General features: G+C 37.5%; 8 protein-coding genes across 17 annotated transcripts in view; 5 read left to right on the forward strand and 3 right to left on the reverse strand.

Annotated features, from left to right (window-relative positions):
• The first annotated feature begins 2707 nt into the window (after positions 1–2707).
• LOC116013716 (auxin transport protein BIG) lies at positions 2708–21988 on the forward strand. Its single transcript, XM_031253612.1, has 14 exons — positions 2708–3085; positions 3210–3316; positions 4184–4349; positions 4432–10481; positions 11504–12121; positions 12250–12430; positions 12645–12879; positions 12975–17531; positions 17614–17836; positions 18002–18406; positions 18581–18724; positions 18932–19957; positions 20421–20924; positions 21034–21988. The coding sequence occupies exons 1-14, from the start codon at positions 2845–2847 to the stop codon at positions 21838–21840; spliced, it is 15264 nt and encodes a 5087-aa protein (XP_031109472.1). The 5' UTR covers positions 2708–2844; the 3' UTR covers positions 21841–21988.
• Positions 21989–26083: 4095 nt separating this feature from the next.
• Positions 26084–28177, forward strand: LOC116012072 (rhamnogalacturonan I rhamnosyltransferase 1-like). The gene is made up of 8 exons (XM_031251539.1): positions 26084–26354; positions 26475–26566; positions 26622–26710; positions 26826–26976; positions 27049–27338; positions 27415–27619; positions 27703–27860; positions 27946–28177. Exons 1-8 carry the CDS (start codon positions 26084–26086, stop codon positions 28175–28177), a joined length of 1488 nt encoding a protein of 495 aa, XP_031107399.1.
• A 152-nt stretch (positions 28178–28329) lies between these two features.
• Positions 28330–31328, reverse strand: LOC116013503 (transcription factor BIM3-like). Of its 4 annotated transcripts, none has more exons than XM_031253301.1 (7): positions 30908–31328; positions 30712–30789; positions 30519–30615; positions 29825–29894; positions 29623–29718; positions 28868–29289; positions 28330–28733 (listed from the first exon to the last, which is right to left on the reverse strand). In XM_031253301.1, the coding sequence occupies exons 2-7, from the start codon at positions 30785–30787 to the stop codon at positions 28556–28558; spliced, it is 939 nt and encodes a 312-aa protein (XP_031109161.1). In that variant the 5' UTR covers positions 30788–30789; positions 30908–31328; the 3' UTR covers positions 28330–28555. The 4 variants fall into 4 exon arrangements, with proteins under 4 accessions (XP_031109161.1, XP_031109158.1, XP_031109157.1 ...); XM_031253298.1 differs by having other exon boundaries at positions 30706–30789; XM_031253297.1 differs by having other exon boundaries at positions 30706–30795; positions 30908–31325.
• Positions 31329–32031: 703 nt separating this feature from the next.
• Positions 32032–36570, reverse strand: LOC116013501 (calcium/calmodulin-regulated receptor-like kinase 2). 3 transcript variants are annotated; one of them, XM_031253296.1, is made up of 9 exons: positions 36162–36570; positions 35821–35943; positions 35065–35430; positions 34700–34853; positions 33991–34117; positions 33741–33823; positions 33573–33644; positions 33181–33384; positions 32032–32857 (listed from the first exon to the last, which is right to left on the reverse strand). In XM_031253296.1, the coding sequence occupies exons 3-9, from the start codon at positions 35376–35378 to the stop codon at positions 32600–32602; spliced, it is 1212 nt and encodes a 403-aa protein (XP_031109156.1). In that variant the 5' UTR covers positions 35379–35430; positions 35821–35943; positions 36162–36570; the 3' UTR covers positions 32032–32599. The 3 variants fall into 3 exon arrangements, with proteins under 3 accessions (XP_031109156.1, XP_031109154.1, XP_031109155.1); XM_031253294.1 differs by lacking the exon at positions 35821–35943 and having other exon boundaries at positions 36162–36569; XM_031253295.1 differs by lacking the exon at positions 36162–36570 and having other exon boundaries at positions 35821–36136.
• A 1941-nt stretch (positions 36571–38511) lies between these two features.
• LOC116013500 (O-fucosyltransferase 27-like) lies at positions 38512–43933 on the forward strand. Of its 3 annotated transcripts, none has more exons than XM_031253292.1 (12): positions 38512–39139; positions 39742–39826; positions 40157–40227; positions 40306–40394; positions 40526–40769; positions 40896–41008; positions 41160–41250; positions 41335–41463; positions 41641–42188; positions 42446–42976; positions 43204–43320; positions 43741–43933. In XM_031253292.1, exons 1-10 carry the CDS (start codon positions 38954–38956, stop codon positions 42897–42899), a joined length of 2010 nt encoding a protein of 669 aa, XP_031109152.1. In that variant the 5' UTR covers positions 38512–38953; the 3' UTR covers positions 42900–42976; positions 43204–43320; positions 43741–43933. The 3 variants fall into 3 exon arrangements, with proteins under 3 accessions (XP_031109152.1, XP_031109151.1, XP_031109153.1); XM_031253293.1 differs by lacking the exon at positions 43741–43933 and adding an exon at positions 39226–39332 and having other exon boundaries at positions 39024–39139; positions 43204–43458; XM_031253291.1 differs by lacking the exon at positions 43741–43933 and having other exon boundaries at positions 43204–43458.
• LOC116013504 lies at positions 43316–44208 on the reverse strand. Its single transcript, XM_031253302.1, has 2 exons — positions 44032–44208; positions 43316–43875 (listed from the first exon to the last, which is right to left on the reverse strand). Exons 1-2 carry the CDS (start codon positions 44182–44184, stop codon positions 43636–43638), a joined length of 393 nt encoding a protein of 130 aa, XP_031109162.1. The 5' UTR covers positions 44185–44208; the 3' UTR covers positions 43316–43635.
• A 6676-nt stretch (positions 44209–50884) lies between these two features.
• On the forward strand, positions 50885–54565 carry LOC116013579 (alpha/beta hydrolase domain-containing protein 17C-like). 3 transcript variants are annotated; one of them, XM_031253413.1, is made up of 7 exons: positions 50885–51586; positions 52246–52282; positions 52387–52623; positions 52731–52778; positions 52976–53415; positions 53528–53614; positions 54329–54565. In XM_031253413.1, the coding sequence occupies exons 1-6, from the start codon at positions 51285–51287 to the stop codon at positions 53604–53606; spliced, it is 1143 nt and encodes a 380-aa protein (XP_031109273.1). In that variant the 5' UTR covers positions 50885–51284; the 3' UTR covers positions 53607–53614; positions 54329–54565. The 3 variants fall into 3 exon arrangements, with proteins under 3 accessions (XP_031109273.1, XP_031109274.1, XP_031109272.1); XM_031253414.1 differs by lacking the exon at positions 54329–54565 and adding an exon at positions 54079–54251; XM_031253412.1 differs by lacking the exon at positions 54329–54565 and having other exon boundaries at positions 53528–53793.
• Positions 54566–66928: 12363 nt separating this feature from the next.
• The window catches only part of LOC116013429 (DNA-directed RNA polymerase 2B, chloroplastic/mitochondrial-like), a 7971-nt gene continuing 5778 nt past the window's right edge, over positions 66929–69121 (forward strand). Inside the window, exons 1-2 of the mRNA XM_031253178.1 lie at positions 66929–68075; positions 68168–68383. Coding sequence (XP_031109038.1) covers positions 67128–68075; positions 68168–68383 — 1164 coding nt within the window. The 5' untranslated portion in view covers positions 66929–67127. The remainder of the gene's footprint in view (positions 68076–68167; positions 68384–69121) is intronic.

Raw genomic sequence — 69121 nt, forward strand, 5'->3', positions numbered from 1 at the left:
CCATCCAACTCTCGCTGCTAACAAACTTGCACAACTTGGCTGCTCTGATGGTTACATTTACTCGTGCATGTCGAACAAAACCTCAAACGAAGATTCGTGCAGGTTGAACAAAACCCCAAACGAAGATTCGTGCAGGTCAAACAAAACCCCAAACGGAGATCCGTGTCGAACAAAACCCCAAACAGAGATTCGTGCAGGTCGAATCATAACCCCAAACGTGCAGGTCAAACACAACCCCAAACGAAGATTCGTGCAGGTCGAACAAAACCCCAAACGAAATATTCGTGCAGGTCGAGCATAACCCCAAACGTGCAGGTCGAACAAAACCCCAAACGGAGATCCGTGCAGGTCGAATCATACCCCCAAACGTGCAGGTCGAACACAACCCCAAACGAAGAGTCGTGCAGGTCGAACAAAACCCCAAACGAAATATTCGTGCAGGTCGAGCATAACCCCAAACGTGCAGGTCGAACAAAACCCCAAACGGAGATCCGTGCAGGTCGAATCATACCCCCAAACGTGCAGGTCGAACACAACCCCAAACGAAGAGTCGTGCAGGTCGAACAAAACCCCAAACGAAATATTCGTGCAGGTCGAGCATAACCCCAAACGTGCAGGTCGAACAAAACCCCAAACGGAGATCCGTGCAGGTCGAATCATACCCCCAAACGTGCAGGTCGAACACAACCCCAAACGAAGAGTCGTGCAGGTCGAACAAAACCCCAAACGAAATATTCGTGCAGGTCGAGCATAACCCCAAACGTGCAGGTCGAACAAAACCCCAAACGGAGATCCGTGCAGGTCGAATCATAACCCCAAACGTGCAGGTCAAACACAACCCCAAACGAAGATTTGTGCAGGTCGAACAAAACCCCAAACGTGCAGGTCGAACAAAACCCCAAACGGATCCGTGCAGGTCGAATAAAACCCCAAACGTGCAGGTCGAACACAACCCCAAACGAAGATTCGTGCAGGTCGAACAAAACCCCAAACGAAAATTTGTGCAGGTCGAACATAACCCCAAACGTGCAGGTCGAACAAAACCCCAAACGGAGATCCGTGCAGGTCGAACAAAACCCCAAACGGAGATCCGTGCAGGTCGAATAAAACCCCAAACGAAAATTCGTGCAGGTCGAACACAACCCCAAACGAAAATTCGTGCAGGTCGAAAAAAACTCCAAACGAAGAAGTCTAAGACTTGTAGGATCCCATGGTCAGACAGCTGTCCCACTCTTCCATGCATCTTGGTAGTCCACCCGACCAGCTGAGCCTTTCGTTCCGCTTGTAGTGCGTTCTTTGAGCCGCTTTTTTGTAATCATTCGTGATGTTTGTCGATCATGGTTACCTCGAACCCCCAATCGGAATTTAGCACTCTTTCGAATTCGATCGAAAACACTTCTGCGTTGTATGATGTCATCCCGTCGATGCTTTTTATGTTCTTCTCGATCTAGTCTTTGCGTACGATTCGCCAATCGAACTTCCTCTTGGTTGCTCCCTTGAGGTTGTGGATGCGACTGTTGTACATGGAAAAGTTGAGGCATTTGTTGTTGAGCGATAGGACTCTGAGGGTTCGTCATCATTCGGGGGGTGGGTGTCGTAACATAGTACCCAAGAGTTCCCAGCCCTGGTTGGCATATCGGTGTGGACCCATGTTGCGGTGCTCCTTGTATTTGATTCCCTCCCAATATTCCTGGTATTGAGGTCAACGTTTGGCCTACTGGTAGCAACATGGCACATGTAATTGTCATTTGAAAGTTTGTTTGTCCAGCATGTAGGCCTTCGCTCGAACCAAGCGGTTGGGTTGGTTGTATGTTTTTTCTTGACGGATTGGACGTGAGCTCGTCGTTCAAGTTCCTTGATCGATCTAATTGTTGACGTAGATCGTCCTCTAGAAATGCTTTAGTCATCCGACGGGTTGAATTTCTCTTTCGCATGTGACTTCGGCTACGATTTCTCCTGCTGTTCGTCATTTCAAGATGGATAATAGTGTGAAGAAAGAAAAGATAACGGGATAGAACAGAGTGACTCGTTCAATCCCCACAGACGGCGCCAATGATAGCGTAAATGTAAACGGGGTCTACGATTACGCTACGGATACGTGTGTTACGGGTGGTGAGGAATGTCGTTCGGCCGGTCAGATGGTCGGTCTACCGGTCAGCGACTGAGCGGTTCGAAGCTATATCGCTCTACGGGTGACGAACAGTAATAAAGAGTAAGTAGGAGAAAAATGAGCAAATCGCAAGTGTATTAGTGTAGTACTGATGAGTCCTTTTTCAGTGAGGGGAATGACCCCTATTTATACAAAGTGGATTCACTATGCACATGGTGTCTGATATGCAAGTGGAGGGCATATGGGCTGTCACTCCGCAAAATGCGCATCGATTTGCTCGAAGTGGTTGAGTTGCTCGAGGTGATGAAAACACGGATCCCCTGTTCTCGAAAAGTTGTCGGTCGTCACATCAAGCAACTGTTGCGCTCGTGAGCCTCCAATCCACAAGGTGTGTTGCTTCCGATCATGCCGGGCGACCGTCGACGGACCGTTGGGTGACCGGACAGGTTGGGTGACCGACGGACAAGTGATTTACGGATCGACTAGTACATGTGCATATTTACCCATCAATAATATATACTGTGTACTATTTAATAAGTTAACGTACTCAGCACTCGGCTTTATTTCCCAAGCTGGAACGAATTCTAAACCCTCCATCAAAACTCTTTGTTGTGTCACTCAACATTTCTCCATTTTCAGTCTTACTTGGCTTCTCTATCTTTCTCATATTGTATCGCGCGCGACAGCGCTCTGCTTTCTAATGCACTGATCGCTCCGTCTATCGCATCGGACTCATGGCCGAGATCGCCAAGCTTGTCGATGCTCTCTCCGCCGGAGACGATCTGTCTCTGAGGATTCGTGCCGATTCCTCCCTCAGGACAGGCTTCCAGCAACTCCACGCGATCCTCAACGACGCCCTCGAGACGATCGGTGATGGCGACAGTAAGCTAGGGCTCGAAGCATGGGACCAGTCTCAGATTCAAGCCGTCGCTTCTTTTGCTCTCGCCGTCGTTCACTCCACTCGATCTTCTTCTGGTACGCTCCGAGTCTTCTTAGTAGGATTAAACTCGTGATTCGTGTATTTGTATATTATGTTGATATGCGATATTAGAATTGAGAGCTGATGATTTCTGTGTTTGCCCGCTCTGTGGTGTCGCAGCTGAGCAAGTGGAACCTATAATTCTGGCCGTTATTCAATTAGCGGTTGAGTTTGCACTGTGTTATCTGGAGAAATCAATCCCTTGCAATGATGATATGCTACTCCAGGTATGTGCTGGTTCAATCACTGTTTTTTATTTGTCCAAATTGATATTGTTCATGATGCTGCATTCCGAAGCTTCATTTCTCTTGCTGCTTGAATGTAATTGTCTGGCAATATCCTTTTAGCTTTTGTTAGACCACTGGGACTTTGTGACAATAATCTATAAATATCTGTGTGTGTGTGTGTGTGTGTTGGGGGGGGGGGGTTGGGTTCTCTAGCTTCATTGAATGTTGTGCTACATGAAGGTCCATTATCATTTACTCTTGGAAGTTATGACACTTTATTTAAACTATATAGTTGATATTTTGTTGATTGCATGCGTGTGCTACTTGACAGAGCTTGGAAATTCTAACCATCCTGCAAACAAAACTGTTAACAAAGGGAAATAATTCATACTTGAAGGGATCTTATGGAATTTTTTTTGTTTTTTGTTTTTTGTTTGTATTTTCTACTGCTTCATTTGATTGCATTACCAACAGACTAATTTTAATTGGCTGCCGCTGCCACAGAAGTTTGTCAGCACCAAGTTCTGCCACTTGACAAGCTTAGTTCACAAATCCAGACTTTTTTTTGTTATTTCACCAACATGTTCTTGATACTGCATCTGTTTATAGTATTTAGAGTTCCCCAAGTGGTTGGTCCTATCTGATAAATTTATCACAGAAAGCCATCTATATACCAAAAAAGCCCTTTAGATACTTTTTAACCTTAGCAGCCTGAAGCAGAACAAAGAGAAGCATTTTAACTAATCTTACAATGCCTTGTGGGAATGATCTGTGTACTCAATTTCATTTTGAGTGAAGGGAAATTGGTTATTGGCATCCAGCACACATACTTTTTCAATTCTTCTGATCTTATCTTTTCTTTTTCAGGGTCACATGTTGCAACTGCTGGAAGCAGCACTTATTGACGGGGCAGAGAAAGAGTTGGATCCTTCACAGCCATGCTTTCTAAATAGTCTTGTGGATCAGTTGCCATCAGTTGCTAGAACCGATGAAAGTACTAAGTGGCAGGAGAAACTTAGATGCTTGCTTCAAGGTTTCTCTCAATCCTATTTATTTTTCCACATGCATCTAATTTTCTTAACTTCCCTAAATTGAATTTGTTTATTATTTTCTAGGTGGAAGATGCTTAAAGGAAGAGAAGGCTGTTGATCACCTTCTAATCACATTAGCCTCTGATTGGATGCAACCCGACAATTTGAATGCAAGGGTAGCTGGGCAGTCTGTTCGGTATGATTTTAACAAGTTGACCACTCTGTCTCAGCACTGGGCTGTTGCTCATCTGGGATGTATTCAGCGTGTTGTTTCCATCTGCAAAGAGCTTTTAGAAGTTCCAGATTTGTTTGATGATAAATTGAACTGCACAATTTTGAGGAAGAAATTGCCTTTTTGTGTTAAAGCATTGAAATTACTGGGAGCTCTCTCAAAAGATAATCCATGCGCTGACTTTGATGGCAAATTGTTGAAATCCTTTGCTTCGTTCACTGAAATGTTGACAGCCTTGTTCAGGATAGGTTTTGAATTTGCAAGCAGCAGCCCTGCTGCTGTTGACGGTAGTTTTGAGAGTCTCGTAATGCATTTGTTGGAAGAGTTCATTCAACTTGCACAGGCAATTTTTTGTAACACTACTGTGTTTCAGAACATCCAAGCATGTATAGCAGCTTCTATTTTGGAAAATTTGGGTCCAGAAATATGGAGGTACAACAATACTGCTGCCAACCCCAAGCCTCCTTTGGCTTACTTCCCTCGAGTTGTTATTTATCTTTTGAGACTGATTTTAGATGTTAGGGATCGAACATATCAGCTGTTTAAGGGTTTAGACATGGAATATAGAGACTCTCAAATGGAGTCTCCATCATGCAAGGTAAATTCAGGCAAGGTATTTCTGCTGAAGAAGTACACACTTGAGGAGCTATTCAAAATAATATTCCCCCCTCAAGTTCAATGGGTAGATAATCTGATGCATCTCGTTTCTTTCCTTCACTCTGAAGGTGTCAAATTGAGACCAAAACTGGAAAGGTCATCTTCCACCATAACAAAAGTGTCTTGTACATCTGAATCAGAAAACACTGTTTGCCATGAAGAAGAAGCCCTCTTTGGTGACCTTTTTTCAGAAGGTGGTCGCTCAGTGGGTTCTGCAGATGGATATGATCAACCTACTGTTGCATCTAGTTCTGCTTCCAACTTGAGCAATATGCCGGCTCAAGCTGAAAGTGAACTGCTCACTTTCCTTAAGAATAATGCCTTTGCTCCTGAATGGTGTCATTCTTTGTATGAAGATGGGTGCCAAAAATTCAATAGCAACCACATAAGTATTTTGCTATCTATAGTTCATTGCCAAGCCTGTGATTCTGATGAAAAAACTTCTGATGCCTCTAAACTTGGGCATGGACAAATTCATGAACTGTGCATTGAGCTGCTGCATAATCTCCTCTCCTCTCGTGCTTTGTCTGATTCACTTGAAGAATCCCTTGTTGAGAAAATCCTGATGGTTCAGAATGGTGCATTTATGTACAACAACCAAACACTGGCCTTACTTGCCCACACAATTATACGTCGGGTGGATTTGGCAGGTAGTCACTTGAGGTTGCAAGTTTATGAAGGTTTTGTCAATTATATTCGTGACAAGGAAAAAGTGATCTGGTCAGACCATCCTATGCTTAAGGAGCTTTTGGAGAGTCTTCCTTCTTTGTTTCATGTTGAGATTCTTCTAATGGCATTTCATTTATCATCTGAAGATGAAAAGTCTGCACAGGCAAAATTAGTATTTGATACCCTTAGAGCTATTGGTGCTCCTCCTACTTGTATTGATAGCACACAGTTGACATGTTGGGCATTACTTGTTTCACGTTTGATCGTGGTCCTCCGTCATATGCTATTTTACCCTCGTGTTTGCCCTTCATTTTTGATTTCAGACTTCAGAACCAAGTTGAGGGAAGCCTCTACAGCAGGGTTACAGGCTTGTGGTGGCTCTTCTAATGTTTCATCTTGGCCTTTGATTTTGTTGGATGGCGTAATGAGTGCTTCAATTAAAGAAGCACCTATCAACAATGCTTTGCGGAATCAACTAATTGATTTTGCACCTCTTCCTGCTGCTGTATGTAGAGGTGATCCAGCAGTTGAATGCTTTGGTTTGAATTGGGATGAAATATGTTTCTCTTTCTCCTTGATACTAACATTCTGGAAAGGTAGAAAACCAGAAAAGGTGGAGGATCTAGTTCTTGAAAGATATATATTTGTGCTTTGTTGGGATATCCCAATCATGAAATCTACACAAGAGCATCTGCTGCTTTTCTTACGTGGCGCAATGGATCCTGACATCTCAAATACTGAGCATTTTGTGTATTTCAGTCAAGCCATTTTGGGTCATACTGGTGAAATCAATGATCGTGCTACTTTTTCTAATAGGTTTTTGTGCTTACTTCATCAGCTGCATGATTCTCTTGTACCAGAGGAAGGTGGGGAACTGGGTTGGGATTTCTTGAGGTGTGGATCTTGGTTGTCATTGTTACTGTCCATGCTCACCACTGGCATCTGGGCTTATTGCAAGAAAAAGTCCATCACATTTGTTGTCCCAATGTGGTCAGAGCATGCACCTCGAGATGCAGAATTTTTGGCTTTAGGTGACAGCCTTATGTCGATTTTTTTAAGTCCCAATCAAGCTGCACAGCTTGTAAATATTATTTCGTCTTTGTTGAAGAGATACTTGCAATTTTATCAGAAGGCTTTCCTTTTGACATTTGATAATGGACAACTTTTCACGGGTGGGCTGTCACCACTCTTGCTTTTCACTCATACTGGCTTTGATAAGTGCATGCAAGATGAGATCTTTGAAAAGATGGGATTTAAACAAGGCCAATTGGAGCCTCTTCATGAACTCTTGGCCAAGTTGGGTGTAAGTGTTGACAAAATGTCTTTGGGGATTCGATATAAGGTTTTCTGGCAATCTATGTTGCATGGGTTGCCTTGTCATATTCAAGCCCCTAGTGGAATCCTCCTCTCCTCTATTCTTAGTATCGTGGGTATCGTGACTACTCTTGATGGATTGCTGAAAATTGTTGATGCTGGAGAAAATATTTGTTTGGAGACACAGGTTATCCGTCAGATAGTTGAATTGGTACTAAGAATCAAGTGTGACAGGGTTTTTGATGGGATTCATGGGAAGTGTGAAACTATTTATCAAAACCTGACCAAAGACTCTGAGGGATCTGATTATAGCTGTTTATTTGTGATAAAATACATTGAAGAACTTTTAAGGAATGTCAACGAGAGAGAAGTTTGTGATAGTAGTATCCATGAATGCTTGGTTTCCAAGGTTGTAGACATTGTTAACAACCTGAAGAAAGATCCTTCAGGAAGTGGGGTTTTCAGGTTTTTCCTATCTGTGGAGGGTGTCTCTAAGGATCTCTATGGCTCACAACGTAGTGATTTATTGTTCCTGGTTGAGTCACTGGAGAATTGCACCTCTGAAGCTGTCAATATAAAGGTTTTCAACTTTTTTGTTGAGCTCTTATCTGGGGACTTGTGTATGGACATTAAACACAAATTACAGAAGAAATTCCTTGGTATGAGTTTGCTTCAACTGTCAAAATGGCTTGAAAAGAGGCTCTTAGGATCCATGATTGAAGGGTCAAGTGGTGTTATGTGTGCAAAAGGAACTTCAGTCTCTTTAAGGGAGTCAACCATGAATTTCATTACGTGCATTCTTTCCCCGTCTTCTGAATTTCATTCTGAAGAACTACACAGTCACTTATTTGAAGCTATGCTAATTTCACTTGACAGTGCCTTTATGCTGTTTGATTCCGCTACTGCAAAATGTTATTTCAATTTGGTAGTTCAGCTTTCCAGAGGGGAGAATTCAATCAAGGCACTCCTGCAGCGGATCATAATGCTGATAGAGAAACTGGCTGGTGATGACAATCTGCTTCAGGGGCAGAAATATATTGTTGACTTTCTGGCAACTCTTCTAAGTGACAGCAGCTCTAACAAAGATGCGGTTGATAAATTGTCTGTGAAGTCTGCTCCTGGCCAAAGTTTGGGGGTGGGATCTTCAGCCTCTAGAATCCTAGGTTCCAGGAAGAATGCTGATGCTATGGTCCTTTCTGCCAGTCAAGGTGGTTCAGCATCCCTTGAGTGTGATGCAACTTCTGTGGATGAAGATGAGGATGATGGAACATCTGATGGGGAAATGGGTAGCATTGACAAGGATGAAGAGGAAGATAACAACAGTGAGAGAGCTCTTGCCTCAAAAGTTTGCACGTTTACTTCCAGTGGCAGTAATTTTATGGAACAACATTGGTACTTCTGCTACACGTGTGATCTGACAGTCTCCAAAGGCTGCTGTTCTGTGTGTGCAAAAGTTTGCCATCGTGGTCATCGTGTAGTCTACTCTCGCTCTAGTCGCTTTTTCTGTGACTGTGGAGCAGGAGGTGTACGTGGTAGCAGCTGCCAGTGCTTGAAGCCTCGAAAATTTACTGGCAGTAATACTGCTCCAAATCGTGGTTCGGGCAACTTCCAGTCTTTTTTGCCTTTTACAGGAAGCGGCGATCAAATGCCTGATAGTGATTCAGATGATGAGGGTATTTTTGTGGACTCAGAGAATTCAGTTAGGATACACATTCCAAAAGAGGTCCAAGAGAGGATGCCAATCTTATTGAGTGAACTAGACATTGAATCTCATGTAATGGGACTCTGCTCTTCATTGTTGCCTTCTATTATAAGTAGAAGAGATTCCAACCTGTCAAGAGAGAGAAAAATCAGCTTGGGTGAAGATAAAGTGCTTTGTTACAGTGGAGATATTTTGCAATTGAAGAAAGCCTACAAAAGTGGATCTCTAGACTTGAAGATAAAGACCGATTATTCCAATACCAAGGAGCTGAAATCCCATCTAGCTAGTGGTACTCTTGTTAAATCATTACTCAGTGTCAGTACCCGAGGCCGACTTGCTGTTGGAGAAGGTGACAAGGTAGCTATATTTGATGTTGGGCAGCTTATTGGACAACCCACTGTTGCACCTGTGATGGCTGACAAGGCCAATGTGAAACCCCTTTCTAAGAATGTTGTCCGCTTTGAGATTGTGCATCTCATTTTCAATCCATTAGCAGAGAGTTACCTTGCTGTCGCTGGCTATGAGGACTGCCAGGTTCTTACTGTAAATCATCGAGGTGAGGTGAATGATCGTTTAGCTATTGAACTTGCTCTGCAAGGTGCATATATTAAACGTGTGGATTGGGTTCCTGGATCTCAGGTTCAGCTCATGGTTGTCACCAACAGATTTGTTAAAATATATGATTTATCCCAGGATAACATTAGTCCTATGCACTACTCAACATTGCCTGATGACATGATTGTTGATGCAACCCTTGTCATGGCTTCCCAAGGTAGGATGTATCTTATTGTCCTGTCAGAGCATGGTTGCTTATATAGGTTAGAATTGTCAATGAAAGGAAATGTTGGGGCCAAACCCTTGAAAGAAGTTATGCAAATAGATGGCAGAGACATGCAACCAAAAGGCTCTTCATTATATTTTTCATCAATTCATAGGTTACTATTTCTGTCATTTCAAGATGGTACCACTTTGGTTGGCCGAGTAAATCCGGATGCAACATCCTTGACTGAGATATCTGCTGTATTGGATAATGAAGCTGACAGCAAACTCCGGCCAGCAGGATTGCACCGTTGGAAAGAGTTATTTGGTGATGGTGCTTTATTTGTATGCTTTTCAAGTTTGAAATCGAATGCTGTCCTTGCTGTTTCCATAGGCGAACATCAAGTCACTGCACAGAACATGCGACATTCAGTGGGCTCTACATCTCCTGTAGTTGGTATTGCTGCTTACAAGCCTTTATCAAAAGACAAAATACATTGTCTTGTTTTGCATGATGATGGAAGCCTTCAGATATACTCACATGTTCCAGCCGGTACAGACACTGGCATTAGTGCAATTACTGATAAGGTTAAAAAGTTGGGCCCTGGTATCCTTAACAGTAAAGCATATGGTGGTGCGAAACCCGAATTCCCACTTGATTTTTTTGAGAAGACCATATGCATTACACAAGATGTCAAACTAAGCAGTGAGGCAATCAAGAATGGTGACTCAGAAGGAGTGAAACAGACACTAGCTTCTGAAGATGGGTTCTTGGAGAGCCCTAGTCCTGGTGGATTTAAGGTAATTTAGCTACTCTTTTATTTTTTTGAGTTTTTCTATTCACAATCAGTCTTCATGTTCGTTTTTTCTTCATTGACATTTTTGTAAAAAATTGATCCAAGTGATGAAACCTAATAGGGAAACCTTGATAGGATTCACCTGCAATTCATGGGCCAGTTTTATCTTCTTTTCCTCATTTTAAATCCGGAAGGAGTATCCTGCTTCTAGTATATGGCAAAAATACCCATGGCTGGACTTGTGGTCACTGCCATGAGTATTTGGTACCTTATATAATATACTTACAGTAGAAAGTACATATCATCCACTTAGCCATTTCCCTGCCTTAATGGGTCTTTTGTGTTTCTTTGGGTGTGAGTTGCCCCTACAGAAATGAGCTAGTTAGTTCTATAATTCTATAAAGGCAGTGCTGCACTGAACAACAACATAACGAGGTCATCCTGATCTTCCTGGAAACAGTAACATTGTATATGCATCATCTTTGGAAAGAGGACATGAATGTAATAAGACAGAGCAGCATAAACTACAGTTTAGCAATTAGCATGTAGTTCCTTGCATAGTTTAAATTAACAATAGTGAGGAATCATGATCTGAAACTAATTTCCAGGTCTTACCAGTGTGATGCAAAGAGGAGTGCAATATTAGTCAGCAATAAATTTGTTTAATCTAATTCGTTTTTGCCTTTTTGCTAATTTTATTCCTCTTGATCAAGTATGGTAATGGTGTTTGATAGTCCCTTTTCAGCCTTAGGTGCTCTGTGTCAAAGAAGATAGTGAATTAGATAGTACTTTAGTCACTTTTGGCTTTATTTTTGCATAGATCTGTGCAGCTGGAAAGGTATCGGTAAAAGTTTAGTCTCCAGTATTTGTCTACTTCAAAGTGACCTTAGTATTACTATGATTTTTTTTTTCCTTTTTGAGCAAATTATCCTTTAAAGTACTACAAATCTTAATTCCAATCCTCTTATATTTGTTTTTTTTTTTTTGAACTCCACTGCCCTTTTTAACAATAAGTTGTTTCCTCAGATCACTGTTTCTAATTCAAATTCCGACATTGTGATGGTTGGTCTACGCTTGCATGTGGGTAACACATCAGCAAACCATATACCCTCTGAAGTCACAGTTTTCCAGAGAGTAATAAAATTAGACGAGGGAATGAGGTCTTGGTATGATATTCCGTTCACAGTGGCCGAATCACTGCTTGCTGATGAGGAGTTCATAATTGGTGTTGGACCTACATTCAGCGGATCTGCATTACCACGTATCGATTCATTAGAAGTTTATGGCCAAGCTAAGGATGAATTTGGATGGAAAGAGAAGATGAATGATGTTCTAGACATGGAAGCTCGCATGCTTGGCTCTAGCTCATGGGCTGCTGGATCAGGTAGGAAGTCTCGCGCAACACAGTCTGCTCCTCTTCAGGAACAGGTAATGGCTGATGGCCTCAAGGTTTTATCAAGTATTTATGCATTGTGCCAACCACAAGGGTGCTCAAAAGTTGAGGATGTTAAGCTGGAGCTTGGCAAACTCAAGTGCAAGCAGTTGCTGGAAGCAGTGTTTGAGAGTGACAGAGAACCTTTGTTACAGTCTGCTGCCTGTCGTGTCCTGCGGGCTGTCTTTCCAAAAAGAGAGATCTATCACCAAGTAATTGCTTGATACCACTTTGTTTGAAATGATGGTCACTTTTATTTACTTATTCATTATTAGTACTACTTAAGAAGTTTTCCATTGTTAGTATTCATTTTTTTTTTTTTTTAAACTTTTGTTCTTAGGTTAAGGATACAATGCGTCTCACAGGAGTTGTTAAATCTGCTGCGATGCTTTCTTCAAAGCTGGGAATTGGGGGGACTACTGCTGGATGGATTATTGAGGAATTTACTTCGCAGATGTGTGCTGTTTCCAAGATTGCTCTTCGTCGTCGCTCAAACTTGGCCAGCTTCATTGAGATGAATGGTAATTATTTAATTGCAATGTGCTTTGCAAGCTGTGATTTGTATCTCTGGTGAATTATAGTATTAAATACTATTTTTGTACAATAAATTGCCTAATTGGTCAACTAGTTCTTGTTTCCTAGATATTGATGTGCAAAGCTCCCTTTATGCTAGAACTAATGATTTGGAGCTTCATTATTTTTCCCAAACAATAAGTTTATTATCTCCTAATGCAGGTTCGGAAGTGGTTGATGGGCTTATGCAAGTTTTGTGGGGAATTTTGTACATAGAGCAACCCGACACACAAACTATGAATAATATAGTTGTATCTTCCGTAGAACTGATCTACTGTTATGCTGAGTGTCTAGCATTGCATGGGAAAGATGGAGGCAGGAGTTCTGTTGCACCTGCAGTTTCATTATTTAAGAAGCTCCTGTTTTCAACCAATGAGGCTGTACAAACATCCAGCAGGTATATAGAGTACCTTGATTTAAAAAATTTCTGCATACAAGCCTATGATGTTTCCATATTCATCATCTAACCTGCTTTCTTTGGTTTATTTTCAGTTTGGCTATATCTTCGAGATTGTTACAGGTTCCTTTCCCAAAGCAAACCATGTTAGGTACAGATGATGCTGACAACCCTTCATCTGTTCCAAGTCGAGCTGATCCTTCCACTGCAACCAGTGGGAATACTCAAGTCATGGTCGAAGAAGATTCCATTACTTCATCAGTCCAATACTGTTGTGATGGCTGTTCCACTGTTCCTATCCTCAGGCGAAGATGGCACTGTACTGTTTGTCCTGATTTTGATTTATGTGAGACATGTTATGAAGTACTTGATGCAGCCAGACTTCCTCCACCACACTCTAGAGATCACCCTATGACAGCAATTCCAATTGAAGTGGAAACATTTGGGGATGGCAATGAAATTCATTTCACTACTGATGATTTAAGTGACTCTGGTCTGTTGCCTGTTGCATCTGATGTTTGTGCTCAGAGTTCTGCTCCATCTATCCATGAGTTGGAACCAAATGAATCTGGAGAGTTTTCAGCGTCACTACTTGACCCTGTAACAATTTCTGCATCTAAAAGGGCTGTTAACTCACTGCTTCTTTCTGAGCTCCTTGAACAACTGAAAGGATGGATGGAAACTACCTCTGGAGTTCAGGCTATTCCTGTTATGCAGCTTTTCTACAGATTGGCATCTGCTGTGGGTGGACCGTTTGCTGACAGTTCAGAGCCTGAAAGTATAGATTTGGAGAAATTAATAAAATGGTTTTTGGAGGAGATAAATATTAGCAAACCTCTTGCAGCCAAAAACAGGATACCTTTTGGGGAAGTTACAATTCTAGTATTTATGTTTTTCACTTTAATGTTGCGAAACTGGCACCAGCCAGGAAGTGATGGCTCTGCTACTAAATCTGGGAGTACAACTGAATCACAAGACAAAAGTGTGTCACAAGTTTTGGCTTCTACATCAATTCCTGCCTCATCAACATTGGATGGGCAAGAGAAAAATGATTTCATTTCTCATCTCCTTCAAGCTTGTGGAACCCTTAGGCATCAACCATTTGTTAATTATTTGATGGATATTCTGCAGCAGCTGGTCAGTGTTTTTAAGTCACCATCTGTTAGCACTGATGCATCTTATGGTCTGAATGCTGCTTCTGGATGCGGGGCATTATTAATAATACGGAGAGAGGTACCAGCGGGTAATTTCTCACCATTCTTTTCCGACTCCTATGCGAAATCACATCGTGCAGATATATTTGCAGACTACCATAGACTCTTGTTGGAAAATACTTTCCGACTTCTTTACAGTATGATACGACCAGAAAAGCATGAGAAGGGTGGGGAGAAAGAGAAGTTCCACAAAGTGTCTCTGAGCAAGGATTTGAAGCTAGATGGATATCAGGATGTCCTCTGCAGCTACATCAATAATCCTCATACAACTTTTGTTAGAAGGTATGCAAGGAGGCTTTTCTTGCATCTATGTGGTAGTAAGACACACTACTACAGTGTTAGAGACTCTTGGCAGTTCTCGAACGATTTGAAGAAGCTCTATAAGCATGTAAACAAATCTGGTGGCTTTGAAAGTACTATCTCATATGAGAGGAATGCCAAGATAGTTAAGTCCCTATCCACCATGGCTGAAGTTGCTTTATCTCGACCTCGAAACTGGCAGAAGTACTGTTTAAGGCATGCTGATGTTCTACCTTTCCTTGTGAATGTGGTTTTCTATTTTGGGGAGGAATGCGTAATTCAGACATTAAAACTTCTGAATTTGGCCTTCTATACTGGAAAGGATAATAATCACACTTCACAAAAAACTGAAGGAGGGGATATAGGTGCAGCTGCAAGCAAGACAGGTGTACAACCACTTGAATCTAAGAAGAAGAAGAAGGGAGAAGAGAGTGAGTCCAGTTCTGAAAAAACTCACTTTGATATGGAAGCAGTGGTGGATGTCCTTGTTGGCAAGGGTGGTGATGTATTGAGGCAGTTTATTGACTGTTTTTTATTGGAATGGAATTCAAGCTCTGTGCGTATGGAAGCCAAATGCGTCTTGTTTGGTATCTGGCATCATGGAGATCAGTCTTTCAAAGAGGCATTGTTAACAGCACTTCTGCAGAAAATAAAATTTTTGCCCATGTATGGACAGAACATCACTGAATATACTGAACTTCTCACATTCTTGTTGGGGAAGGTACCGGAGAACAGTTCAAAGCAACAATGTGCTGAAATTGTTGACAAATGCTTGACCAATGATGTAATTAAGTGTATATTTGACACACTTCACTCCCAAAATGAGCTGTTGGCTAATCATCCTAATTCGCGAATATACAACACTTTAAGCGGTCTGGTGGAATTTGATGGTTACTATCTTGAGAGTGAGCCTTGTGTTGCCTGCAGCTCCCCTGAGGTGCCGTATAGCAGGATGAAACTAGAAAGCTTGAAATCTGAAACGAAGTTCACTGACAACCGGATCATAGTGAAATGTACTGGTAGCTATACAATTCAGAGTGTGATCATGAATGTCCATGATGCTCGCAAGTCCAAGTCAGTGAAAGTCCTGAACCTTTATTACAACAACAGGCCTGTGGCTGACCTTTCAGAGTTGAAAAATAATTGGTCATTGTGGAAGCGTGCAAAGAGCTGTCATCTTGCCTTTAATCAGACAGAGCTAAAAGTGGATTTTCCAATACCAATCACTGCATGTAATTTCATGATTGAGCTGGACTCTTTCTATGAAAATCTCCAAGCTTTATCCCTTGAGCCTCTGCAGTGTCCTCGTTGCAGTCGACCTGTTACTGATAAGCATGGTATTTGCGGTAATTGTCATGAGAATGCATATCAGTGCAGACAGTGCCGTAATATCAATTATGAAAATCTTGATTCATTTTTATGCAATGAATGTGGATACAGCAAATATGGTAGATTTGAATTCAATTTTATGGCAAAGCCAAGTTTCACTTTTGATAGCATGGAAAATGATGAAGATATGAAGAGGGGCTTGGCAGCAATAGAGGCGGAATCTGAAAATGCTCATAGGAGGTATCAGCAGCTCTTAGGTTTCAAGAAACCTTTGCACAAGATAGTATCAAGTATTGGTGAGAATGAGATGGACTCGCAACAGAAGGATTCTGTTCAGCAAATGATGGTCTCTTTACCCGGACCTTCCTGTAAGATAAACCGTAAAATTGCTCTTCTTGGTGTCTTGTATGGTGAGAAATGCAAAGCAGCTTTTGATTCTGTGAGCAAAAGTGTTCAGACTTTACAAGGTTTGCGGCGGGTTTTAATGAACTACTTGCATCAAAAACAATCTGGGAATGCTACTGCAACCTCCAGATTTGTTGTTTCAAGGTCACCAAACAGTTGCTATGGATGTGCTTCTACTTTTGTCACTCAATGTGTGGAAATACTACAGGTACTATCAAAGCATCCAACATCCAAGAAGCAACTTGTTGCAGCTGGTATTTTGTCAGAGCTCTTTGAAAATAACATTCATCAGGGCCCTAAAACAGCTCGTGTCCAAGCAAGGGCTGCCCTTTGTGCCTTCTCAGAAGGTGATGTGAATGCAGTAGCTGAGTTGAACACACTAATGCAGAAAAAGGTCATGTACTGTCTTGAGCATCATCGTTCCATTGACATTGCTTTGGCCACAAGAGAAGAGTTGTCACTATTATCTGATGTGTGTTCTTTGGCTGATGAATTTTGGGAATCAAGACTGAGAGTTGTCTTCCAGTTATTATTTTCTTCTATAAAATTAGGGGCTAAACATCCTGCTATATCTGAGCATGTTATTCTTCCATGCCTACGGATTATATCCCAGGCATGCACTCCTCCAAAGCCTGATGCAGCTGAGAAAGAGCATGGGATAGGAAAGCCTGCGCAGGGTACACAAGTGAAAGAAGAAAACAGTGGAAATGTTTCTGGATCTAGTAGCCTTGTCAATGGAAGCAAACTTGTAACAGAATCATCTGAGAAGAGTTGGAGTGATTCTCAAAAAATGCAAGATATACAGTTACTAAGTTATTCGGAATGGGAAAAAGGTGCTTCGTATCTTGATTTTGTAAGGCGGCAATATAAGGTGTCTCAGGCAGCAAAATGCAGTCTAAGATCTCGATCTCAATCTCAAAGGCAGGATTACTTGGCCTTGAAGTATGCTCTAAGATGGAAACGATGTGCTTGTAAATCAGCTCGGAGTGATATGTCATCTTTTGAGCTTGGTTCCTGGGTTTCAGAACTTATATTGAGTGCATGTTCACAGTCTATAAGGTCTGAAATGTGCATGCTGATTAGTTTGCTGTGTGGCCAAAGTTCAATGAGACGGTATCGCTTGCTGAACCTGCTTATGTCTCTACTCCCAGCAACTCTTTCTGCTGGTGAAAATGCTGCTGAATATTTTGAATTACTTTTTAAGATGATAGACTCAGAAGATGCTTGCCTTTTCTTGACTGTTCGTGGATGTTTGAAAACAATATGCAAGTTGATAACCCAAGAACTAAGTAATGTTGAATCCTTAGAGAGGAGTTTGCATGTTGACATATCACAGGGCTTCATTCTTCACAAGCTTATAGAGCTCCTTGGCAAATTTTTGGAGGTTCCTAATATCAGATCCAGGTATCTGTTTTTGAGTTTTGCTGTATTGACTGTGAACTTCTCCTTCTTTTGCTAACAATTTTATTACATATTTACATGGCAGATTTATGAGAGATCATTTACTGTCTGAGGTCCTTGAAGCTTTAATTGTCATTAGAGGGTTGGTTGTGCAGAAGACAAAGCTGATTAATGACTGTAATAAACTTCTGAAAGATCTTTTAGATAGTCTTCTGCTCGAGAGTAACGAAAATAAACGTCAGTTCATTCAAGCATGCATCTCTGGTCTTCAAATTCATGGAGATGAGAGTAAAGGAAGAACTTCTATGGTATATGGTCAATAGTTGTTACTTTAACTGCTTACCTTGTAGTAGATTGCTTATACTAATAAAATCTCTCTCTAAATACTTTATGCCAACTCCTCTCCTACATTCTATAAATGATTACGGTCAGCTTCAGGAATGTGTGACAATATATTTTCATTGCATTTCCAGTTTATATTGGAGCAGCTCTGCAACTTGATCAGTCCATCAAAACCGGAACCTACTTATCACTTGATCTTGAACAAGGCACATACACAAGAAGAATTTATCAGGGGATCGATGACCAAAAATCCTTATTCGAGTACTGAGATTGGCCCCCTGATGCGTGATGTTAAAAACAAGATTTGCCAACAGTTGGATCTCTTGGGTCTTATTGAAGATGACTATGGCATGGAGCTGCTAGTAGCTGGAAATATAATATCTCTTGATTTGAGCATTGCCCAAGTTTATGAGCAAGTTTGGAAGAAGTCCAGCAGTCAGTCTTCAAACACAGTAGCTGGGACAACATTGATTTCTTCTACTGCTGCTGCATCTGCCAGAGATTGCCCTCCAATGACAGTGACTTACCGATTACAGGTTTGCCATCTCTCTTTTTAACTTGTATTGCTTCAAAAATGTATTTTTAAATGGTGGAACTTTCTTTTATTTAGTTCTCCTGTGAGAATGTGTTTAATGATCATCTAAAGCTAATATTTATTGGGAAAATAGAAGTTCATTAAAGGTAATGCTTTTCTTTCATGTTCTCTCTAGGGTCTAGATGGTGAAGCCACTGAACCCATGATTAAAGAACTGGATGAAGACAGAGAGGAAACCCAGGATCCAGAGGTAGAGTTTGCCATAGCTGGTGCAGTCCGGGAATGTGGTGGACTTGAAATCCTTTTGGGGATGGTCCAGGTACCTGTTACCTTCATTTCATAAATAACTTTTTTTTCCCATTATTATGCCATGGAATACACATGGAGCCTTGTCAAATTTGTAAATGAAGACAAACTTGATTTGTGTCTGGTTTTATGAATTGAATTGTTCATTGTGAGATTGATTTTGCACCGACTGTTGTATTCCTAATCCCTTTTCCCATTGGTTTTATGACAATTGGTGCAGCGTTTGCAAGATGATTTCAAGTCTAACCAAGAGCAGCTAGTTGCAGTTCTTAATCTACTCATGCTATGCTGCAAGATAAGAGAAAACAGAAAAGCACTGCTAAGGCTGGGAGCTTTGGGATTACTACTTGAAACAGCACGGCGTGCTTTCCTTGTGGATGCCATGGAGTCAGCTGAGGGCATCCTATTGATTGTGGAGAGTTTAACATTAGAAGCAAATGAAAGTGATGGCATTAGCATTACTCCAGGCGTCTTTACAGTTTCAAGTGAAGAAAGAGGTGCCGGTGAACAGGCCAAAAAAATAGTTCTCCTATTCCTGGAGAGATTATCTCATCCATCTGGACTTAAAAAATCAAACAAACAGCAGAGGAACACAGAGATGGTTGCAAGAATTTTGCCTTATTTGACCTATGGAGAACCTGCAGCAATGGAAGTGCTTATCCAGCATTTTGAACCATTTTTACAGAATTGGGTTGAATTTGATAGGCTGCAAAGGCTTTATGAAGACAATCAAAAGGATGATAGTATTGCTCAGCAAGCTTCCAAACAGAAATTTACCCTGGAAAATTTTGTAAGAGTTTCAGAATCACTCAAAACAAGTTCCTGCGGGGAAAGGCTGAAAGATATCATATTGGAGAAGGGTATTACTGGAGCTGCTGTTAGACATCTAAAAGAGAGCTTTCCATTTACTGGACAGGCGGGCTTTAAATCTACTGCAGAATGGGTTGTTGGCTTAAAACTGCCATCTGTTCCACTTATATTGTCCATGCTAAGGGGTTTGTCAATGGGACATTTGGCAACTCAGAGATGTATTGATGAAGGGGGAATTTTACATTTGCTCCATGCTTTGGAGGGTGTGGCTGGTGAAAATGAGATTGGTGCAAGGGCTGAAAACTTGTTGGACACGCTTTCTGATAAAGTGGGAAAAGGGGATGGCTTCTTGGCTGAGAAGGTTTGTCAGCTAAGACATGCAACACGAGATGAGATGAGGCGTCGTGCTCTAAAGAAGAGGGAACAATTACTTAAGGTGTCTTGCCAAACTCTTGCTTTTGAATTCCTTACCAATCATGTTTTCCTGCTCCTAAATGCATCCCTAGTTTTAGTATTTCTTTTGGTAAATAAGGCCTAGCATTTTATTGTTGACCCAGGACTTAAATTAATATGTTAAAACAAGCACACAGTCCATGTATTTGTTACTTTATACGGAGTATTTGTTTAGAAGATCACAGTTATCTGTTGGTAAACTGGTGACTGAGTAGTCACTCTTCTGGGAGAAACTAGTGGTGATTATAACAATTGTGAATGAGGTACTTGATGAGTACTTTATATTTGTTTAGAAGATTACAGTCATTTGTTGGTAAACCAGTGACCGAGTAGTCATTCTACTGGGAGAAACTAGTGGTGATTATAAGTTATAAAAATTGTAGATGAGGTACTTAGAACTATAAACAGCTCTGATGCTTAATCTGAAACCTTATTTTATTATTTAGGGACTTGGGATGCGACAAGAACTGGCTTCAGATGGTGGTGAGCGGATTGTGGTTTCTCAACCAGTTTTGGAAGGCTTAGAAGATGTGGAGGAAGAGGAGGATGGGTTAGCTTGCATGGTGTGCCGTGAAGGGTTCCGCTTGCGTCCTACAGACCTACTGGGTGTTTACACATATAGTAAAAGGGTGAACCTTGGTGTTGGAACTTCATCAAATGCTCGTGGAGACTGTGTTTACACAACGGTTAGCCATTTTAACATTATACACTTCCAATGCCATCAGGAAGCTAAAAGAGCAGATGCTGCACTAAAGAATCCCAAAAAGGAGTGGGACGGTGCAGCACTTAGAAACAATGAGACCCTTTGCAACAATCTTTTCCCATTAAGGGGTGCATCAGTCCCAATTGGGCAGTATATACGTTATGTGGACCAGTACTGGGAATACCTCAATATTCTGGGGCGTGCTGATGGAAGTCGGCTCCGACTCTTAACCTATGACATTGTTCTGGTAAGCCACTAAGCCATCATAGTTCCTTCATCATTGCACTGTTTCCCCCCTTGCCATAGGTGAGGTCTCAAATGATTGTTGCTTGATGCTTTTCCAATTATCCTTGCAGATGCTTGCTCGATTTGCAACGGGTGCTTCATTTAGTACAGATTGCAGAGGTGGGGGAAAGGAAAGTAATGCTCGGTTTTTGCCTTTCATGATACAAATGGCTCGTCACCTTTTGGACCACGATTCTTCTCAGCGGCATACCATGGCCAAGTCTATCTCAACTTATTTGGCTTCTCCAACTTCAGAATCCAAAAACCCTACAACATCTGGAACTCCACCTTCTGCTGCTGGAACAGAAGAAACTGTCCAGTTCATGATGGTTAGCTCACTTCTTTCAGAATCGTATGAATCATGGTTGCAGCATCGTTTTGCCTTCTTGCAGCGTGGAATATACCATGCATATATGCAGCGCACTCATGGTCGCTCCATGCAGCGTTTCTCACCGAATCTCTCTGGTAGTACAAGTGGAAGTTCTAGTGAAACTAGTGGATCAAACGACTTACTGTCAATCATCCAACCAATGCTTGTATATACCGGTTTGATTGAACAACTACAGCGTTTCTTCAAGGTAAAGAAATCATCCAGTACTGCCACAACCCAAACCCAGGGAACCTCCAAAGACATGGAGGGGGAAGATGAGAGCAAAAAGTTGGAAGCTTGGGAGATGATGATGAAAGAGAGACTCGTAAATGTAAAGGAGATGGTGGGCTTCTCCAAGGAATTGTTGTCATGGCTTGACGACATGATTTCTGCTGCAGATTTACAGGAAGCATTCGACATCCTCGGTGTTCTGAGTGACGTGCTTTCTGGTGGTGTCACAAGCTGTGAAGATTTTGTGCGTGCTGCAATTGATTCTGGTAAAAACTGAGTACACCTTTCTGTTGATTTTTCCCTTAACTTTTCTTGGCTTTCTGTTAGTACATTCACATTCACTATAAGAGCCAACTGTAACCATAATTGCATAATGGTATATACTTTTTTGAAATGCCTATAAATGTTCGAGTTTTCAGAACCTCCATGTGATTTCTTTACCTTTTCAATTCCCTCTTCTCTGCCATTTTTTTTCTTTCAAATAAAACGAAAAACGGTTTGGGGACCGGGACCCAATTTTATTTCTTCTAATTTTTATTGTGAGATCAACATTTGTATAACTTTTTTGTTAGATCACGAGGTGTCCTGAGCATGTTTTAACTGTAGGAGGCACTTTAAGTCCGTACTATATTCAGACTAATTTTTGTTTGCATTGGACTAGTCTAATTAAGGGACAAAGTACTGGCCAAATCAGAGGGAGTTTAAACTTCTGACCTCTGTTAAGAGATGAATAGTCACTCATGCCAATTAAACTGATTACTTTGAATATTTGTTATAAATCTATAATCCAATAATTCAGCTTAGAAAGGGGAAGCTGATAATTAGAGACTGATTACTTTGAATATTTGTTATAATCCAATAATTCACTAAACTGATTACTTTGAATATTTGTTATAAATCCAATAATTCAGCTTAGAAAGGGGAAGCTAATAATTAGAGAGACTGATTACTTTGAATATTTGTTATAATCCAATAATTCAGCTTAGAAAGGGGAAGCAGAGAAAAAAAAATACTAGAGTTATGGTAGAGTTGTTTAGCTAAAATGTAAAACATTATAAATTCCCGTTATAACATTTTTATAGCCAAACACGGTTCGCATCAGTCTCGCTCAAAACATTAATAAATACAGAGTCCAATCACTCGTACCATGAATAATGTCACAAATACCACACAACTCCACAAGCAAAGAAAAAAGTAGAACTTCAAAATAGTCTAGAATGGATAGATATTCATGTGAGATTGAGATGCTTTCGTCCTTGCAATTCCCATTAGAAATGTCTAGCACTTGTTTCATTCTTAGAATCTTAAATTTAAAATCTCTTTAACGTTTTCGGAGACAGGTGGAGAAGATAAATCGCGAAATATGTCCCAGGCCTATATACATTCAAATGTTTATAACTAATGCCTACAACAAGATGAAATTCGTACCTCCCTTTTTCTATCTGAATTTGAACCATGCACCTTGCAACGGTTAACAAAGATTATGAACATATTTTAACTTAATTATCTTATACGAAATTGATTCCTTGATTCCCATATCATGCAAATTTCATTTCTACTTCCCCTACTCCTCTATGACATCCTTTCATCCCTATAGAGCCTGCATTCCACTTTTGCGTACTTGCCCTCTACGGCCCTCAATCTCACTAATATAAATTCCTTGTAATTACTCATTATATTTGAACTGAATGTTCATCAAATATAAAACGCGAGGTAAGCACCATTATCGGTACACAATTATTTGAGGGTTTGGATTACGGTTTTTCTTATTCGTTGCTTAATGTTCATGTGTAATATGATTGTAGAACATTGTAAATAAAGACACAAAAATCATGAAAGGTCAAAGTTTTCTAATACACTTTTTTGTCTTGTACCTCTTTTATTATCAACTCCTTAAAAATTCATATTGTTTCAAACTGACTTAGTTACAAGTCTAATATAGAAAATGATCTAAACATGATATAACTTAACCACTTCACCAATTATATTACAATATTAAAAAAAAAAATCTACCGTGCACATAAGGGTTGCCTATATTAATGTACCATATGAATGATAGAGCATTGCGCTTTACACGTACGATAAGAAATTCATAAGTGTAATATTTACAAGAAGAAAAATTTTATTAAATAACAAAATGAAAAAAAAAATCTCATTTTTTTGTAGAAATATATATAGTACGTATTACTTAACAAGACAAATTTAATTAACATTAAATATTTTTCAATCTAAATGTCACCATCATATCATACTAGATTACTAGCATTGCATTTAAATATTATATATATCACATGTAATCTAAGCTTTATGAAATGGGTAATATCTGTATGAGAGAAGGGTGGCAATATACCAGTTGGTATGATGAATTACTCAATAAATTTCCATTTAAACGAAAATAGAAAATGACAAGGACTTGCGACCGACAGAGGATGACATAAGCATCTATTCGAGCAAATAAATGTTTAGAAGGAATATAAATGGCATTGACAAACGTCCCAATGCTTAGTGCTTTGAAGAAAATCAACTACTCCGTTATAGTAATATCTACATATATACTTCGTGATCAATCTTTTTATATTAATTATTATATGATAAATATGTATTATTATAGTCTCCATTAATCTTCACTGGGTACATATATTGATAGAACAATTTATACAATATTGTTCTATTATTACAAGAGAAATGTTATAATAGGATAAAATGTATACGTCCTAAATTAGACAAGGAATCAATTATTTATACTAGCTCTTCTAACAATCTTTATGCGGATATGGTGCATCCGAAAGACTCGGTCTTCACCCAATCGACATGCCGACCGATAGAGACCGATCGCACGCCGTGCCAAGCATAATGTCAGGGAATTGGCCTCCATTTCTTAATGATCGGCTATTTATACTAGCTATTTTAACAACTGCCACCCAGATAGGGTGCTTCCGAAAGACCCCATGCCAAGCATGAGGTCGGGGAATTGGCCTCCATTTCTTCCGATACTCTTCCCACTTGGGCTTTACTCACTAGGTTATGCAGTTATGCCTAATATGTCCGATCATATATATATAGGTGCAACATCAGGTGAGAGCGGATGCTCATGTGCCTAAGTGCAAATGTAAAATTGCACCATGCATGCAAAATTATTATGTGCTACTCAAAACTACAAAGCGCACCTATTCTTGAGTTGTAATTTTACATGTCATAAAGTGCATAGTTCTTGAATACACTCTTACATATCATAAGAGTTGTTTTTCATGGTGCACCACACTATTAAGTATGCAAGAATGCACCACAACTTGTTTAGAAGTGCACCAAGGTGTGGTGCATTTGTCCATTTCACCTGATGCGTTTCTGAATACGTTGTGGTGCATTTAACCATACCTAATGGTGAATGACCGCACGTCCCAGGATTGTGGTGCATTTGTCCATTTCACTCTGGTATATTTCTGTACACGTTGCGGTACATTTATGCATACCTAATAGTGCAATCCGCATGAGAACAAGGCGCCCCATTTGAACTATATATGTATATGTACGTACGTACTGTCTGTGTTCTCTTCTCATCTGCTGTAAAAGAATCATCCCACTGCAGATTATAAAGCTTATTAATATGAAATTTAGTTGCCATATATTTAATTTACTTGTTTAAGTGGATGTGAAATAAACAACACCGACGCTGGTTATAACGCTGAACTCAACCTTCAATTCGTCCTCATTCACTTACCTCTCACTTCATGCACGGCTTCTTTCCTGTTTCCCTGCCAACTTTCATTGTTGAGAGGGAAAATGTCAAATACGTATAAGGCTTTTCCCAAAGTTTTCCATAATTTCTTTCTTGGCTATTTTCGCTGCGGCCATTTGTCAACCTTCAAGTTTTAAATTTGCTTCATTTGCACTTAAGTATGATCAAGATTTTCCACGTTCATTAAGCAGGGACTGTAAGTATTTCCTTTAGTGGTAAGTAGTAGAGTTTTTTTTTTTCATAGAGTAACACGAATTCATATTCGTATTTTGTAGAGTAAGACTAATCCAGTTGAGTCTTGATGTCCTAAGACTAATCCAGATGAGTCTTGGTCGGGCACCATTCGATCAGATCAATGTTTCATAGAGTAAGACTAATCGAGGTGAGTCTCAGTGTTCTAAGACTAATCCAAATGAGTCTTGGTTAGGTACAATAAGACTAATCAAGATGATACTCGGTGTTTTAAGACTAATCCAAATAAGTTTTGGTTAGGTACGTCTCGGGGTATCTCTATCAAGTTAGTAGTGTTGTGTTTCTTATTAATATATATAATAATCATTGCTTCCACGTCATATTACAATAGTGACATTAAGTTCTTTTTTTTTTGGTAGTGCTAGTAGCTCTAACATTCTTGATGTGTAAAGATATAGGATTTAGATATTGAGTTCATCCAAAAGATAAAGATTTCATTTTTCAGTAGCATTCTTTATTATCTCAGCAAATTGCAGTCTGGGTTCTCTTTCTTTACCCTGTTTGTGAGCTGTGAAGTGCAGTACTGTTTACAATGAAAGGTGGTAGTGATGAGAGGATGAAAGGGGGTAAGGGGATGAAGTCTATGTGGGAGGGCAAAATGGGAAAGAATAAGGTAATGGTATGTAATGTTAGGATGAAGATGTGGATCATGAGGGCAATCACACTATTGTTGTTGTGGACATGCACTGCACAGCTGACAGCAATTGGAGAAGTTTGGGGTTCTAAGCTGCTCAACAGTTGGCCTTCTCAAGTTAACATATCTGATCTTCATGTCCACCAAAAACCATTTCTTCCTGCAAATAGTGAGCCTCTCTCTGCATTTCCTATTTGAATTTCAGTAATGTTGATAGTAGATACAGTAAAACCCTTCTGTCAGGCCATTTTTATCTCGTATTCTCGTGTTCTTGTTATTATACCTGCAGGAGTCTACAAGAACAATGGCTACCTTATGGTTTCTTGTAATGGTGGGCTCAATCAAATGCGGGCAGCGGTGAGTTCAGTTCCTGCAGACTGTGTAAAGTGTTAATGAATTGAATGGTGTCTTACTGCAATTCCCATATTCTGTGCAGATATGTGACATGGTTGCTGTTGCGCGGTACTTGAATGTGACTCTTATCATCCCCGAATTGGACAAGACTTCGTTCTGGGCTGATCCAAGGTGTAAGAGATATCTTTATTCTCATGCTTCAGTTCAGTGTCAGCAGAAACTTTTCTGTAGAGTGTGGAATCCCCCCCATAGTATTGAGTCACCTTTTCATAGTTCCATTTGGCAGTGATTTTCAGGACATCTTTGACGTTGATCATTTCATCGAGTCCTTGAGGGATGAGGTTCGGGTGTTGAGAGAGCTCCCCACGAGACTCAAGCAGAGAGTATACGAGCTGCAGCCTCTGAGTTGGTCTAACCTTTCCTACTACCATGATCAGGTAAGAACTCACTGACAACTTTGTTGTGGTTTCTATACTTACAACTAATGACTGAAATGTTGTGTCCTGCAGATTCTTCCTCTGATCCGGAAGTATGAAGTTGTACGGTTCAATAGAACTGATGCGCGCCTGGCCAACAATGGGTTACTTCTGGGGATTCAGAAGCTGCGCTGCAAAGTGAATTTCAGTGCCTTGAGGTTCACTTCCCATATAGAAGAACTAGCTCACAAAGTTATCAAGAGCCTGAGGCAAAACGGTCCTTATCTCGCCCTCCATCTTAGATACGAAATGGATATGTTAGCCTTTTCAGGGTGCACACATGGCTGCAGTGAGGAAGAGGCAGAAGAACTGAGAAGAATGAGGTAACTAAGTTGTGCATATTAATCTACCTGCAGAAAATTTCTCCTGTTAGTGACCAGAAACCGCCTGCCTGTGTAGATATGCCAATCGCTGGTGGAAGGAGAAAGTGATCAATTCTGTACCGAAAAGGAAGAAAGGGTTGTGCCCATTGACACCTGAAGAAACTGCTCTGGCGCTGAAAGCCTTGGGAATCGATCGCAATTTTCAGATATACATAGCTGCTGGAGAAATATATGGTGGAGAAAGAAGAATGAGGAATCTGTCAGCAGCATTTCCAAATATGGTAAGAAACAGTGAAACATCACTTTGCTTGCAATCTTTCATCCTAATCACGAATTATGTATTCTGAGTTCAAACTGTATACAGGTGAAGAAAGAGAGCCTGCTGGGACCTTCGGCACTGAAGTTTTTCCAGGGCCATTTATCACAGATGGCAGCATTAGATTACCTTGTCTCTTTAGAGAGTGATATCTTCGTTCCAACGTATGCTGGAAACATGGCTAGAGTTGTTGAAGGCCACCGCAGGTAGCTACTGCTTTCCAGTTTCCTCATTCTGCTGTTAGAATGGTGTGTTTTTCTTGACCTGTTCAAACCTTTTTCTGCCTTACAGATACTTGGGTTTCAGGAAGACTATTGTACTGGACAGAAAAGTTATAGTTCATTTGACAGACCAATATAACGCTGGCAATATAACCTGGGATAAGTTTTCAAATAGCATGAAGGAAACTCACAGAAACAGGATGGGGAAACCAAAAACTCGACTCGTGATTACTGAGAAACCAAAGGAAGAGGACAACTTTTATGCCAATCCACAAGAGTGCTATTCACATATTCTTAGCTAAATGTTCCCCATTGTACAAATCTTTCATGTGTGTAGTGTTGGGATTGTAGTGTGTGATACACAGTTGCTTGTAGCTGCAACTGATGGTCATTCACACATTTAATAAGATGAGCAATTCTCTGGAATCATAAGATGGTGAATAATCAACCTCAATAAAGAGAAACACGGCATCTTGTATTTAAAGGGAATCCATCCTTTTGTACAGAGAATATTTATAAAAATAAGTCTAACCTATTTTGAGAAAACATTGGCAGCCCAGGAGAAGAAAGGGAAATAGCATGTACATTCAGAGCGATGCTGACTAACTCTATAGTCTACCTGGAAAATTGTGAGACACGGGAGATTAAGGATGTGTGCAGGGAGGGGATAAAACTCCAGATTATCTCTGTTCTCTTCTAAGCTTTTTATGAGCATGATCATAAGTCTCGCAACCACCTAATGCAGAAATGGATGTTTCACTACTCGTGCGTTTACCAACATCAAGTTCTACTGAAACACTGGCCTGTGACATATCCACTCCCATGGATACCAATGTCTGGTTTAAGGTATTCAACACCCTGTTTTTTTTATTAAAAAAAAAAAAAAAAGGAAACAATGTCATACAAATAAACTATTGAAAACTACGAATTAAAACTCTAAAATAATATACTACATGGACAAGAAGTCATTGTAGACAAAACATATTTTTCACCTCTGAGAGTACTCAATTGAGAGGCTATCTTCCCCACATTCAGTTTTTAGCTCTTCCTGGTCATTCTGATCAAAGATTGGCACATCAGACTGAGTTTCTTCTTGTTTATCAGCCCAATCAAATAACTGTGCCTGAGAAGCCAACTGATCGGTGTAGGAAGAAGATCCATGAGAAGGTTGGACAGATACACCATCAAATAAACTTGGCTGCAGTGGCATGTTGAAGGGGATTGCTTCATTAATTACGGTATGGGATTCATCCATTGTTTTATAAACGGCAGCACCATTCAAATCAGATTCTACGGAGTCATGTGCATTAGCAAGTAACATTGAGTTCACAACAATATTGTCCTCATGAGCAGAGCCATTCCTGATCAGCTGAGACTGTTCAGTGAAGATTTCAACAGGCCCAGAAGCTCTTCTCTGTTGGCAATAAGATGAGAGGTTGATATCATATTTGATTCAGAGAAAGTAAAGCTTCAACTACCAAGTAGAATGCATAATTTACTTCTAAATACAGTACTCAATTCAAATCTGCCTTAAAAATTAAAAATAAAAAGGGAGAAAGGAATTAAGCCAGCAGTCTCTAAAGTTCCAAGTTCATTAAAAACTATAGAAGACTTATACTCAATTTGTATCCTTGAAGTGTGGAGCGCACTTATTCATGGGAGCTGAATTTAAATTGTCAAGAAAAAATCATGATAGCTGAATCAACAATTAATGTGAATTGACTATGATGTATAACAGATATTTTACCCATGGCATCAACTTTGAGGGCTCTGGACTCCAACCTTGGTATGGTCCTTCATAAATCTGTATCTTATCCTTTAAAAACTGGATGTACTCTATAACCTGCAAATACCAAAAGTATCAAAGTGCCTTGTCCTACAGTTATCAGATAGACTAAAGACTATTAGCTGAATGCTGAAATGTAAACAAGCAAAGTGTAAAAGTGCACCTCCAACAAGAATGAAGCTTTGTCTCTCTTCTGATCATTCTCAGGTATGATATCCCTCAAAGTTTGAAATCTGCAAAAAATTTACTACAAGTGAGCTCTAATGCAATCATGAGTATGACATGCACCCAAAAAAAGTCAATTCAACAAATTAATCCATGACAAACATGTAAGAATTAAGAGTAACAGCATAATAGTATTTTTTTTTCAGAAAATAATGTTTGGTTTGAGTAGTACTGATTCACATATCATGATGTTCACTTTGGAAAAATTAGTACTTTAAATTATTTTATGTAGTTAAATGGCTATTCAAAAGGACAAGAAAGTGGGAAAAAAGGAACTAGATGAAAACATATGTTACTTTCTGTCCATACCATTTTTTATTAATTGCAAGTGAATGGCAATACATCTTAGAAAACATCTTTAATCCAAGTTCCATGTGGATACTACAAAAATTGAACTGATTATGCAACAGTTTCCTCAACATGAAATATAGATGAAAATCATTACACCATGCAACCAAGAGCACCTCAAAGTCATACAATGATTCCATCTAACACCATTGCAACAAAATATTCCTAAACATGAAGAAACACTACTTGGTGGCAGAAAGAGCTCATTTGATAGACTGGCAAACTCGTTAACCTAACAAGAATCAAACAATTTCCAGTTAAAAACAACCAAAAAATAAGCTTGCCTCTCGTTGATTTTGCTCCTCCGGCGCTGCTCTGTCTCGGAATGCTTGGACCGAAGTGTGTTTGCCTTCTGATCACTGTGCCTCCCTTCCACTTTAACTGCAAACATCAGAATTGCAACAACTTCAATAGGAAAACACTCGTAGCAGTATAGAGCATAGACTAGACGTATATATATATATTATGTACGGGAACCATCAAGAGCTCTGGAAGAAAATTCCATGTCGTCATCTTCATCCCCTTCATGGTGACTCTTCACAGTTCTCACCATTTCTAGTCCTTCAGCCAAATTTCGGAAACCGGAATTAGAATTCAGTATAGGAAACATACAGCCGCTGTACATAGATACATGTATATCAGTTTATGTACATAATGGTGAGGTGAGAGAAACCTGAGTTTGGACACAATGACGGTCGATATGAGCTAGCGGCGGTCAAAAAGAGGCTCCGGCGAAAGGCAAAGTCCGGCGACTGAGAGTGCTGTGGATTCTGTAGAAATACTTAATATATGCGTACATAACGGTGTGCGTGGCTCATGTCTGTATGTATATATTGTAAAGAATTGTTTTCTGCAGATGATTATTTGGAGCCCTAGGCGAGGATCTCTCTTCGACAAATCTACTCCGCTGTTGCTATGTGCTAACGTGCGCCTGTGTTATGCCCATCCATAAAGTGCACCCCTTTGTTGGCCCCACCGCCGCCTAAATCATTTTGCCACTTGTCCATTTTCCATTTTTGCCAAAGGTAAAATTCTTCCTTAAGGGTGTCTACATTTCGACCCGATAAAATCGTGAATGGATAAATCACAATAACTTGACAGTCCATTATGTGAGATTGCGAGAGGATCCGTGTCTGTTGTCCACAACGAGGCACCTCCACACGAGGTGATTATATTGGTACAACCAGGCATATCCCTATAGTGTTGGTGAAATCCAACCATTACCGACCACTAGTACCTTACCTCCCAGCCCAGTTTTCCAACCCAACTGAAATTGAGCTACCCCTTGGTACACAGCTCTGAATGCTCCCGATCATACATGAACGAGGAGGCTTATTAGGCTGATTGATCGGCACGTCTCTTACCATATTATCCCAAGGGCACCCTCGAGTAAAACAAATATGTCATACCACGTCCTGTCATTTTCCATCACCTTTGTAACCTTCATTAGACCACCCAACAAACATCCAACACGTGTAAGGCATGCTCGTTCCGTCCCGCCTATAAAATGCACATTAATTGCCATGAGGGGGGACTTTTGGACTTTCTCTCTATTCATACCCTCTCGAACACTTCACTAATATTCACTGTGTTAGGAACATCCACCATACTATTTGTAACATCAATATGTATGTACGGAGTCGATATTGGTTTGTAAGTTAGTAATTCTAAAATGTTAATCGGCACCTATTACTCTTATACTTGATACCATACCAAAGTAAATAGTGAAGGTTTACTCATGTGCAATAACCTGCAAACCACACACAAAGGTAAATCGCCCTAAGTGCGACATGAATATTACAGAGTACTAAAAATTGAACTTCTAATTTTCTATTACAAGAATAATATTTCACCCACTCAATCACTCTTTATGAACTATCTCTACATTTTTTGACTAGGAAGTATGGTACCAATCAACACCATAGCATTTTGTTATAAAATATAAATGTGCAACACAACTATCATATCATACTTGATATCCTCCCAGAGTCTCAAATGCTTTGTCGGACCGGGACGTGGAAAGTCGAGTTGGGGATTCAACCTTTTGGGAAGAATAATACAATTAGTCAGTTAATATAACGGTCAAAAATAAGGTAATTGACATTCTCAGCTTTAAATTATATTTCTCTATTTCTTGGATTTCATACTGCTTTATGACACTGAAGTTACTACTTCAGCTGAAAACTCAATACTCGATCTATTGTGTAAACCTCTTAAGAAATGCAGACTCCAATGAGCCTGAAGAAGATGAACACAACCATATCTCTGCACTCAAGCTTGCAAAAGGGAAGGATATAGCTAAATGCTAACAGTCATCAGTGTGGACTAATATTTATGCTGGCCATGTTTTCATAGTTCAGCTTCCTCATTCCTGAATCTCTATAATACTTGACATTCTTGAAAAATCATCTTGGGCAAAAGACGAGGTATCTTTCTTCACGGTGTGTCTCTGTTTTATCTTTAGTATAGCGTGGGAAACGTCTCCTATGGGGGGTCGTTTTCTTGGAGTTTTGTGCAAGCACTTGTGAGCAATTGCAGCCAGGTTCCTTACTTCTTCGACATTGCATGTCCCGACGAGTTTCTTGTCAAGAATCTCATCAACGCCGTCTGGACTCATAGCAGCCTGTCAGAGGGTGATGAGAATCAGGTGAATGAACAGAAAAGGCCTTGTTTAGTAAATGGTTGTTAGCTGATTGGGTTAGAGGGTATAATTAGTTGATAACATTAGCTGATTGTAGAAAGGTGTTTGGTAAATTAGCTGTTAGTTGATATCGGTTTGGTATAATTTATTTTCTCAAAAAGCTAATTGAAAAAGTTGTTTTGATCTTTTAACCAAGTCAAACAGCTAATACTGGTCAAATAAGCCAAAATTGACTGATAGGCTAACTATTTTACCAAACATGACCAAAGTAAAGCAATGGTTGGGCTGAAGAGTGAAGAACTTACGAGATTCACGTATTCCATCAAGTTCTGGTGTGGATGGATAGCTGTGATGAGCTCAAAGAGGATAACACCGAAGCTATAAATGTCGCTCTTCGTGGTAAATTTGTTTGTGGATATATATGCAGGATCTATGTAGCCAAATGTGCCTTTAAGACCTGAATTGCTGCCATCCTTAACTTCTTCCCTTGAAAGCCCAAAATCAGCAACCTGGTTACGCAGGAAACAGGCAAAAGTGAAAACAGAAGCAAAAATGAGGTTTTGCAGTAACATGAAACCAACATCATAGCGAAATAGTACTTCTCTAGTTCTCTTGGTCCCCGGTTTTTGAATTTGTAAGACACAAACAAAGGTTGTCTACTGACTGACATTTGCATTAAGGTTTTCTAGTGACTGACCTTAGCTCTCATAGCATGATCGAGCAATACATTAGCAGACTTCAAATCTCGATGTATCACTGGTGGCACTGCCTGTTCTTCAAAGAAATAGCATTAACGAGACTATCTATCGTCTTCAGCATGGTACAGTGAGGTTAAAGACTTAAAGACAACGCAATGTCAGCCTACCCCATCATGAAGATATTCGATGCCATGTGAAATATCAAGTGCAATTTGCAGTCTTCCTTCCCAACTCAAAGTTCGTTCTGTGCCTGAGTGAAAGCACAAAAGGAAAGCATTGTTAATGAATGCACGTTTTGTTGAATAGAATAGCATCCAGGAAGTCAATTTCTGTATTTGAAAAAGGGTCAATGAGTAACAACTAAAAATTGTAAATTCCGAACACAATTGTCATAAAAAAGACCATCATTCTACTTACTGTATAAAAGGTTCGCTAAACTTCCATTGCTCATGAATTCATAGATCAACATCCGTTGACCTTTATCCACACAATAGCCAACTAAATTCACCAAATTACGGTGATGGAGCCTTCCCAGTAGCGTAACCTGCAACACTCTAGTAAGCATTACATTTACTTTGGAAAAATGCATGCAGAAAACCAGACTTTAACAGAAAAAAAAAAAAAAAAAAAAAAACAAGTAATGCTCTTTGATTCTGAAGAGTGCAAGCTAGATTAATTCACAGTACAATGCAAGAAAACCAGGCTTTAACAGAAAGGTAATGTTTTTTCCTTTTGTTATTAAGAGTTCAAACCACATTTTTTCCACTTAACCAAATGTTGCAGAAACACTTTTTAAGGTTTGATATAATGATCACCCCAATAGGGTTTGACTCAGTGACTATGCTTTTCATAAGTTGCATAATTGAAAGCGATTCTCCTAAAGAATATCCCATTGATATCCAGTTCAATTGCTCTTAGTGCATACCATTACATCTCCTTAGAGCAAAGTCCACCTACAAAAGCACTAAATTATCGCAGTAGCATAAAATTTTAATAGTTTGATAACATTATCTCCACCTAAACCTAATTCTTGCAAGCAAATGAGCATGTTGAGGCAAGAAAATGGTTCCAACCAAAAGTGATGGACACACAAATGTGTTTTTCCTAGGTACACATTAGATAATACCTCTGTCTGGAACTCTCTTTCCCCTTGTTTTGAGTCGGTAGCAAGAACCTTCACAGCTACCACTCCACCAGCAGGCATTGCGGCTTTGTACACTGGACCAAAAGATCCCTTCCCTAGAACGGTTGTAAAGTTCTGTGTGGCTTTCTGAATGTCCCTGGAGATTCACTTAGGATTAGATAAAGCAATCAGAGTACTTACACTAAATTAATGAAAGTAGAGTAGAACTCAAAGCAACTTGTTAAAACCTTCACGTTAGTTTAATTTTCAAAACTGCATATATACTCCAAGTTAAGTTTTGGATATTTCTAGTGGTTCCCATACAGCCATACCCTATTGGCCTATTAGAAAGACCTAAGGAGACATACTTGTAAGCATATCTAAGTATGCCAGATGCTGAAGCAAAGCGATCTTTGCTAGGGTGACTCCACCAGCTTTGCTGAGAACTTTTGGCAACATTTTCTGGTCCCTTAGCACTTATAGACGCACTTAAGTCAATGCTCGCACCTAAGCCATTTGTACGAATTGGAAGAGTTGCTAGAGATCGCTCATTTGCGCAACGACGAAGATGAGCTCGTTTTTTATACCAACAGACACAAAAGAACGCAAGTGATGCTAGAAGAATTCCAACAGCCACACCAACTGAGACACCAATAATAACTAAATCCGCTTTATGGACCATTCTGATGCTTTTTTCCCACAAGCAGGCAATGAGCTCATCTTGCAGGGCTTCGCTGGAAGATAGTGGTAGTTTGTCATTATTCATTAAAAGTAAAAAATAAATAAGCGAAACATTGAACTAAAAAATTGTTTAATATGAACCCTCTATGTAATCTTTAGTGAACTTCTCATATTTATAAATAACAACAATGGCAGCAACCAAAACAATGAAAACCAATTACTCCAAACATTTATGGAGCTAAATAAATTATTCTCCACAAATGATGCTCCAAAATGTTAACTCCACTATCCAAAGGTGTGGATTGGGTAAACCATACCCAAGAAGGCCAATAAGCCACTCCGCCTGAGAGTCAAACTTGGAACTTTGAGATTACCAAGCCAACAATCTGACCAATTTGACGAGGATTGCCTTATGAGCTGCACAATATATAAAAGCAATTTACCAAGAATTGTTAGGTCAAATTATAACTGGCAGTCTGGCTGGCACCAGTTGGATCAGAAATTCCCACTCTTTTATTCTCCTCCTGGTCATCGTCACAAGCTCAATTCCCAGTTACCTCACAAATCTAGTAAATCGCCAAACTTATTCAAACAAGAACTATTTTTTCCAACACCCATCAACCCAGAAAAGCAAACAAAAACAGCTGAGCAGAAAAGAACAGATATCACCCACCATAGAGCAAACAGAAACAAAGAAAATCCAGAGAAACAAAACAATAGATAAAGTTTGAACATAATCACAAAAGATATCAAGAATCGAGATAAACGCAACATACTAACATACCAAATCAGCTAACAGAGCAGAGAATCATCAGATCACTGAGCAAGAACTCATTTTTCTTGAGCAGACAGATAAAAACAGCTGTCAAAGTGGCTTGGGTGTGATGTACGTAGCAGAAACGTTAAATAAGGCACGCGGGTTTCCTTAAATGATGATCAGAATTCAGAACCAGAAACTCTCGAACTACTCTTACTAAGTCTGGCAAATGATGAAGAACATTATCCCTCTTTTTCTGGCTTCTGCTTTGGTGATGACAAATGGTGTTCGGTGAAGGACTGGGGTTGGGCATTGGACAGGGACACAGCGGCGATAATTACTAGCCGGTTTGGATACATAAGCCACTCCGCCTGCCTCTTCTGCATATGGTCTGTTTTGACATTTCTAATGTAGCAGTTGATAGTTTATGCCCAAACTAATCATAACAGGAGTCGTGTATTATAAATATGAAACTTTCCGTTTACATTAATGCAAGTTGGATATGATTTATGAATTCTTTAACCTTTAATAATGTATTTGACTTTGGTGGTGATGGAATATAATGCATGGGCGTGTCCAATTAGACTCAATTGACTATTAGTAACGTGTGATATATATCTTTCAAGTTTAATTGCTAGAATGACTATTAGTAATGCATGGACTAAGGTATTAATTGCTAGAATGACTATCACCCCATCGAACCCGAGATTACCTTTCAAGTTCAACATAAGACAATTTCCACTTATGTTGTCATATGCAATGACTATTAACAAGAGTCAAGGGCAGACGCTTTCCAATGTTGGCTTGATACTGAAAGAAACCAGTTTTTGTGCATGGGCAATTATATGTTGCCGCATCAAGAGTTAGTCAACCAGACGGACTGAAGATTTTAGTATGTGATGATTCAAAACAAAATTGTAATTCTACTACTAATGTAGTTTACAAAGAGGTCTTTAATAATTTATAAATTCTTTCATTATTAATATTATTTTATCTTCTTTTCGTTTTCGGCAGTATTTCATTATCACTTGATATATTTTCATACCGTGCATCGCACGGGCCAACTACTAGTTCGATATATTTATGAATTCTTTAACATTTAATAATGTATTTGATTTTGGTGGTAATGAAATATAATGGTTCAATTAGATCCAATTGACTATTAGTAACATATGATATATACTCGATCAACCGTCAATGAAGTACATGTCTGGCATAAATAGATATGTTCTTCAATTTCTTCTACTGTACTATTAACCCGAATTGAAAAATATCTATAATCGATAAATTATATTTAAACTCTAAGCATTTAGGGCCAATTCTTTACAATTTGAGCTAAATGCAATATAAATATTGATATTTAAAAAAAAATCTCAAACTAGAGATAGGACCACACAAATGACACAATAGGGCATGCCTTAGTAAGACATATTGAGGATATAAATAGTACTCCCAAGTCATATTATATAACAACTTCTTGTTATTTTCTTTTCATAGGCATTACTCTTTGTGGTCCTAATTTTGTAATTCATTGGTACTTCTTTTAGGTAATTTGTAATGTGCATTTAAGGGTTTATTTTGTAATTGGACATTGATGCTGATTCATTTTGAGTATACTATGAGTTTATATTGAACTCACACACTAAAAATAAATGTGTAATATATTAAAAAAACAATGAATTTACTACAAATGAACATGTAATATGTTTCACACTAGGTGTACTATATGAACGTGTAATATGGTATACTAAAAATGTACATAATAGGTATATGTTTCAAGATGGACCCCTTCCAGTATATAACGACTATTTTTGTTATACCTTAGATTAACAAAATTCATCATGTATTTTTTCACGAATAAAAAAAAAAGATGAAACATTTTAATAATTATAATTATTCTAATCCATTAAAAGAGAATATAAATAGTAGTCCAAAATTGTCAAAAATGTAACAAATCAAAGACGACAAATTTGTTTGTCTTAAAGAATAGTATACAAATTACAATATGTGTTGTAATTTCTAATTTAGACAATTGAGGGAATACAATATGTGTTGTAATTTCTAATTTAGACAATTGAGGGAAAGAAATATGTGTTGTAATTTCTAATTTAGACAATTGAGGGAAAGAATGTAACAAATCAAAGACGACAAATTTGTTTGTCTTAAAGAATAGTATACAAATTACAATATGTGTTGTAATTTCTAATTTAGACAATTGAGGGAATACAATATGTGTTGTAATTTCTAATTTAGACAATTGAGGGAAAGAAATATGTGTTGTAATTTCTAATTTAGACAATTGAGGGAAAGAAGAAGAAGAAAGAAGAATGGCATCATTCTTCTTCTTCAAAAAAAAAGAAAAAAGAAAAAGAATGGCATCATTGACTTGACTCGATCCATTGTTTGATTTCGGATAGACTAAGGCGAAACAGTTGCCAACTAGATTGTGTCGTTATTCTGTTACACAAAATCAAATCAAAATGCAACAAGAAAAATCCAAATTCAACCGCCGTCAGCGGCGGTGAATGTCGTTGGTAAACCGGAACAGTAAAAGCGGCGAGCGGTGGCGCACCGGCCCACTGAAAATACAGTCACATGGCGCAAAGTGTAGCCACAAAAACAAAATCGCTAGAAGCGGATCGGACACAGCCCACTAGGCCATTGGTCCAATATTCTGCTTCGTCTTCTTCCTTTCTTTGGCCGTTTCACTACATTCTCTGCGTGCACTCATTCAATGAGATTTGTTTTCTTTCCAGAAAAGAATCCTTATTAGTTTCTTTCTTTCACGGCGAGCTTTACTATGAAAGCTAGGGAGCAAAATGGCGTCGAAGAAGATGAAGATGGTTGCTTTAGTAGGGCTGCTTGTCTCTGCTTTCTCTCTGGTCACACATATTCGTCTAGCTAGACGTACTTATATGGATGCCATTTCAGACTACCGGCAGTCTTTCGTCGCCGTCTTCTCTTCCGGGCGGCGAATTTTTGACAATGCAGACCTTCTCAAGGCGGTAGTTTTCTTCCAACCCCATAAAGATCTTTTCTTTAGTCTTTGTAGTGCGAAATCTTGAATCCTGGGAACATTTGCTTTGCCCAGGCAAAATCCCTTGCACAACTCCCACATTCGACCTAACAAAGTAAAGTTTAGGAGGAAAGACCAGTATCGAGTCTCACCAACGCGGCAGTATGGACCAACCTCTCAAAGTGAGGGACTCCTTGTGCACAATAAGCAAATGTTTAGCTTTTGTACATACATCCTTCCATTCCCAGATGCACTGTCGAGCCGGGGAATGGGCCTTTGGGGTTGGGGATTCAACCTTTTTGAAAGAAATTGTAGAGTGATAAATTATGGTAACTGAGCGATCTATTAGTCGGGAGGATCGATGCTAGTGCCCACAAAGAGAGGGTGAAACTAACACATTGTAGCTGCCAAGACTAGATCCTACATTTTTACTCATAATCTGTCACTTAGAAACCAACTGAGCTACTTGTGTGGGCTTGGGAACATTCTCTTCACATTATCATTTGCTGCATTGTACTATTATAGATTAGATTAGATTAAGTCTACTGTTTCTATTGTCTGTTGTTTGATTTCTTGATTTTTCTGGTGTAGAATCCTACTTATAGAAGACTGTGGGGTGCAGTAAGGCCTCTTGAATCATTATACCCTGATGCCAATCCAGGACAGAATTATGCAGGTCATGCCTATACCATTTTGTAATGTTCCAAAGAGAATTAGATTGAATCTGAACATTAAGGTTTCTATCCTATCTGACAAATGGGCTTTGCAATGTTTTCAAGTGAAATCTTATTGTGTTTCATTTATACTCCATAAGTGGTGCATTCTTGGTTTGAGCCGGTCAACTATGGGCAGCCATAAGCTCTTTGTCGGCTAGGTTCAGAAGGCAAGGTTTACCCAATGCACGTAAAGAATCAAGGCCTTCTGAACCTATCTTAGACTCTTGTGGACTTCTCTTATGTTTTTTATTACTCTTCTTATTATGTTTCAATGTTGATCTCTGTAACAGCTCCTGAACCACAATCAACTGGGTTCATCTTTGTAAGGATAAGAGGGGGTTTCCATGAGATAAGGAACTCGGTGAGAATATTGTGTGTGGATTACGCTCTTCTCTCAATTATATATATATTTTCTTGCTAAAGAGTTCCATTTGTGCAGATTTCTGATGTTGTTGCAGTCTCGCGGCTTCTCAATGCTACACTTGTCATTCCCGAGATCCTATCTACCACAAGCAGTAAAGGAATCAGGTATGTCTAAGACTGCACCTGTTAAGGGCAGTGATAACATGATTATAATATTTTAGTGAATGTATAATTTAGATCATTTTGTAAGCTACCATACTTATTCAGTATTGTAACTCATTAACTGTATTTTGCAGCTCACAGTTCAAGAGTTTTGCCTACCTATACAACGAGGATCATTTCATGGAGGCTTTGGCAAAAGATATCACCATTGTGAAAGCCCTTCCACCGAACCTCAGAGATGCAAGGATAAAGAAAAAGATTCCTTCATTCAGAGTGCCCTTCTCGGCATCTCCTTACTATTACCTGCACCATGTTCTCCCAGTGTTGACTCAACGTTCAGTAGTCGAGCTTGTTGTTTATGATGGTGGATGCTTGCAGGTAAACTGGAAACCGAAATTTCCATCTTATTGCATAACCAGCAGTTACCAAATGCTGCCTAAGTGTGGTTTAAAAAATAGCATAAACTTCCTCATATTGACTTTGATGTTACTGGATATAACTTAGACCCAACTGCCTCCCGATCTGCTCGAGTATCAAAAACTGAGATGTAGGGTTGCTTTTCACGCACTAAAGTTCCGAGAAGAGGTCCAAGAACTTGCAAATAAAATTATGAAAAGGTAATATTATTTCCAACTATTTGTTTTTTGAAATTGAGTGAGATAGTAGTAGATGCTGGGGCCCACAAAAAATCGGTGAAAAGACCACAACTGTTGAGGTTGCTCTTAGATAAGCATTATATTAACTCTACATACTTTGGTATACTTGCAGGTTAAGAGCTTTGGGACAACCCTATATAGCGTATGATCCCAGTATGACCAGAGAGGCTTTGGCGTATTATAGCTGTGCAGAACTTTTTCAGGTATTCTTGCAAATGGCAGCCTACCCCCGTTTGCTTATTAAATTGCTAAGGTAAAGAATCTAATGTGGCTAGAGCATGTACCAGGATGTACATACAGAGCTCATCCGGCACAAGCGATTGTGGATGATGAAACGAAGCCTTGTGAGGGGAAACCTTTCAGTAAATTCTTTTAAACAACGTCTCAAAGGCTCGTGCCCGCTTATGCCCGAAGAGGTAGAAAAACTTCTTCCCGTTATCTTTCCTTGTTTAAAGCAGTAGAGTTGCCCCGCAAATTCTTAGTCTTAGTCTAACCGAGTTGCACAGAGCAATGTATTGAAATCTTGTACAGATACTAAGTATTAATTAACTATTCAGAATGGCTACCAAATATCAAATGCATCTTTTGAGCAGGTGGGAATTCTTCTTCGGGCATATGGTTACACATCAGACACAACGATTTATATATCGGGTGGAGAGATCTTTGGTGGACAGAAAAAGTTGATTCCTCTTCATGCTATGTTCGAGAATGTTGTTGACAGGACATCCTTAAGCACTCCATGGGAATGGAGTGAAATATATGGCCGTGAGACCAGCCTTATTGACAAATATTCGCCTCCACCTTCGGTTGATAAATATGCAAAGTTCGAAGCTTGGGAAAATTCTGGCCCGCGTCCTCGACCTCTTCCACCTCCCCCCAGGCAACCTAAATTGTATAACATTGAGGGTTGGTGGGGTTGGGTAGCTGAGAGTGATAAAGAGCCAGAGAGTAGTGTTGAAGAATTGAGGACTAATGCTCATAGGTTACTGTGGGAAGCAATCGACTACGTAATCTGCCTCGAAGCAGATGCATTCATTGCTGGATTTGATCGTGATGGTAAAGGACACCCGAATCTTGCTAGCTTGGTAATGGGGCATAGGCTTTATCAGTTTCCTGCGTCTAGAACATACAGGCCAGACAGGTAAATTTTCGGTTCTCTTTTTATACTCGATGTTTGCAAGCTCTTACATTGGAATTTGTTTTAGGCTTTTAGAGAATTAGACTCTATGGAATGGTTTCACACTTTCACCTGTTGTCTTTGCATTGCATTGTTGTATATAGATCATGGAAAACACATTTTTGTGTCATCCATTCTTGATTTTCACAGCGTGATAGACTGAAATGCCATTATTCTTTGTGCCCGTGAGTGCCAATTTCTTGTTCTACATGTTGATGCAGAAAAGCAATTGTGGAGCATTTTGATGCGATTAAGGATCATTTATATCAGGCCAACCATACTTGGATATCATCCATAAGAAAGAGCTTGAGAAAAAGTTTGGTAGATGGATTGGTGAAAGAATCCAACAGAACCAAACACAAATCTCTTCTCGCCTTTCCCATTCAAGAGTGTTCTTGTGTCGGGCATGAATCCAGTACTGAGAGGTCATTCCATTCTCAGATTTATGCTTCTCTCGGAGTTCTGCAGCGCTGTCCTGGATGGATGGATGCCAACGCCATATCTCAGTCGAAGGATGAAAGTGAAGACGACCCTCGTGAAGATGACTCCATTTCTTCTGGATTGTTGTTTCAGCACAGCAACGATGATCACGAAGGTGATAGTGGAGATATCATAAGCAACAAAGAAGAAGCTCTAATGGAGGATGAAGACGAAACCGAGGGGGGAGAAAAATGAACATAGGAAACATACTTGTCGAGGCTGGAGATAGCATGCTATCTCAACTGCGCTAAATACTATCGAGCAGGACAGAGGTACATATTAATACTCCATCTGTCCCATTTGATCTGTCCTACTTACTATTCAATTTAATATTATGAAAAATTGAATTAAAAATCACTTCAGTCAAGCTTTGTTAACCGAACCAGACACATAAAATGGGACGGAGGGAGTATATTATAACTAAAATTTATGATTTTAAGTGACTGCTTGATGGAGTTGATGTGCTAACTAGCTTCCTCTATGTACTTTCTCAATGCAGATGAGAATCTCGTTAACGAGGAGATGCCTCTAGGCTCTAGCTGATCCAAATCGGTTTCAATGGTTTGGACCATTCAAAAAACTTGAAGATCCAACCAAAAGGAACACAGACAGCCGGGTATAATTCTTCATTTTTCATTTCACATCTAGGAGTTTCACGGAACAAGTGAGATCTTTATATGCATCACTATTAGATAATGCTTGTTTTAGTCTTGACTCTAAACATAACACCATGAAGGACAAATTTGTTCTTGAACTAGCTAGTCTGAATGCATATAGGCAATAACCAATATCTAGTATAGTAATGTATAATACTAACATACAACACTTACAAGCTGGTTTGTACGGGTTGGGGACTTCACTTCCAGGGGAAAATTGTGAGGTCCAGGCCTAAACTAAACTAAGCCATTAGTAGTACTGTTTAGGAACCTGATCAATCTGTCGGCTCGTGGTTGTTGATTGGTGGTTTGCGACGAGGCCTGCCATGGCCACCATAGTCCCTGCGCATGAGCTGATAAACCTCGTATGTTGCCTGCAGAAATGCTCGCGATTCAGCTCTACTGGAAACCGCTTTGCCTGGCCCGAGTTTGGTTGGCATTTTGGTCTCCGGTTTCTGCTGGAAACTATTGTAGCCATTTCTCCCTCCTAGCCCTTTTCTCCCATAGCCAAATCCCTGAAACAAATCCCCATCAACATTTCATTAAGTCCAACATAAAAAACATTTGAGAAAACATACATCACAGCCTGCACGGGCTTAGCCTACTGAACTGGTTCAGTAGGCTTAGCTTAATGGTTCAGTAAGCAGTATTTGGGAGAAGAGAAAACATACTTCACAGTTAGCCAATTCCTGTTCTCCACCATTGACCTTCCCCCCGCTCGCCTGATGGGCGTGAGCGTTAGCAGAGCATAGGCGCTCGAGAGCTAGCAAGCTAACGATGAACAATAGTGTCAGCCCCGCTACCCTGAACCTCGTGGACGCCATTTTTCGAGTGAAGATTTTCTTGCTTACAATTCAAACACAGTGATTCAGTGAACAATGATTCTTCTCATTAAAGCACAAGTGAAGCAAGTAAACTGTGGGGGGTTTATAGAGCCTGCAGGCAGGGTCAATGCCTGTGCTCAGACATCTGGCTTATTCTAATGTTGCTCCCAACTGCATGCAGAGCTCGGAAAACTAAATCAGTTAAAATATTCAAAACCCTGCAAAAACTAACTTGTTGGGCTTGATTCTTTGTTTACCGTACACTGTATAATAATAAAGATATAAAAGTTACTTGCTTTTAACTGTTGTAATACATTGAGTTTTTGTAGTCATACATATTTACCCAACTTGAAGAACAGTTGTACAAAAATGTCTTGTCTCTGTTGTCAGTTTTATAGACAATTAATGAGCTGTATTGTGTACATCCACACACACAAAGAATGTGTCATGTCATGTGTGTTTATATATGTACATCAAAAACAAAATGATTACCTCCTAATCTCGAAAGTCTTACATACCCTAGAACTTTATAAATAAATAAACTACTAGGGGGGTGTTTGGCAAACGGCTGATAACTTATAGCTGATAGCTGGTTGGTTTAGCTAGTAGTTGATGCCTGATTGCGTTAACTGGTTTGACCAGCTGGTTATAGAAAACTGTTTGGTAAATTAGTTGTTTATTAGTAGCTGATTGAATGTAAAATGACATTTAAGGGTATTATTATTATTATTATTATTATAAAATAACAAACACACCACCCATTTAAAAGTAAATCTCATTGATTTTAAAGGATAAAATAGTCAATATACCCATTGTTTCCAACCAGCTAATACAAAAAGCTACATTCATTAGCTTTTCAATTTTCAGCTTATTGACCCAATAAGCCAAGGCCAATAAGCCATTTACCAAACACTTCAAAATAACTTATTGGTTGGTCAAAAAGCTAAACTTGGTCAAATAAGCTAAAATTTGGCTTATAAGCCAATAACCAAACACCCCCTAGATGTGCTTCAATTTCTTGACCTTAGAGCATCAATTTCAAAGGATATTTAGTGGTTTTTGGAACAGTAGCATGACTAACGCATCCGCATGGGCGTTGCTATGCGCGTTTCTTGGGAACCTAAATAACCCAATTCTTGCAGGAGCACCCCAATCCTCTCTCTCTTATTTTCTCTCCCTTCAAAATCAGATGCTACTGTTCCAGTAACCAAATATAAACTCCTAGTGTAGATGCTCTAAGAATACTCTACTACAATGCTATTGTAGTAGTCATTTTTTCTTATGAGTGACGAGAGAAACCTGCACCACTACTCATGAGTGCATTAAATTTACCATGTCTTATGAGTTATGACCCTAGACGGCAAATGACCTCAAGAAGATAAACTACTCTAGATAGCTCATAGCTGACTGGTTCAAACTAATAAAGTTAATAGGCTACTCCAGAGCATTGAACTTGTAATCTTATAATTACCATATCAACAACCTGACTAACTTTGTTGAGGTTGTCACTCACAATCTACAGTTCCTTGAATTTGCATCATACGATTGTTAGCGAAACAGAGTTAACGTGAAATGTGCTTTCACAATCTACAAGTTATGATCTCGCACTATACAATTATTCATCTTTTTTTAGATTGATCAATCAGTTGAGTTGTATATTTAAAATCACACATGAATTCGAGATTTGGTCCCTCCTTTCTCAGTGGTCACGTCTGCATGAAAACAGAGCCGATCTGCAGGTGTCTCCGAGTACCAATGTTTTGTCTCTCAATATAATGAAAATTTTATTACAGAGAAACATTTTTAGTTTACCATAAACTAAGTAGTGCTTTGCACCGAAAGCACCAACCGACCTTATCGTTGTCATCTCCTCACAGACAAATTCTAGTCACTAGGGTAAGATTAATAATGTCTGCTCGACCCAACTTTCTGCAAAAGGAATATATAACCATTAACCAGTAAACCGACCATGGATTCTATATACACACACACACACATATGAGAATGAGATTCTATCTTTCTGCAGATAAACTTCCAAGTGATGTATATATGTTAAAAGACGCTGCACCATCAAGAACAACACCAGCCTGCAGAAAGAGATGAAGACTCATCTGCATTTTGATGATTGTGTTCACATGCATGCCACGATAATGATGATTATATTACTTTTTAAAGCATGGTTACTGAGATGGATTTTGAGGTAATCAAGAAAGCAGTCTTGCATATATACCAAGAAAAGATTCTGTCCTGATAACGTTGTACAATAATAATTACAAGAAGAAAATTTGTAGTTATTATTCGAGAGTGGAATCAGATAATCAGATAAACATGGTTGATATTGTAAATACAATGATTCCCACAAATATGAAGTATCGATGTTGGGTCTAATTGCTTTGAGATCCTCCACTAGTCTGCTTGTTAATTTAAAACTTGAATTCAGGCAATTAAACATGGATCAGAGTCCCAAGCATTATATAGTAGGTAAGAATGGCCAAAAGTGTCTCTGGCTTGTCATAAATGCGGTATTTGTAAGGAGTGGAAGGTACCACATGCCAGAAACTCGGCATGACTGCCACGTGTTACGCATGCAACGGGTAGGTTCGGGAATAGCGCATTGACGACCATGTGCACTTAGATTCCTGACTACCCACTGAGTAGTCTAGGTTCAAATCTCCAAGTAACCCTACTCGGGTCGCTCGTTCCGACCCAAACTGGTCGGGGTCGGGCTCTAATCAACAAAGTACTACTGCTACTTCTAGCTATCTTGGTTATTGCATTTAGGTCGGCACGATCAAGCACATGATCAGTCAAGGTCGAGAACGATTTCTCTTCGTGGCCTAACGGGATACCGAGCATGTGTACGGTACGTATAGAGAGATATACTCAAGAAATATTCCATATCAATCGTCTTATAACTTTAATCGGCAAATAATTACAAGAAGATAAACTAGTCAGGTTATTCATAGTTTACCGGCTCAAATCAATTAAGTTAATAGACAACTTTCAATAATTATGATCAACTTGATTAGGGATGCTTAAATGATCCTATTTTAGCAGTGCAAAAATGTTATATTTACTGACAAACCTCCCCATCAATGAAAAATTTCTGCAAACAGCTACTGTGCAATAGTTTCCTTGAAACTACATAGAAGAAGTGAAGAATCATATCAAACTTTTCGCATCTGAGGTTACAAAGATTTCATAGAAAAGGTGTTTACCTTAATGATGGCTGTCAATCTCAATCGGATTTAACACGAGGAAATGTCGGGAACCAAACCTTAACTCTTCTGTGTGTCTGTTCTGCGGCTAGCATTTGCGTGTTTCCTTTCTATCGTTGTTCGATGAAATCTAGTGTGCTTGTGTACTACCTTTAGCATACATATGCACACACATCCCAGGTGTTTAGTTCAAGAAAATCTTGTTGCAACAACTACCATATAGCTGGGCAAATTCAAACTTTAAAAAAAAAAAATCAGAAAGTATTAGTTAAATCAATTTCAGATAATCAACATAATTTTAAAAGTTTCACTATTAGAGGATAAACTCCAATATAACATTAGGGACACTCAAACTTAACCGAGAAGATGTTGGCAAGTATCAAAGTGGCTTTTTGATACTAGAATAATTTTTTATCCACTCATCACTCTTTTTGGAGCTATAATTTTAAAAGTTACATTTGAAAAAATCAATTGATCCCTCAATAGTTTAATCAAACTTTTATTCCTGATAAATTTAATCAAGTATTTATTCAAATTCAAATACGTTTCAACTCTACAAATCCGTTCAATAGTAGCGATGGAACTACTCATTGCCTTCAATCTTAAATAATTTCAATTACTTGTGCGTTTACATACATAATCAAACACGCACGATTTCGTGAAGTATGAACGCTTTTATAATATTGCTTTACACGATAAAATTAATGTAGTCAACTTTGCATTCACCTTTATTACACATGCCGGCATGCATCGTCTTTTTGAGTAAACAAGTCATTTTCTCTTCTCTTTACTTAAGACCTCAGAGCCAACATACATGTTGTCGACCATGAATGATGAGCACGAGCTAAGTTTTTCTGGAACTATTGGATTAAATCGAACGCGCCTTCTTTCAAGCCGTTCCATTGTCGGTCAGATGACGAATGAATTGGAGAAAAAAATTGATATTAATATCCGTGCAATGTGAATGAGATGTCGTGAGTCTTTTTTACATTAATAACAAATTTCTAATTTCAATTTTGAAATTCGGATAACTTTAAAATTCATACACTCTTTGAAATTTTACCCGGTACTAACAAGTAACAAATAAGTCTATGTGTATAGAAGTCATATATTGTTTTGTTTTTTTAGTACTATTAACTGTTACAATGTAGTATCTGTTCAGAACTACTTTCTCAACCAAATGAAGCACAAAGAGCCAATATCGCATCCATTGAGGTTCGAACCTACCCCTTTCATGTAAGGTGCAACTGAGTATTATTAGACCACAAGATTTTTGGCGAAGTCATATAGTGTATGATTATCACCCAAAAAAAAATTGATGGAACCAGAGTAGACCGATGGGATTTTGCCGTTAATATAGTAGCTGGCCTGGGATGGACGGTGATTAAATTATTTCTATTTTTTTTTTTTTGAAAACAAATTATTTCTAATTTAGGGTGTGTTTGGAAAGCAGGAAAATGACTTTTGGAAAATATTTTCTGGAAAATGAGTCATTTTCCGGAAAATGATTTAATTTTCAGTGTTTGGATGCATTCTGGAAAACTGTATTTGTGTGTTTGGTTCATTTTCCGAAAAATGGATAGAAATATATAATTATATATTTTTAATACTTTATTTAAAATATTAAAATATTTATAATAATATTTAAAATAATATTTATAATTTATAATAATAATTAAAATTTATAAATAAAAAAAAAAGAAAAAAAGAAAAAAGAAACCCCCCTTTTCCGGCGGAAACCAAATCTGGTTTCCGAAACCACTCTGGTTCCCGCAGCAAGGAACCAGAGCATGCTCTGGTTCCTCGCCGGAAACCAGAGCACTTGGTTTCCGCCGGAAACGGTGATGTGTGTGTGTGTTGTTCTGGGCGGAAAATGACTTCCGCCCAAATTTGGCGGAAGTCATTTTCCGCCAAAATGAAGCTTATTTTCCCCAGTCAACGGAAAATGATTTCCGTTGACTGAGTTTTCCAATGCTTGCCAAACACCCAAAGCTCGGAAAATGATTTCCGGAAGTCATTTTTCGGGCTTCCAAACACACCCTTAATTCTATGGCTTCTAACATATCGGCGATGAATGACAACCCTTATCCGGTTGGGTTAAAAATTAATACACCGTACTTTATATTTGTATATTAATTATTATATATTTAGGATTATGTATAGCTAAATTTCAATATTTTTAGTTTGTACCTCTATGCGTGTCTAAAGTTTAACGGGGCGTTTGGTTAGAATGAAGAAATTATGTGGGAAAAGAATTGCAACAGAAAAAAAATAAGGCGAAAATAAAGTAGAGCTTAAATTACAGTGTTTGATTTACATAAATAAAATTATTGAGAATTTCAATTATAATGTTTGGTATACATAAGAATCGAGATGGAATAAGTAGTATAAAGTCCAAAATACTCGTTCGAGTGATTGAAATTTGGGATGATTGTTTATTTAATTGAGCTATCTTATAATTTCATTGCCTATTACACGTAAATTAAAAACGAAAAGAAAAACATGGAGGGAATTTTAAAATTTAATTAAGGGAAAATGACACTTTTTCCCCCTATGTTATGTGCATATAGCACTTTCCCCCCCTGTGTTATTAAAGTGGCAGTTCTCCCCTCAGTTATTTTAAAAGTGGTAGTTTTTCTCCCTGAAATGTTAAATTGACATTTTTTGCCCTTAAAAATAACTATTTCATTTATTTTTATTCTCCAACCAATTATATTACTAATATGTATGGAAGATTATAGTTCGGTACGAACCTAATCGAACACCGTAGCAATTGAACTTAAAAAGTATGGACGGTTACGGTTACGTCCGAAAAAATAAAATAAAATAATTGTTAAATTTAGACTATTTTTAAATAAGAAATAAAATTATAAAAATAAATAAATAAGTTTTGATTGGCGGTTCAAAATTAAAATTGGAACAGAACCGTACTGATTTATCAAATAAGTGTTTAATCATTTTCACTATATATGACTGTGGTTCAGTTCCGATTCACTGTTCAACAATTATTTAATTTTATTTTTTCGGTTCTGAATCGTAACCAGAACCGTCCATAATATTTCGGTATGATTGCTGCAGTGTTTGGTTAGGTTCGAACCGAATTGTGATCATCCATACATATAAGTAATAATTTGTTAGAGAAGAAAAATAATGAAATAATTATTTTTTAAGGGTAAAAACGCCAATTTAACATTTCAGAAGGGAAAACTGTCACTTAAATAACACAGGAGGGAGAAAAATGATATATGCACATAACATAGGAGAAAAAGTGTCATTTTCCCTTTAATTAAATGCCCGTATTATGGAGTTAAATTTCTAAATATTATGGAGTTAAATTTAAATTTGAAAACGAACAAGTTAAATTTAAATTTGAAAAAAATAGTTTTGTATTGATTTCGGGTGGGTCGGAGTCCCGGACGGGTCCAAGCCAGTCAGAAAGCTGTCATTCAGCCGTTGGAGTGTAGACAGTCTAATCCAGCCGCTGTTTGACTATCCCAAACCAAACCTGTCATTTTCGAAACCTCCAACTCCCCATTCCCAAATAACTCGCCCGCCATCACGGACCGGAGCTCCGGAGCTCACCCCGCCCGCCGTACTCTCTCTCTCTCTCTCTCTCACCAGTCACCATTACACGAAACCCTAACCGTCACGTGTTCCGGAAATACCTCCGTCCAGTTACGCATCATCGTTGTCTGTTCCTCAGCTACTCTCCCAATCACACCTGCTCTCAGGAATCCTGTCCTTCCATTTCAGCCGCACATTGTTGTGCAAAGCTGCTTTTATAGAAGGCCTTGAATAGATACCAATTTCTATATCTGTATTTGTATTTGTATTTGTTGGTGTATGCATTTATAGTTGCTTATAGGGTTGTTGGTGACAAGGATGGGGGCGATGACGTCGTCGGTGGCGGCACGGTTCGCGTTTTTTCCGCCGAATCCGCCGTCTTATGAGGTGGTGGTGGAAGGATCCGCCGCGAAATTGAAGATGACGGAGGTGGAGGAGAGGGAGAACGTGGATGTGCTGAAGCTGGCTACCAAGAGAGGGACGGAAATTGTGGCGGTTTACGTCAGGAATCCGGCGGCGAAGCTAACTCTGCTATACTCCCACGGCAACGCGGCTGATCTGGGTCAGATGTACGAGCTGTTCTGTGAATTAAGTCGTCATCTCCGCGTCAATCTGATGGGGTACATCAAATTGTTTCTCTATTCGTCATCAGTATAATAATATTCTCCGTATTTAGTATGGATATTTGCATTTCTTTTGTGATCGTGAATGCATAGGTGCAGGGTCGGGTCAGATTGTCTGAATGAAATTTGAACCGTTTTCTGTTAAGTCAAGTAGTTAACTGCCAATATGCTGAAACAAATGCTTTGCCTGCTGCTGGTTTTCAATTTGTAGTTTACTCTAAGGCGATTAGCTATCCAGCTCCTTATAGTTGATATATCTGTGTAACTTGAGATATAAGCGCCTGCTATCTTCATTTAGATTGTCTTTAGTTTCATCCTAAGCACTTTTGAACCTTTGTGACATCAGAACTGAGTGGTAGTTGATATGCTTTTGTGGGAGTTTGATCTTGTGCATAACCTCCTGGAACATATTAGAGAGAGAACTTTTGGTTAAGCCGTTAAGATAGGTGGTTGTGTTTAGTTATGCAGAGTTGGATGAAGTGGCAAGGAAAGGAGTGTGCATATTCCATTTTGAAAATTTGTTTTATATTGCAAAAAAATTTATTGATATGTGAAGGGAAGAAATATTCCTAATATGGTGTTGGTTTCCCTTTATGTTTTTCCTTTCCATTTCTAGTGAGGTTCAAATTATGAGATATGTTTCTTCTCCCTTGTAGGTATGATTATTCAGGGTATGGACAGTCCTCCGGCAAGGTAAGAGAGAAACAAATAGATTAGTATGTGACTATGTGTATTCAAGGATGTTAAGACGATAGACAATAGTCAATAGATGCTGAACTCTATTTATTTTTCTTTAGCCAAGTGAGGAGAACACTTATGCTGACATAGAAGCTGCATATAGATGTCTTGAAGAGACATATGGTGTGAAAGAAGAAGATATAATATTATATGGGCAGTCTGTTGGCAGTGGACCAACTATAGATTTGGCATCTCGCTCACCAAGGTTAAGGGCGGTTGTTTTGCACAGTCCAATAATGTCTGGGCTGAGAGTAATGTATCATGTGAAGCGGACATATTGGTTTGACATATATAAGGTTAGTATTCTTACAAGGCACTTATGTAGTGCATTTTATATGGTTACGACATTTAAATTGAGAACTAGACTGATTTTTTCTTCATACTTGTCTTTTTTGTCATGCAGAATATTGACAAGATACCTTTAGTTGAATGCCCTGTTCTAATTATACATGTGAGTGTTCATATCTACTCTTGGATTTCTTCACATAAACTTTGGCTGGTAATAGCTAATAGGTAATAATGTAATAACCTATAAGAACTGTGAAAAATGAATGGATTGTCCATTTTTGTTTCTTGAAAGTCAGGCGCTATTGTAATCAACCTTTTTATTGACTAACATGCTGTTACCTGTTTCTTCTTTCCTTTTAGGGAACTGCTGATGATGTTGTGGACTGCTCCCATGGAAAGCAGCTTTGGGAACTTTGTAAACAGAAATATGAACCACTATGGGTTAAGGGTGGTAATCACTGTGATTTGGAGCTCTACCCTGAATACATTAAACATCTAAAGAAATTTGTCTCAGCTATGGAGAAATCATCACATTTAAAAGATGTATTAGTACCATGTATTGAAATTATAGACAATCCTCGAAACAGCACTGATTGTAGACCCGGGCAAAGCAGTAGTCAGGCAACGAATTCTAGGCCAAGTACAGAGAAGAGGGAGAAGCCTAAAAGAAGCATAGATTGCAGAGAAAAATCAAGAGCTAGTGTTGATAGGAGAGATAAAACACGCAAGAGTGTAGATCACGCGGAAAAGACAAATAACAACACAGAACCATCAGAGAAAGCAAGGAACAGCATAGACCGGTAGGATTCATTTAATTGGTTAAAAGTGTGCCTTTCAGCTTTCATCTTTGTCTAAATACTTCATTATTTGTATAAATACAAAAATTAAGAATTGGGATCCCCATTGTTGCAGCTTCGGTGGAATGATGAGATCAGCTGTATTGTGCCATATTGACTGCTTCAAACCGGTGGGAGCAAAGGTCTCAGGATAGAGGAAAAGGTCAGTTGTGTGTAGCAGTAGACTTCTTTGGTTACTCTAATTTTTTATTTACTTGTGGGTTGATTGGCTGGTGGGATATATCTTTCCACTCTACTCTAGGTTGTTAACTTTTATTGGCAAATAATGTATTTTCTTTTTATTCTTCCATATTTGAATATCCACTCTTATGCATTTCTTTATTTTATAATCTATTTTCTTTCACAACCCCTTTTCTCAATAAATTGACACTACTAACAGTAAACGTGAAAAATAAAAATAAAAACTATAATGACACATCTACATCTCCCATTGTCAAATTTCAGCATTTGGAGATGCCTTTTCAGCTAAATACTAGTATGAGGAAAAATAAGTTAGAAATTAACTGGCTTTATTACTTTATATATATGCACAATTGTAATAAACTTACTTCAAACATGGTAAAAGATTGTGCCAGTTCCAATGAGGTATCTGTTAAACTTTGACAGGCTTTCAGTAACCCAAGGGTATCATACTTGTTCATGTTTCTTCTTCAAGATAGTGTGTGGCATTAATTGCCTTGTGATCTTTTCTGTAACTTCTGAACCACAATGGTATTTGTATTTGTTTATTAGACTTCCATGTTATAAAATCAGTTTGTCTATGAGGAAACTGCAACATATCCCTGATGTGTATTCTTACCTGTTTATGCTCGTCTTGGTTGGTATGAAAACATGGCCTGCTCGAAACTGGTCACAGGATTTTACCTGGTTTTTCGCCCCCATAAAAGCCGCCTCCCAAAGGGGAGCAGGATTGTGCGCAATGCTCAAGTTGCCTGAAGCTGGTTGAAGATGTTATGAATTTTGAAATTGTTCATCGCATTGTATTCTGCATTTGAATTGGGTGGTCGTCCTCCTGTACCCTTTTGTGTTGAATCACTGGATCTTCAGCAAATGAACATTGATTGTTATTTATGTGGATTTTACGTTTCGCTTATTATTACTACTCCGTACTATTATTATGTGGACAAAAAGAGTACAAAAATCAAGACCATTTGTTGAGCATCCTTGTAGTTTTTGAAAAGTTTTTACATGTGTGATTAGGAAATAGAAGATGAGAGGGAAGAGAAAAAGGAGCAAATTTGATCCAAAAAAATACATAATGAGTGCCTGATGGGCGAGCAAGTTGCGCTGAACGCTCGAATAAGGTGTAGTTCCCACATTTTCAGACAAAAAATTACACCTTTGCAAGAATCTCATTTCTTCTCTCTCTACATAAGTTTTGATTTGTCAAAAATCGTACCAAAAATCTCAAAAATCGTACCAAAAATCACTATTCTTCTAAGGGTCCGTTTGGAAAGCAGGAAAATGACTTCTGGAAAATGTTTTCTGAAAAATGAGTCATTTTTCAGAAAACAGTTTAATTTCCAGTGTTTGGATGTATTATGGAAAATTGTCTTTGTATGTTTGGTTCATTTTCTGGAAAATGGATAGAATTGTATAATTAAACATTGTAATTGTTTTATTTAAAATATAAAAAATTATAATACTTATTAAAATAATGGTATTTAATAAAAAATAGAATTTATAAAAAAAATAAAAAAATAAAAAAAATAAAAAAAATAAAAAAAATGTAACAAAGGTTTTCGGCGGTTTCCCCACCTCCTTAGTCCATGGTCATGGGTGATATGGCTTGGTTTTGGTCGAAAACATGCGAAACAGCTATTCTGGCGATTCCATAAAATGACTTACGGAAAAAATTTCCGTAAGTCATTTTTCTAGAAAAATGAACTGATTTTCCTTAGTCAACGGAAAATATTTTCCGTTGACCACATTTTCCAGACGTTGCCAAACACAGAAAATTCAGAAAATATTTTCTAGAAGTCATTTTACATGTTATCAAACACACCCTAAGTAACAAAATGAATCAATCCGTCAACATTTTCTTGTATTAGAATGTTATAATTTTGATTTTTGTCAATACTTTCTTAATCAAGTCTGTTGCATGAGGTCTATTTCTAATACTATAATTCATTTTTATTATATAGTTTATTAGTTATTACACAAGCGAGATAATATGAATTTGATTTTTACTAATATTTTCTCTGTCAAATCTATTTTTTTTTATTTCATTAGGAGGGGATACCCAGAGTACATTTACAAAGGTTATGAAAAGCAGACATCCCGCCAAGTTGGGAGACCGGCCTTATCATCCTCTAATAGGCCTAATATTACATTCGGTGGATTAGATATGATCGTCATTCCTTTAGGGAATCCCGTGGCCAGTTTTGTGAGAGAGTCCGCTACCTTGTTTTGCTCTCTTGCAATATGTGCAACATGCCAAGACTCGATGCTGCGAAGCTCTCTTTTGCAGGCGTCGAGAATGTTGTGGGCAGCGATTGATGGTGGCCTTGAGGAGTTCATGAAGTTCGTAGACTCGCTGGAGTCACTCTCGAATAAAACTCTGTTGAAGCCCAGATTTGCTGCTAGTTGTGCTCCTTTGAGTAGAACCCATGCTTCCGCCTCAAGTGGTGTGCAGTTTCCAATAGTGTATACGAATCCTTGTATCCATTCACCCGACTCATCACGTATTAGACCACCACAAGAGGCTTTGGAGTTATACATATTCATAGCTCCATCCACATTAATCTTAACATAACCACTTTGGGGTTTATTCCATGATAACTTCTGCCAATTACTGCACCCCACACGATCTCCTGGCAGCTTAACTTTTGTGAAGGCACTGATGATTTCATCAACCTGAGTTCTGATCCATAGCATCTTTGCATGGAGAGTTTTCTCTTCCTTCTTGAAGATGGCAATGTTCCTCCACTTCCAAATCCACCATAGTGTCACTGCAAACATTGTATTCCTGTTAACTGGTTATCTCCTATTCCCTTTGTAAGTAACACCTTCCTCTAACCATGCCTCGAAAGGGAGGTTACTTGTTATTTCAGTGAACTCTGGAAGGATAGTTCTCCATACTGCTTCTGCTACTGGGCATCTACGCAGCACATGTTCTTCATTTTCCACAACATTCGTACACAGCCAGCATTTATCAGAGTCAGTCATGCCACGCTTGGCCCTGTTCTCATTTGTTAGGATCCTATCATGTTTAACCAGCCATACAAATGTTCTGATCCGATTTGGGACTTTGAGCTTCTAGATACTATTCCATTTCGCCGGTTTTGTGGGGTTCTCAGATCCTAAGGCATTGTCGTATCCTGTACTAACCGAGTATGCCCCGGATGCTTCGAATCTCCAACCTGTAATGTCATTCATGGTGGCCTCATCATGGAGGACGCAAGCTGCTAACCTGTTCATCACCTCTTCTAGCAGCAGCGAACTCAATATTTCCCAGTTCCACCCCTCATTTGGATCCCAGTAGTCATGCACCAGTTTATCAAGTTCTGATGCTGGTACTGGGGAGGATGATACTTGGTACAGCGGTTTATCACCCACCCAAAAATCCTTCCAGAATAAGGTTCCTCTCCCGTTTCTCACTGTTTTCTTGATCCCATGTAGAAGAATGGGTACTGACTTAAGAATGCCTCTCCAGGCGTTCGACATGTTGGATTTTGCCCTCCAAGTAGTAATATCTGTAGACGTAATGGAGTACTTTGCTTTAAAGATCCTCGTCCAAAGGCAGTCTTCATTCTGTATTAGTCTCCAGCCTAGCTTCGCAAGGAAAGCCCGGTTCATAGGCTCAATCTTACGAATACCCAGCCCTCCATGTGCCTTGCTTTTGGTCACTACTTCCCATTTAACAAGATGGCACTTCCTTTCACCTTCTTTGCTACCCCATAAAAAGTCCCGGATGATCTTTTCAATGGCCAGCATTACTCCACTAGGCAGTAGGGTGGTTTGCATCGAATAATATGGGATTGATGCAAGAACTGATTGTGCCAGTGTATACCTGCCTGCAAAGGAGAGGGATCTGGATTTCCACCCAGCTAGCTTTGCTCTCATTCTTTCGATGATTCCCGCAAACGTGTCTCTGTTGAGTCTACCATGGAAGGATGACATCCCAAGGTACTTGTCCATGTCCATCACCCTTGGAATACCTAGTGTATTTGATATACATTGCTGCAGGTCCGAGTTCGTGTTCTTGGAGAAAAACACCGATGACTTGAGGAGGCTGACTTTCTGCCCCGAGGCTGTGCAAAAGACTTCTAGACATCTCTTGATTTCGGTTGCTTGTTCTACAGTCGCTTCCCCGAATAGGATCAAGTCATTTGCAAAAAAGAGATGGGAAACATCAGGGCCATTCTTGCAAATCTTAATACCTTTCCATTTATGCTGTTTTATAGAGTCATTGATAATGTGGCTGAGCCTTTCAATGCAAAGAACGAATAGAAGAGGAGAAATGGAGTCTCCCTGTCTTAATCCACGTCCAGGTCTAAACCAATCAGCTCTTTGTCCATTCCATAAAACTGCCAATCGGGGTGTAGTGACACACTCTAATATGTTTCTTATCCATTGCTGATTGAACCCGATTACCCTTAGTGTCTCTTCGAGGAATTTCCAAGAAAGCCTATCATAGGCCTTTTCTAAATCTAGTTTCACCATCATCCAACCTTTCTTTCCTTGTTTGGACTTCATCGAATGCAAGGTTTCTTGGTAGACCAATATGTTATCTGTTATAGCTCTTCCCGGTACGAAACTAGTCTGGTGTTGCCCAATTAACTTCTTTGATATATCTTTCAATCTAGTTGACATTGTTTTCGTCAGGAGCTTGTAAGGGGGGTCCTCCTTAGGGGAGCATTCAAACTCCGCCATGGCAGAGTAATCAGGTTGCCCATACGCATGATGGACAACTGTGCTTGTGATATTCTGGCCACGATTCGACCCCCGAACCACAACGTGCTCTGACTCTGCTGCTGCCTGGTTGGGTATTCCACTTCTTCCACCCCGACCTCGGCTGCCTCCATAATTGGTTTGGTATCCACCGCGACTTGAACTTTGATAACCCCCACGATTAGTTGACTGGTAACCCCCGGGGTATGCAGTTTGGCGTCCCCCCCGCGAGCCATTTTGGTAACTTCCGCGGTGTCCATGTTGTTGGTTTCCCCAGTTAGATATCTGATGATAGTCAAAGTGTCCTTGTTGGTTCTGTGGGCGGTTCAGATTCGTATTTACTCTGTAGTTGCCACCATTCCTCTGCTCCGGGCTCTTCTGGGCATTTTGGTTGTGTGTACGGATCCTGGGCAGTGGGTACTCCGGCTGTTGCAGTGCCATTGTTTGCAAAGGCTCTTGATGTTGAGGTAAATCAGTCTCTTCAAGTCCATCAAGGGCGGCAAAGCGGGACTGGGTTCCCAGTCCATCTCGGTCGATGTTCCTTCGTTGCTCTTGTCTTCTCTCCATCGGAGGACCATACCTTTGATTATTCGGTCCTCTGTTTCGATTTCCCCTATCTCTTCGGGAGACCAGCATCCAGGACCCATATTTCTCTGACCCCCAATGACCGGCCGCCTGGTTGACGTTCTCCTTCCGGTGGGATTCCTGCCCGTCTTGCTTCTCCTCATCCTGCCCACATTTCTCATGGCAATGGAACATACCAGATGAATTCCCTCATACTCAATTGGCCATTCCTCCATATTTAATACAAATCTTGAGAGCAAAGGCTTGGTTATATCCAATTCAACACAGACTCTTGCGAATTTTCCTTTCGATGTCAAACTGGTTGTAGTGTCAATTTTCACTGAGCGACCGATTGAGAGCCCAATCTTTTTCAAGAAATCTTCTTCAAAATACTCTATCGGTAGTTTAGGAAATCTTACCCACACCAGAAGTTTCTCTGTCTTATTCCTCCAAGGGGTGAAGTTCGGCTCCCATTCTTGCACAACCAGATAGTGGTCCAGGATCATCCATGGTCCTTCGAATTTAGCAAACTCGTAGTCTTTGAGTGCTTCGAATCTGGCAATGTAATAGTCGTGGCTGATGGCGATTAGGTCAAAACTTCCTTCCGGCTTCCACATGCGCTGGAGTCGTTGATGCAAGAAGGTGTAGTTCACTGTTCTGCCCAGCACTCTAATTATGAGTGAGCGTCGCCAAGGTTTCCTCAATCTCTCCTTCTCAGCTTTGGTCACCCTAATGATAGGGTACTTTGATTTGAAGTTCTCGTCCTCCATGGTGTCATCTTCCGAGGCCACCTCCTCCTCCTGGGGTTGGAATTTCTGGTTTGCCCACACATTCTGGGGCGTCTCTGCTGGGGTTCTCCACCGATTCGATTCGGGGGTTACTGCTTCTGCGGCCGACGGCGTTTCTTGCATCTTGTCTTCGATTGGGGCCGGCGATGAGGAAGACGCTGCATATTCTCTACTTCTCTTCTTCTTTGTACTCCGTTCCAGCAAGTCTTGGTCCTCCGGCGACCGAGCGGTCGCCGCAGGTGAGGCCGACTCAGAGAGAGAATCCGTTACCATTTCCATTCTCTGTCAAATCTATTGTTATACAATACTACGCATAATTTATTTCTCTTACATAATTTGTTAATAATCTATACTATATATAAAAACAATTTCCTTTTCCCAAATTTTCCCCCCAAAACTTAGGGGTATTTTGGTAAAATCATTTATTTTATTTATTTATTATTTTATTAATTATCCATCCTATAATATTATTATGGTAATATATGATAATGATAATATGATAATATGGTAATATTGTTAATATTAATGGGTGATGGGTGATTGGTGATATATAATTGATAATTGATAATATGGGATATGGTATTATTCTTAATATTAATATATAATATATTAATATATACTAATATTAATTAATTAATTGGTGATTATTTTAAAAAAGAATAATTAATTGGTGATTGGTGATTAGTGATATGATAATCTATATCTATATCTATATATCTATATATATTTATATAATTGACATGTAATTAACTATATTAGAATGAAAAAATTATATAATATTGTAGTAAAATTGTTACATGTCAATCATCTATATTTACATAAAATTAAAATTAATTATACTTTCCTTTTGAAAAATCTTCCATATTATGTTTATCCTCCACTATATAATGATGAGAAATGACTCTTCTCTCACAACGTACCAATATCTGTGCTCTCACTATTAGTTAGAAATCTATAATCTGTAATTCTACAAAGTCGAAGATCGAACTTTAACACGCGTAGAATTGTTATGGTATGCGGTATGATTTAATTTTTAGTTGATTCATTCTGCATGTTGGAGATCCTTATGGTGTAGTCTGCATTCCATAGAGTATTTTGTAGTACTGTGATTTAGTTTGATTTTAACAGCTCAATATGCTTTAATTTTTGCTGATAAGGTTTCAAGTAGCTAGGCCAATTTTTGCCATGGGCGTATCACGTATGTAAAATTACAATTTTCAGAGTGATTGTAGTGAACAATCAAATGTTTTCTATAATTATATATTTTAATCACATTACTTTGATTGGTAATTTCTAATGGAAAAACATTGTATCGTAACTTTGTATTACAAGATTTTGAATGATAATACCTTATTTAACTATCCATCTTTTTAGTTGTACTGTGCAAAATAACTAGCAATCTACGGATGCTCATCTATATATTGTAGAATTTGCAATCTTGATCTTCCCCATTTACGGATGCTTATGTAATTTGGTAAAAATGGTGGTTACTATACTTGAATAAATCCTCAATTATTCATTCCAATTGTTCGTTTTACCATTCCAATTCTTCATTTTATAAAAAATGGTGCATTGGAAGCTAAACATGGGTCATTGTATCATTGATTGTTGATTCCAATTATTATTAATCTTTATCATTAATTGCACAATACTAATTCACACTTATTAGTTAAAGAATGGTGATTACTATACTTGAATAAATGAAATAATAATATTAAATTTTGTAGCCCGATTTAAAATCTATTATGTTAATATAATAATAATAATAATAATAATAATAATAATAATAATAATAATAATATAATACTCCGTAGTAATAATAATCTAAAATTCTTAATATAATTTTCCTAATAATAATAATAATAATAATAATATAATAATACATAACTCTTAATATAAGTTTGTAACTAAATTTTCCTATTAAATCTGTTTATAAAGGTAATTATAAATATAGAATTGAGAAATTCCTATGATATTTTATTTAATTGATATTATTCCTAATATATTTTATCTAAAAGGTTTCCTTCCTTTTTTATAACATTGTTCCATATGTTAATCCGCTTAATATGTTAATCTATATAGGTAATTACCATATACTATTTACCATCTATATAATCCGTGTTAATTACACTATATTTAACATCTAAATTTATTATGGTCATTAAACATAGAGATTTCATTCTTATGATAATTTTATATATTTTTACTTCAGATAATGTCAATTACCCGTGCATTTCATTTGATTACTTTTGAATAAAATCTTAAAAATTATGACAACTAATGAATTAATATTCTTGTTCGTAATATAAATTTTATCAAATCAGTTAACGAAATTGATAATACACATATTGGCTCTGTTTGACAGAGCTTATTTATGAGCTTATAGCTTATTTTAAGCTACTAATAAGCTATAAGTTCTGTTTGGTAATGTTACTAAAATAAGCTAGTAGATTAAAATAAGAGCTTATTTTTTAAAGAAATGACATCATTTACCCTTTCCAATTAAAGCATTTTTGGCTAAACCTTTTTGACTTTTTCTTTTCAATATGTTTGGTTGTAATTTCAATTTGACATTTGTGTTTGAACATTGATTTTTGTATGAACTAATCTTATGAATTATAAACATTGTATTTTACTTTATATGTTTTCAAATATATGTTCTTATTTTATATTTTATTAAAATATATTGATTTCACTATTTTATATTTTAATATATAAAAAACCTATTTAAATTTAAAACAATTTAAATTTTATAAAAATGTCCTTTTTAGTCTTTTTACATTTATTAGCTTATCAAAAAGTTAATTTTACCAAACACTTTTAAGCATAACAGCTAGCTTAACAGTTCTTCATATTTCAGCTTCGAGCTTATAACTTTTTAGTTTTCAGCTACTTTTCAGCTTTCAGCTATGTTTGCCAAACATAGCCATTACATCCATAATTAGAGGAGATTAACAAAATTATGATAATTATTTCAATTCACGTATTATTATGCTAATTCACATATTATTACGTCCATACAATTATGTAAATTATTTCAATTCACAGATTATTACACATATAAAATTATGCTAATGGTTACTTTGGAATAAAATCTTAATAATTATGGTCATTGAGAAATTAGTTCAAACATTATACTTTTATTAAACGGTTTTTTATACTTGCCGTAATTTTATCTAATCAATTAAAGAAATTAATGGTACACATATTACGGACATAATTAAAGAAAATTAAACATACACATATATATTACGGATAAAATTAAAGAAAATTAAACATACACATATTACGTCCATAATTAAACGAAATTAAAATATACATTATTTTTTAATTATAATATATACTCCTTAATTACCATACTTATTCATAATACATGGACGTCATAATTAGCATAGTATTAATCTATACTATATATAAAAACATAAGAATAGTAAATGCATATTTTAAATTTTAAACAATAGTAAAGGTAAATTAAAAATAGAATGAAAATATTTCAATAATAATATTCTACATCATTAATTAAAAATAGAACAGAAATTAGGTAAAAATACCAGTGGATCTATTATTCTAATTGACTAATTAACTGAAAATAAAAAAAAATCGACTAAAAATGAATCTGATGTTACTAATTGATTGAATATATAAAAGGAAATGAATATTAATAATTGACTGTAAATAAAAAAAATATCCATAATTAACTAGAATGAAAAAGGAAATGGTCATATCATTGCAATTTAATTAAAAAAGAAAAACATTCTACATCATAAATAATAAAGGCATATTATAAACAATATTAAAGATAAATTAAAAAAGGAACGGAAATTAAAAATGAAACGGAAATATTTCAATAATAATATTCTACATCATCAATTAAAAATGGAACGAAAATTAGGTAAATATTACTACGTAATTCTTTTCATTTTTCCTAGATAAGGTTGCCTGATATTAATTTACACATAACAATCGGTACTAATAATTTAAAAAAAANACTTTTGAATAAAATCTTAAAAATTATGACAACTAATGAATTAATATTCTTGTTCGTAATATAAATTTTATCAAATCAGTTAACGAAATTGATAATACACATATTGGCTCTGTTTGACAGAGCTTATTTATGAGCTTATAGCTTATTTTAAGCTACTAATAAGCTATAAGTTCTGTTTGGTAATGTTACTAAAATAAGCTAGTAGATTAAAATAAGAGCTTATTTTTTAAAGAAATGACATCATTTACCCTTTCCAATTAAAGCATTTTTGGCTAAACCTTTTTGACTTTTTCTTTTCAATATGTTTGGTTGTAATTTCAATTTGACATTTGTGTTTGAACATTGATTTTTGTATGAACTAATCTTATGAATTATAAACATTGTATTTTACTTTATATGTTTTCAAATATATGTTCTTATTTTATATTTTATTAAAATATATTGATTTCACTATTTTATATTTTAATATATAAAAAACCTATTTAAATTTAAAACAATTTAAATTTTATAAAAATGTCCTTTTTAGTCTTTTTACATTTATTAGCTTATCAAAAAGTTAATTTTACCAAACACTTTTAAGCATAACAGCTAGCTTAACAGTTCTTCATATTTCAGCTTCGAGCTTATAACTTTTTAGTTTTCAGCTACTTTTCAGCTTTCAGCTATGTTTGCCAAACATAGCCATTACATCCATAATTAGAGGAGATTAACAAAATTATGATAATTATTTCAATTCACGTATTATTATGCTAATTCACATATTATTACGTCCATACAATTATGTAAATTATTTCAATTCACAGATTATTACACATATAAAATTATGCTAATGGTTACTTTGGAATAAAATCTTAATAATTATGGTCATTGAGAAATTAGTTCAAACATTATACTTTTATTAAACGGTTTTTTATACTTGCCGTAATTTTATCTAATCAATTAAAGAAATTAATGGTACACATATTACGGACATAATTAAAGAAAATTAAACATACACATATATATTACGGATAAAATTAAAGAAAATTAAACATACACATATTACGTCCATAATTAAACGAAATTAAAATATACATTATTTTTTAATTATAATATATACTCCTTAATTACCATACTTATTCATAATACATGGACGTCATAATTAGCATAGTATTAATCTATACTATATATAAAAACATAAGAATAGTAAATGCATATTTTAAATTTTAAACAATAGTAAAGGTAAATTAAAAATAGAATGAAAATATTTCAATAATAATATTCTACATCATTAATTAAAAATAGAACAGAAATTAGGTAAAAATACCAGTGGATCTATTATTCTAATTGACTAATTAACTGAAAATAAAAAAAAATCGACTAAAAATGAATCTGATGTTACTAATTGATTGAATATATAAAAGGAAATGAATATTAATAATTGACTGTAAATAAAAAAAATATCCATAATTAACTAGAATGAAAAAGGAAATGGTCATATCATTGCAATTTAATTAAAAAAGAAAAACATTCTACATCATAAATAATAAAGGCATATTATAAACAATATTAAAGATAAATTAAAAAAGGAACGGAAATTAAAAATGAAACGGAAATATTTCAATAATAATATTCTACATCATCAATTAAAAATGGAACGAAAATTAGGTAAATATTACTACGTAATTCTTTTCATTTTTCCTAGATAAGGTTGCCTGATATTAATTTACACATAACAATCGGCACTAATAATTAAAAAAAATTAAAAAAAATAGAAGAACTGCCGGAGACGTCCGTTTTTTTTTTTAAATTTTATTATTATTATTATTATTTAATTATTTTAATTAAAATTATTTAAAAAGTTTATTTTAAAATTAGTAACCACCATGTCATCACAATTGTAAGTAAACAGGTCAATTTGGACTTCTTTTTTTTTTTTTAAAAACATGTCAATTTGTACTTAATTGCATGAGTTTATATAGTTCAGGAATCCAATTGCATTCTTTTTGAGTTCGATGGCCTAATTGCAGTTTTGTGTGTAGTTCAGTGGTTTATTTGACCATTATTCCGCGAAAAATGATATTACTAATTGATTTAAAATATAAAAAGATCGTAATCTATATTCTATACTATATATAAAAGTAAAATCCTTCTATTTCATTCCCGGCCTAAACTTTTGTAGTCAATTAATGAAATATTTTATTGGTCAAATAATTAATAAAGCTTATTTGTTAAGAAAATGTAAAATATAAATTAACTAATATCTATAAATTGATAATATGTATACTCACGTATCAACACTATTAATAAAAGTAAAATCATTTATCGGGAAAAGAAAAGGATATTACTAATTGACTGAAAATTATTTAAAAACTTTAATAGTTAATTATACTTTCCTTTTGAAAACTCTAAGTTATTTAAACTTTAAAAAAATTAATTGAACATGGGTTGTTAGATTTTTATAATAATCAAAATTAATTCATTCAAATATGGAGGAGGAAGATAAAACTAAATGCAATATGGGCAAAATGAATATACTTAAAGTATAAAAGTATAATTACACATATATTAGTGTAATTGACTAATAATAATTGCCTAATAATTATTATGATAATTAAGTTAAGCATTGGTCGATGAATTTATTTTTATAATAATTACAATTAATTTATTTCTCATTTTCTCATATTTATTTTAGTAATAATATAATTATATAAGTCATATTACTTATAGATTTTTTAAGATAATTTTAGACAAACAAGTCATATATTATTCAATTAATTGAGTAATATTTGTATACTAATCTTATAATCAAATAAATGTACACGTTCAATATTAGAATTTTTTATAATTTCATCTTTATTTTTATTATCTCAATATATAATAAAAAAAATTTATTCACGCCCGGGTAATTGGACAATTATTTGTTCTAATTCAAAGGAAAACATCATCAATCCAATCAATTTCATCAATTGCGTTATATAATATTCGATGTTATAATATATATAATTGTATATTGATCCAAATATTTTTTAAATATTATAACAAATCCATTCCGTGCAACGCACGGACGAAAATACTAGTACATATAAATAAAATTTACCGAAATGCCAATATCTCCAGAAAACACATGTTGAATAATACGTAGTAATTTATAGAGTCGGTCGGCTTAAAATTACAAAACCCGTTTACCATTTCGGACCTATACACAAAAGATCCGTAAAAACGCATACCAAATTAGTAAGTACCAATACCCGCATGGTTTAAGGAGGGTTTAGAGGCGGCCGGCTATTCTGCACCCGCCCAAATAACAGTTCATTTCTGCCGCCGTTCTGATGAATTTATGTAAGCAATCGCGGGCTCGCTTCGAGTCTTTGACCCAATAGCGTTCAACCCAGTTTCACTTCATCACTGATTTCTTTCGCGCATTTCTTCAAGCATTTTGAATGTCCCACACCAAAGCCCCCATTTCTCTCAGCGTAAAATTCGATCGCTTCATTGATAAACCCTCGGCCAAAGCCTTAAACCTCTCTAGTTATTCTCCCGCTATTATGTGGAGAAACATAGCCAAACAAATCTCTTCCAAAGCGTTACAGAAGCAGAACCTTTCTCTCAACCCAAGGAGTCGTTACAATCGTACTTCCAGCTTTCTTAGCTTTCCCCAAGGTTCAAATTTCCCTGAGAAATTAGTACAGTTTAGCCCTTTTGATCCCGTGCCTTGCTCCAATAATGGCTCTACGGAATTTGGCTTTCGGAAATTTGGCGAATTTTTGCCTCGGGACGAGTTTTTGAGCAGACCAGTTTTGCACAGTATGATGAGCTCAGTGTGCCTCGGTGGATTTTCCTGGAAGAGTTATGCTAGTGTAGCTGAAGCTGTTGAGGTTTCGTCCAGTGAAGCTGAAGAAAATGTGTCTGTAACTGATGAGGTTGAGGAATTGTTGGCGGAGATGAGAAGAGAAGAGAAGAAACAGTTTCATTGTGAGTGGCGGAAGCGGCAGAGGGTTTCTAGAGGAATGGGGAGATGGAAGTATCAAGCCCTTAAGAGAAGGCAGACAAAGATTGAGACTGAGGCATGGGAGAAAGCTGCTAAGGAGTATAAGGAACTTTTGGAAGATATGTGTGCTCAGAAGTTGGCACCTAATTTGCCATACATGAAATCACTTTTTCTAGGGTGGTTTGAGCCTTTGCATAACAAAATTGCAGAAGAACAGGAGCTTTATCTGGCTGGGAAAACAAAAGCGAACTATTTTAAATACTTTAATCAGTTACCTGCAGATATGGTGGCAGTTGTCACAATGCATAAGTTGATGGGATTATTAATGGCTGGAGTTGAATTTGGCACCGGAAAGGTGGTGCATATTGCATGTGCTATAGGAGACGCAATTGAACAGGAGGTAAAAGAATTTTACTGTCTAATTTTTGGTAAGGCTGGCAATCATTCTTGGTTGTTACCTTACCTATATTAATTATTTCCCTTTTCTATCAGGTTAGGATACATAAAATTTTGGAGAAAACAAGGCAGAGTAAAGCTAATAAAGATGCAAAAATGGGAGGAGAAGAGCATGAAGGTGTTACGGAAGGCAAAGAGAAACTACAGAAAAAAGTAGCTAATTTGATAAAGAAACAAAATCTACGAGCAGTGAGACGAATAGTGGGAGGTCAGGATGCTTTCAAGCCATGGGGTCAAGATGCTAAGGCTAAGGTAAGGTTATAGTTATCTCCTAAGAGGCAGTTTGGTACTTTCCCATCCATTAAATTCCCGATAAAATGTTTCCAAGGAATTTATTTGATAGGAATAACTTTACGGGGAAAATTAATTAACATGTTTGGGTGTCACACTAGAAACATAACAATTAAGTTACTTGGAAAATTAATTAACATGTTTGGTTGTTTAAACTTTCCCAAGAAAATTTTTATAATCTCTAATATATCATTGCTATATACAAACATTAAAAAAAACCATAACAAATAATCGAGAGTTTAATAAATTACCTGTAAATTAATAATAATAAACCATATGACAAAAAATCACCCTGTCATCAAATTAATTAAGTATCCAAAAATTAAACTCAAGTTAATCAAGTTATATATAGAGTACTTCAAATACACACACACACATGTACTGCATCGTTACATAATGATCATATTACAAATTAGATTACGGAAAACTTTAACTACGTACTTGGATGTAAATTTCTTTGATAAACAATGTGTAATGGTGAGATAGACATATTTTTTTATATTTATAAGAACTTTTAACCTGGCACCAAAAATGATAAGTACGTAATTGAATAAATTTGATAGATTCTCGGTCACCCGGGAAAAAGAATCCTACCTCCCCTAGGTGGGATTTACTTTCCTTGATATCATGGAATATGATTCCCATTGACGCGAACTTTCCTAAGTCAAAGATTGCACCAAACGTGGGAATAATTTTTCC

The sequence above is a fragment of the Ipomoea triloba genome, chromosome 3 (genome assembly GCF_003576645.1).
Source record: "Ipomoea triloba cultivar NCNSP0323 chromosome 3, ASM357664v1".
Lineage (NCBI taxonomy): Eukaryota > Viridiplantae > Streptophyta > Magnoliopsida > Solanales > Convolvulaceae > Ipomoea > Ipomoea triloba.

Excerpts from the sequence above, each read along its gene's own strand:
- LOC116013716 (XM_031253612.1), top strand. The coding sequence starts at position 2,845 with ATGGCCGAGATCGCCAAGCTTGTCGATGCTCTCTCCGCCGGAGACGAT. Across the intron at positions 17,532-17,613 it reads GTTCCTAATATCAGATCCAG|ATTTATGAGAGATCATTTAC; the intron begins GTATCTGTTTTT and ends TTTACATGGCAG. Across the intron at positions 18,725-18,931 it reads TCCTTTTGGGGATGGTCCAG|CGTTTGCAAGATGATTTCAA; the intron begins GTACCTGTTACC and ends CAATTGGTGCAG.
- LOC116012072 (XM_031251539.1), top strand. The coding sequence starts at position 26,084 with ATGAAAGGTGGTAGTGATGAGAGGATGAAAGGGGGTAAGGGGATGAAG. Across the intron at positions 26,567-26,621 it reads GTTCAGTTCCTGCAGACTGT|ATATGTGACATGGTTGCTGT; the intron begins GTAAAGTGTTAA and ends TATTCTGTGCAG. Across the intron at positions 26,977-27,048 it reads TTTCCTACTACCATGATCAG|ATTCTTCCTCTGATCCGGAA; the intron begins GTAAGAACTCAC and ends TGTGTCCTGCAG.
- LOC116013503 (XM_031253298.1), bottom strand. The coding sequence starts at position 30,787 with ATGGTGAGAACTGTGAAGAGTCACCATGAAGGGGATGAAGATGACGAC. Across the intron at positions 30,616-30,705 it reads CAGAGCTCTTGATGGTTCCC|TTAAAGTGGAAGGGAGGCAC; the intron begins GTACATAATATA and ends TGATGTTTGCAG. Across the intron at positions 29,895-30,518 it reads AGGAGCAAAATCAACGAGAG|ATTTCAAACTTTGAGGGATA; the intron begins GCAAGCTTATTT and ends AATTTTTTGCAG.
- LOC116013501 (XM_031253296.1), bottom strand. The coding sequence starts at position 35,378 with ATGGTCCATAAAGCGGATTTAGTTATTATTGGTGTCTCAGTTGGTGTG. Across the intron at positions 34,854-35,064 it reads ATACTTAGATATGCTTACAA|GGACATTCAGAAAGCCACAC; the intron begins GTATGTCTCCTT and ends GTGAATCTCCAG. Across the intron at positions 33,645-33,740 it reads TCGAATATCTTCATGATGGG|GCAGTGCCACCAGTGATACA; the intron begins GTAGGCTGACAT and ends TTTGAAGAACAG.
- LOC116013500 (XM_031253292.1), top strand. The coding sequence starts at position 38,954 with ATGGCGTCGAAGAAGATGAAGATGGTTGCTTTAGTAGGGCTGCTTGTC. Across the intron at positions 39,827-40,156 it reads TCCAGGACAGAATTATGCAG|CTCCTGAACCACAATCAACT; the intron begins GTCATGCCTATA and ends TCTCTGTAACAG. Across the intron at positions 41,251-41,334 it reads GCTGTGCAGAACTTTTTCAG|GATGTACATACAGAGCTCAT; the intron begins GTATTCTTGCAA and ends AGCATGTACCAG.
- LOC116013504 (XM_031253302.1), bottom strand. The coding sequence starts at position 44,184 with ATGGCGTCCACGAGGTTCAGGGTAGCGGGGCTGACACTATTGTTCATC. Across the intron at positions 43,876-44,031 it reads AGGAATTGGCTAACTGTGAA|GGATTTGGCTATGGGAGAAA; the intron begins GTATGTTTTCTC and ends GATTTGTTTCAG.
- LOC116013579 (XM_031253413.1), top strand. The coding sequence starts at position 51,285 with ATGGGGGCGATGACGTCGTCGGTGGCGGCACGGTTCGCGTTTTTTCCG. Across the intron at positions 51,587-52,245 it reads CTCCGCGTCAATCTGATGGG|GTATGATTATTCAGGGTATG; the intron begins GTACATCAAATT and ends TCTCCCTTGTAG. Across the intron at positions 53,416-53,527 it reads GCAAGGAACAGCATAGACCG|CTTCGGTGGAATGATGAGAT; the intron begins GTAGGATTCATT and ends CCATTGTTGCAG.